Raw genomic sequence first — 72089 nt, forward strand, 5'->3', positions numbered from 1 at the left:
AGTGGGCAAGGAATTATGTATTAATCTCCTCATCAATGTGATCGCCTTTGGAGGAAATTTTAGTTTCCACATTTTTTGAAAGTAAGTATCCACCAATTTAGGGTACCTCATGTTGTGAATGACATTGTATGCCGAATTAACTATATACATCCCTAAACTCACTACAGGCCAAGATCAGGTATCTTTGATCTAATTTTGCAAGTTAGCTCGAGCTAGTAATAGTTGAAAAATAGCCCATTGTTCATTTTCTCTGTCAAACAGTTTCTCCTCCATTGAAAACACCACCTCCACTCTTGTCCCTCCCATGTTCCCATATCTGCCACCTTATTTTGTTTTTGGTTTGAGTTAACAAATATACATGAGAATGATTCTAGTAAACTTTGATCACCTAGCCACTTGTCTTTCCAAAATCGTATTTCTTTTCCATCCCCAAGTTTCCATCTCATTGTTGAATCAAACCACTTCAGCTCGTCCTTTCCCCCATAACTTTTCTTTATATCTCTCCACCACTCTAAGCAGTGCCTAAGCTGTGAGTTATGTTGTTCATCTAATAAGCTTGCATACCCACCATATTTAGATCGCAAAACTTGACTCCATAGACTGTCACTTTGGTGGAAAAAATTTCATCTCCACTTTGCAAGCATTGAGATGTTGAAGCTATCTAGATCTTTTATTCATAGTCTGCCCATGTTCTTTAGCTTTGTTACTTTTTCCCATTTCGCCCAACAAATCTTTTTCTCATTATCATTCATACCCCATAGGAATTTTATTTGGATACTAACAATTTCCTTTAGAACTATTTTAGGTAACCTGAAAAAAAAAAGAGGAAATATAGAGGTATAACTAATAGAACCGAGTTTATTAGACTGATTCTCCCTACTAGAGAGATTGTCTTATGTTTCCATCCTGCCAACTTGTTCCTGATTTTATCTATTACTGGTTTCCATGTTTCTCTCCTCCTTTCCACAACCCTAATAGGTATGCCCAAGTAAATAAATAGAACTGTCATAATTTTATAGTTTAGTAAGTCTGCAAATTTTTCTACTGTGTTCCTATCCAATTCTATTGCACCAAAATAACTTTTGTGAAAATTTACAGCCTAGAGACAAGTTCTAAGCATCTCGTAACACATTTTATTGTGACCATATTATCTATAAAGGGTTCTCCCAGAAAAAATGTATCATCAACATATTGAAAGAGGTTGATTGGGATGTTTCTTTCCCTAACAGAATAGCCATTGAATTTTCCATTTAGACTTACACTTCTCATGAGACTCGAGAGACTTTCTGCCACAATAGTGAATAGGAAAGGAGCAAGTGGGTCTCCTTGCGTCAAACCTCTATGAACATGGAACTCACTTCTTGGGCTACCATTAACCAAGACCGAAACAGAACTAGTATGTAGGAATTCTTTTATCCATAGTATCCATTTGTGAAAGAACCCCAACCTCTTCATCATGTATGCCAAGAACTCCTAGTTTACTGAGTCATAAGCCTCTTCAAAATTAGCTTTGAATATAAGGCAAGGTTTTCCTTTCCTTTTTACCTTGTCAATTATCTCATTAACAAACCAGGGCGTTGTGGAGTAGATTCTTGTTACTATGACTGATTAATCACCTTTGCCAGAACGAGCTTAAGTCTTTTTGCAAGGATTTTAGCCAAAATCTTGTACATACACCCTATAAGAGAGATAGGTCTAAATTCTCTTAAGTCTTAAGGGTCCAACTTTTTCGGGATAAGAGCAATAGAGGATGGGTTCGACCCTCCAGGCAATCTACCAAATTGATGAAACTCATTTACAAACCTAACAATATCTACCTTCATAATTCCCCAAAATTTGTTGATGAATTTGAAATTAAAACCATCCGGGCCTAGGCTCTTAGAACTCCCGCATTCCCCGATTGCTTCCTTTATCTCGATCTCTACAAATAGTTTTGTTAGAGCCAAATTGTCTACATCTGACACTTGATTAAACAACACCCCATCCAATGTTGGTCTTTGGCATTGGGTCTCAGAAAATCTATCTTTGAAAAGTTTTAATGCTTCCTCATTCACCTGCTTCGGCTCTTCGGTCCACACTTCACCAATATTTAGCCCCCAGATTGTATTTTTCCTTTTCCTCTAGTTAATGGAGTTATGAAAGTACTTCGAGTTACAATCACCTTCCTCTAGCCACTTGACCCTAGACTTTTGGCTTAGCAACGATTCATTGTGTATTGCTAATGACCAAAACAATTCTTGAAGTTCCTTTTTATTTTTCTTCTTGTCGTCTTCCAACTCTCTGGAGTCCTAAACTTTGTCGAGCTCGTTTAAGGACCTCTAAATCTGTTGTAATTGTTTTTTAATATCACCAAATGACTCCTTATTTCATGATTTCATCTTTCCTTTTAGACCTTTTAGTTTTTCTTTCAAGACAAATGCTCCCGAACCTGTAACAATTAGTTCCCTCCATGTACTTTCAACAATTCCTCGGAAGCTCTTGTCTTCGAACCAACAGTCTAAAGTCCTAAACAGTTTTGGTCCCCAATCCAATGAAACATTTTTCATTACGATCGACCAATGATCATAAATATTTCTTGGCAAGACGTACTGTGTGCTTCCAGGCCAAATTGCTAACCAGTCACCTAAAATGAGGAATCAGTCTAAGTTACTTCTAGCCATCCCATTTGATGTATACCAAGTGAATTTTCTCTCTGCCACGGAGATGTCTTAAAGCCTTATGTCCATTATGAATTTATTGAATTTCCACATATCTGCTGCACCAAATTCACCTATTCGTGTTCCTTGTCTCTCCTCTATAGACTTGAAACTGTTAAAATCCCCCACAATACACCACATATTTGTACTACTCCCCATTATTTTTTGCCTTAGAGAATCCCAAAGATATTTTTTTTTGTGCGTTGTGACATGTGGCATAAACATTCACAATTATTACTTTGTGACTATCCTGTTCCAATATGCCTTCCATTCCCAAGTACCCATTGTCCAAAAAGAATGTTTAGCACACTGAAACAATCCTTGTTCCATAAGCACAATAGCCCACCTGTAGAGTTGATTGCTAGTAGTACTACTGATTCAACATGTTGATCGCCCCACAAAGTATAACATAGAGAATTAGTAATTGCGAACAACTTAGTTTCCTGTAAGCATAATATCTTAATATTCTCCTTGCAAACCAAATTTTTGATAAATGTCCATTTTGTATTCCCTCCTAGACCTCTTAGGTTATGGGACATAATCATCATTTAGCACCCTTTGATTGACCCCTTCTTGCCTTCTGTTGTTGTCATTTGATTTCCTTTTGATCCCTTTCTTCCATGAGTTTTAGTTTTCCTGTGAATTCTACTTCATTCCCTACATAAGACAACCCCAAAATTTTCCCTATTTCCTATTACTTGTGTGCCTATACTACATCCCTATTTAACCAAAACATTCTATTACAGTTCATAATGCTTAACTCAGTCATAGAGTTACACAGAGAGTGAATAACTGCCCTTACCTCTTTACCTTTTTTCTTTCTGGCAATTTTGGATAGACCTGCCCTATTTGGACTTTTAATCTCTTTCCCTGCTGGTTGTATTTGTGGCGTATCATCTCCATTTGCATCCATTAAAGTTGTCTTTGTTGATTCTCCCAATCAGGGTTCTCCTTTTCGCTCTACCATTGCACCTTTGTTGCGCATTCCAATAAGTGAGGGTGTGTTCACATGTTTTATGGTACTTTCCTTTCTAGCACCTTGAGGGTTAATCTGTATCTTTTCCTGATCAACACCAGGGACTAAGGATTGGCCCACAATTGGTATATCCCTACACTACAAGAAAAATTGATATTATCTACGGAATATTATCTACGGAAATTTTTCCGTAGATAACATTTAATTATCTACGGAATATTATCTACGGAATATTTTCCGTAGATAATATTTAATTTTCTACGGAATATTATCTACAGAATTTTTTCCGTAGATAATTTCCAGTTATCTACGGAAATATCCGTAGATAAGTTATCTACGGAAATTTCCGTAGATAACTTATCTACGGATATTTCCGTTGATAACTGGAAATTATCTACGGAAAAATTCCGTAGATAATATTCCGTAGGTAAAACATTTTTTTATAAAATAATTAAAATATTTAATTTAACATCATTAAAAAAATTAATTATTATATAATTTATTTTTTTTAGTTTAATTATTTATTATAATACTTTTTATTTACTAAAAAATTATTTTTAATTAAAATATAATTTAGAATAATGAATAGCTTTAACTTTTGTGTACCATATTTAATGGAAAACATAAAGAAAAGATGAATTCAGTTTTACTTTATTAAACGTAAGAAACAAATTAAAGATTGAATTTTTTTAACAAATAAAAATTAATATAACAATTAATAATTTATATTTCTATTTATATTAATTATAAATATTTCTTATATTATATAATAATTCATATAATTTATTTAATATTTTTTAAGTTAAATTTGATTATCTTATTTTTAAAAGATTCAATAATTAATTTTCTTATGTAAATATTAAATTTATTTTGAAAATACTCAATTGAGTCTTTAATTTTTTAAAATATATTAATTTAATCAAATTTCTTTTCCTTTTAACTTCAATTATTTTTAAAGATGAATTAAATATATATATTATTATTATTCATAATATAATAATTAATTATCGAGTGGTGTGTAATACTTAATAAAAGTTACACCCGGTATTACTGTTAGTATAACCTGTTTGTCTATATATATATATAGAGACAGAGACAGAAAGACTGAGAAAATGAATGGAAGAAAAATAGTTAAACATATAGTTGTTTGATTATATGTATATAGTAATAGATAAAGGGAAATATATATACGTCATCTTATAACTAATTTTTGTCTCCAAAATAATGGATAATTATATACCCTCAATTCTTAAGAAATAAATAAATAATTTTTAGTTATTAATTTAACTTTTTATTAAAAGATTTAAAGACATGAAATGTATAATGGTATGTGATAACCTAAATAAATAAATAATTTTTAATTATTATTAACGATCAAACTGTTCAATTTAAAAATTTTAATGCATAGATCAAATTTACAAATTTGTAAAAAATTTAAAAATCATTTGATACTTCATTTCATTAATTCAAATTGACGGATAATCATAGAATCATTTTATACATTGATTAAAATTAATGAAACGAAGTATCAAATGATTTTTAAATTTTCTAACAATTTACATATTTGATCTATGCATTAAGAACTTTAAATTGAACGGTTAGATAATTGAAATTTCATAGAGAAAATGAGTTATTGAACGGAGTAAGTCTATGTAACTCTTAGAGTAAAAAGATCCATCTTCTTTAATATATATATATATATATATATATATATATATATATATAATTTGCTTTCCTTTTGTGTTTCATTTTCTGTTTATGGTTTTTTAGTTTATTAGTTGTCATGGTACATGTGTTTGTTACCTTTTTCTTTAATTTGGATTTTATACGATGTAAGTTTTAATTAGATATTCAGCGAATTATATTAATAAAGATATCAACAAATTATATTACTATTAAACATCCGATAAATAAGGATATATTTAAAGAAATAACTTATTTAAGATATTATATAATAAATTTTTATGTAATAAGATCAATGAATAATGATATGTTTTAAGAAATAATACTTGTTTAAGATCTTATATAATAAGTTTTTATATGATAAGATCTTATAATGTTATATTACTATATATTTTTGAGAAACTTGAATTGAATCTTTAATTTTTAAAAATAAGATTAATTTAATCAATGTTTACTTAATTAAAAAATAACTTATTTAACATATTTTAATAAATAAAAACTTAATTGATACCTTCTAAAATAAAAATAATGTTATTAAACGTAAGAAACAAATTAAAGATTGAATTTTTTTAACAAATAAAAACTAATATAACAATTAATAATTTATATTTCTATTTATATTAATTATAAATATTTCTTATATTATATAATAATTTATATAATTTATATAATATTTTTTAAGTTAAATTTGGTTCTCTTATTTTTAAAAGATTCAATAATTAATTTTCTTATTTAAATATTAAATTTATTTTGAAAATACTCAATTGAGTCTTTAATTTTTTAAAATATTTTAATTTAATCAAATTTCTTTTCCTTTTAACTTCAATTATTTTTAAAAAATAAGAGTAAATTTAATTTTAAAATAAATCAAATTCAATAAATTTGAATAAATAAAAACTTAATTAATACTTTTTAAAATAAAAATTATAAAATTAAAATGAGTATAGTTGCTGACCCTCTGAAACACTCTCAAATGCACTCTCGAACCCTACCTCTTGCTCACTCTAGAACGCTCTCTCTCGCACACCCTCTCAACTCAGTGAAACCTAAAACGCTCGTTTATCTTCAACAACCCTCGAAGGAAACATTGAAGTCGTATTCGACGAAGGGCAACACAGGGAAGTCATTTTAGGTGCGTATCTTCATTTTGTGTTTTGGTTGTTTTTGCCTCTCTCATCTTGTACAAATGCGTGGGTGCTAATGTTTTAGGGTGTGGAGGAACTCCCGGAGGAGGTTTTCGGAAACGCAGTCGTCCTATTGTGCGACTCTGTTGTGAAGGTATTTGTTTCATTTTAGGGTTTCCTCTGTTTCCTCTGTTTCATCATTCTGTATGAGCCTGATTTTGCAAAGTTGATATAGCCCTCTGTTTTGATTTTGCGATGCTTCATTCTGTGTCCAGTATGTCGTTTAAAGTATCTAATTTATTTATTTTATATTCTGTTTGTAGTGATTCAAAATGTCTAACAATGTGATTGTTGTATTATCCAAATAAATTGATTTTTAAATAACGTAGTTTGTGCTTGGATTTGGGTTTGCAAACTTTATTCTATATGAGCCTGATTTTGCAAAGTTGACTTTGGTTAAAGAATGGGTTTGAGTGAATGGATTTATATGTGTTTGAGTAGACACATGAAAAATTGATTTTTTTTAGAAAATATGATTGTTCTATTCCAACTTGTATATATAAATACTTTTTGATATTTGGTGTGTTAGGAATTTTAGGGCTAGCCTGCTAGGTGAATTAGGATGTGATTAAATATACTATATAGTATAGACAACAACTGGGATTTGATTATTGATGCGTGGTTGGATGAGTTTCTTGTTTTTTAAGCCTTTTGGAGATTAAATGGATGGTTATGGTTATTTAAGCCTTGGGATTTTACAAGGGATTTTTTGCAAGTTAAGGAATCAAATACCTATCTCAATCAAAAGGCTCTCAAGCTAGATGCTAATCTAAACTAAGCCTAAATCTCAATCTTGATTACCGCAATTGAATAGTCACTAGCTTATACTAATAGTCAATCTTTTTTCAGCTAACAAATTTTTTTAAAGTAAAATACTGATCTTTTATAATAATTAGCTTTCATATTTTTTCATTCTTTTGTGACAATGGAGCTTGATGCAGAGTTGAATTTATCTCACATTGGCTGTTCTAGCTGCTATTCTGGTCAAAGAGATTCCTGTGCTGGTGGAAATCAAAACAAGGAAGAGGAAAAGAAAGTCAATACGGGTTTATTGGTAGGAAGTGGGGAATATACTCTTGTTTATTCAATTCAATATTTTTTTCCATGCCAGCGAGTCAGTTCGGCTTTCCTGTGTTATTGTTTTAATTTTGTGTTTATAATTTAGTTATTGGAAACAATATGTCGGTAATAATTTAATTGCCTTTGTAGTCTATAGTGAGAACTTTGGGAATGATAGTCAACTAGTCAGAAACATTTCAAAGGAGTTTTAAAACTTAGCACCCAAACAATTAGAGTGGTGGGTATATAAAAGCATATTGAATGCTACTGATAAACAAGTGAATAGAAATCCAACTCCACTTCACTTTTAGTCTATATTTCCTCAACTTATGAATAATGCTAAATAGTACAGTACAATTATTTTGGCATTCGTATATTCCTCTTTTATGTCATCTATAACAATCAAAACTGGAATCACTTCAGTAGTTAAAATTGTAATGGTGGTAGTTAAAATGGTGCATAAAATTAATAGTTATTATAAAATAAGTTTCGAAACTGTATGTTATAAATAAACTGTAATAGATGATCGACCAAATTGGTTCTTTAATAATTGACTCCTGAAATAAATAAAATGATCAAATTATAGTAACTTGGAATTTATATAATCAAATAATGATAGCATGGGAGATTGATTTTAATATTGAATTGAGGCTGGTGTTGATCTAGATGGAAATTTAGTACTCCTATTAGCATGTAACACAGGAAGGAATCTGAAGTTAAAACTTTGTTTCTAACTTGTACAGCTGACTTTTACCTCATAACATGGGTAAATTTTACCACATGTTAAAACATTAATTGTAATTTTAGTGTTGTTTCATAATTGTAGGCAACTAGTATGTGTCATCCAAAGTTTGTTCGTTCATAATCTATTGTTCGTTCATAATCTCACTTACCATATTAATGTGTTTTCTTGGCAGCATGTTTGTGTCGACAGTGAAGAGGCTGAGGGTGTTGAAGAGATCTGATCTTCCTGCTTTTACCCGTGAGTTGGAGTATTTAACTTAATTTAGCAGAATTTATGTTTTGTTTTGGTTGTTATGAATGATTGAAGAAATGTGTTTGATTTTTGTTTTGATTTTTTTCTCTTAAAAACGCTAGGGTTAACAGTTCTTGCTTGGGGGAACTCAATTGGTGATTTAATGACAAATTTAACAATGGCTTTAAATGGTGGACAAGAGGGTGTTCAAGTAGCAATATCAGGTTGCTATGCCGGTCCTATCTTCAATACCCTCATTGGTTTAGGCTTGTCTCTTGTGACTTCTACTTGGTCAGAGTACCCTGAACCTGTTGTGATCCCTAAGGATCCTTATCTGTGGGAAACAATGGTGTTTTTGGTGGCTGGATCCTTATTATGTATAATTTTATGCAAAAATAGTCTTATTTTACACTATGACATGGAATCTAATTATGCATAATTGCTATGAGTATTTAGATTTTAAAGATGTTTGATTTCATATTGTGGTTATAAGATATTTAAAGAAACCTGATAAGTGATTTTATTAATATTTCTGACCAGGTAAAACTATTTATAAAGATTGGTGTGGAAAGGTAAACAAAATAATTCATGCAATGTTGAAATTAGTTACCTACGGAAATTTCCGTAGATAAATTACCTACGGAAATTCCGTAGATAAGTTACCTACGGAAATTTTCGTAGGTAAGTTATCTACGGAAATTCCGTAGATAAGTTACCTACGGAAACGGAAATTTCCGTAGATAACTGCATCCGTAGATATATTCCGTAGATAAACGCATCCGTAGATAAATTCTAAATTCGTAGATAAAATCCGTAGATAACGTTATCTACGGAAAAATTTCCGTAGATAATGTTATCTACGACCTTATTATCTACGGATTTTTTTCCGTAGATAATCCGTAGATAATTATCAGTTATCTACGGATTTTCATCATTATCTACGAAAAAATTCCGTAGATAATGCTGATTTTTCTTGTAGTGCTAGTCATGGCGTGGTCCATATCAAGGCACACAACAAGAGAGATTAAATGATCTTTAAAATCTGTAAGGCCCAAATGTGCACATTGGCCCAAACCCTGATGGTTAGCACAACCTAAATTGTTCAAATGAGGAGGAGGATTGGCAATTTCTTCTTTCTCGACCATTAATTCTCATTAGATTACTGGATTAAATGAGTTGTGAGTCATTTGTATAGACAAGGAGATGAGCAAAGTCCAATCTGTTAAAGTTGTTAATGGCGCTATCAATTTTACTTAATGACCCAACAATGCTCACCACCTCACCACCTTTGAGAATACCTCCTGCCCCCACATTTGAATCGGAATTCCATAGCACCTCATCCACGTTAACCTATTACCTATGACAATCTCCGAAGTCCATTTTTGAATGTAGTGCAATATTGATAATATACCATCCGCTTCTTCAATCTTTTCCTTCAATAATTCTTCATCCATTCTAGTAATAAGCACCATATCATCTCCTATATACCTTAGTTTTATCTCCTAAGATTCGTACGGTACAAATGTGATGGAACTACTTGGAGAAGATTGATGAATCTTCAAGTGCTCCATTCCAAGACCTTTAAACTCTTGAGGTTGACCATGAATTTGGATGAGGAACTCCTTTGAAGAAGCTTCAATGGAGAAGAATCACCAAGGAGGTTCGGTTACTCCATGAAAGAGTGATGAAGCTTGTTGAACAAGCTAAAAGGTTGGAAACCTTTGAGAGAAACTTAGAGAAAAAGTTTCTCCATGAAATTTAGGACTTTAAGAGGAGAGAATTTGAGTCAAATTCTGATTTCATATCTCCAAAAAGTGAAGTACAATGAGAAATTTAGAAATATATAGGGAGAGGTAGCTTGTAGAGGAAGCTAACCTTAACCATGGTTCACTAGGAACTATGGTAAGGTGTAGCTAACCATCCATGGTTTCTAAAACTTGTAGGAGAAGCTAACCTTGACCATGGTTCACTTAAGAAACATGGTAAGGTCAGCCAAACCTTCTAAGGTTTAGAAGCTTGGAAGGAAAGCTTCAAAGCTTGTAAGAGAAGCTAGAAATTTTGGCCATGTTTTCCATTCAAGGACCGAAATGCTCCATGAGGTTGAACTCCTTGAAGGTGGCAGAATCACCTTGGAGGATTCTCCAATGGTGGAGAAGCACCTAAGAGAGGTTCAGTTACCTCTTGAAGAAGTGAAGAAGCTTGAGAAACCAAGCTTCTAGGAGAAGGAACTTTGAGAGAGAACCTAGGAGGAGGTTTCTCACGAAATTGACTCTTGAAAATGAGAGAGAAATCTGATTTCTAATTCTCATAAATGTCCAAAAGTGATTACAAGAGAGGGTTTTACAAATATATAGGGGAGGTAGCTTCTAGGAGAAGCTAACCTTAACCATGGTTCACTAGGAACCATGGTAAGGTGTAGCTAACCATCCATGGTTTCTAAAACTTGTAGGAGAAGCTATCCTTGACCATGGTTCACTTAAGAACCATGGTAAGGTTAGCCTAACTTACAATGGTTTAGAAACTTGGAAGAGAAGCTTCAAAAACTAGAAGGAAAACTAGTAATTTTCGGCCATGAACAAGAGAGAATGCTAGGCGGCCTTGGCTCCAAATTGCTCCAAGATTTATTTCAAAAAAATTTGATTTGGTTTAGTTAGGTTCATCATATGATGATGAGACCTAGCTAAATCAAATCTATGAAAAATTAGGAGCAAAATGAGTCCAATATGCAAAATTTTGCCTAGGCCCAGTTCTAGCCCAATTACTAGTCACACCCTCAAGTATTGCTAAATGTCACCCCCTTTTCTCTACTCAAAAATACAAAATGAATGTATCAACTAGGGAGGTTAAATGGAGTTAAACTCTCCAAGTAGCCTACCTTAAAATCAGTATACAAACACTAGAAAAAGCAAGTAAAGTGCCTCACAAATACAAAGGCAAAAATAACCTATACAAAAGAGCTACTATATGTACAAACATAAGAAAAAGGTCTTTAAGATCATCCCATTCCTCTTGGTTCTTTTAGTATATCACCTCTTGGATTCCTTGGCCTTAGCCATAGTCTATCAAAATGCCTCTTGAATCTTATCAAACATTGTTGGGTTATTTAGTCTTCTTACCCAACTTGTTTGCATCCATTGTATATATATTGTCTTATTTCACCTGTAAGTCTAGTCCATTCCACTAATCTTCATTTTCTTTTGAGTTACCACCACTCTTTTTTCTCCACGTCCAGCTCTTGCCCCCACGTTGTGTTAGAGCTTTAGCATAAGTCTTTTTTTGGAGTCCATTTTGTGGCTTGGCATGTATTGCTCTTTGTTGTTCAAACTTGCAGTGCATTCCCGCTTCCCTTTTCTGCTTTTCTTCCACTTTCCTCCTTCCTCGTTGGTACTTTGGAATGTTGACATGAATTTTCGTGTCACCTATTCTTATCTTATCTAGCTGGTATTCGAGTTTGTTCACATCCCAAATGTCCGTGAACCTCACAAATCCATACCTTTTCTTGTAATTTGTTATGTCATATTTTACAAATTGTCTTGGTTAGCTGTCATGACTTGGTGCCTTATTCCTATTGGCTCCAAGGATCATGGAATCTTTTTTTTTTTTTTCTGCTGTCTTATTGTGCTCTTGTCTTGCTGTCCTATTGTCCTTTTTTTTTCATTTTGGTTAGGATATTTTGGCTGAATTGAAAGGGATCGATCCTTATCTTTTGAGTCCCTCCTTGTATATATACCTATGATTATTCAATGAGAAAGTCAAGACAGATTATTAAACCAATCCTAAAATGGTATCAGAGCTCTAGTCCCCAATCACAATATTGATTTTATTTCCTCTTCACTCTTTCTTATTATTCTCTTCATGGCGGACCAGAGTATGATTACAAACTCTGACATCTCTAATCCTTATTACCTTCATCCAAATGAGAACCCATCATTGGTATTGGTGTTTCCTCCATTAGACGTAAAACTATCATTCATGGGCTAGAGCCATGAAATTAGCCCTTTATCAAAGAACAAGTTCAAGTTTATGGATGAAAGCTTGAAGCCACCTACCATTCTTGACCCTCTCTATGGAGCATGGGAGAGATGCAACACCATGGATTTAGGATGGCTGCATCACTCTATGACAGAAGCCATTCTGCACTCTATTTTATGGATAGACCAAGCTTCTGCAGTTTGGAAGGATTTACAGGAAAGATTTTCTCAAGGAGATTTGTTACGAGTCTCTGATCTACAGGAGGATTTTTACAAACTTCACCAAGGTGACCTCACGGTAACAGATTACTTTACCAAGCTTAAATCTTTATGGGATGAGTTAGAAAACTTTAGGCCTCTTCCAAGATGCACATGTGTTATTTCTTGTAGTTGTGGAGCAGTAGATCAAATTAAAAAATATAGAGGTGAGGATTATGTCATTTGTTTCCTTAAAGGTCTGAATGAGAAGTACTCACATGTTAAATCTCATATTTTGATGCTTGACCCTTTACCACCTTTAACAAAAGTGTTTTCATTAGTTGTTCAACAAGAACGATAGATGAACATAGAAATTGTTGCTGATTTTGTTTCAAAGTTGGCTCTAAATGTTGCTGCCAATCAAGTTCAAAACTTGGTAGAGGAAGAGGAACCTTCTCCAACAGAGGGAGAGGCAGAAGCACCATTAGTATAAGTAGGGGTAAACAAGCTTCAAAATTTTGCACCTGCTGTGGAAAGACTAATCATACAGTTGAGGAGTGTTACTTTAAAGTCAGATTTCCACCAGGGTATCGATTCAGAAACTCAAGAAACAATGATGGCAATACCAACTCAGTTGCATGTTCAATGGGATTGTCTACTCATGTTGATCACAAGAACCTAAGTGGACAATTTACTCCCGAGCAATATCAAAACATCTTGGCACTAATCCAACAGTCTAACAAGTCTTCTACTCTAAGTGTACATGCTTCAAACATGGTTCAATCCTCAACCTATACTTCTGTTCTTGAAAATCCTCATACAACACCAACAGGTAATACATTTTGTCAGTGGCTACTTGATACGGGAGCCACTGATCACATCACCTTTCATCTCCCTTTTTACAAAGAATATCACAAAATAAATCCTATCTCTATTTTGTTACCAAATGGCTATACTATTTCTGCCATGTTTGCTGGAACTATTATTATTTCACTGACCCTAATATTGTATGATGTTTTGTATGTACCATATTTTAAGGTCAATCTTATATCTGTTACAAAATTGTTACAAACCATACCTTGCAGCTTGACTTTCACTGATACAACATGTTCTATTGTCCAGAAATTTACCAAGAAGATGATTGGTTTAGCTAATTTGAAGGATGGGCTGTTTGTGATAGTACTTGCAGAAAAACACCAACCTCAAGGCGATGAATCTTCCATCAAATATTGCTGCAGTAGTTCTGATAGTACTACCAATAGTAATATCTTATGCCATTATAGACTCGGACATGTGTCCAATTTTCAGTTTAAACTTTTGACTTTGAAATTTCCTTTCATCAAGTATAGTGAAGTATCACCATGTGATATATGTCATAGTGTTAGGCAAAGGAAATTGCCTTATAAGTTAAGTGAATCACATTCCAATGAAATTTTTGATTTGTTACATGCGGATATTTGGGAACCCTATGCCATCCCTTCTTTGTATGGTCACAAGTATTTTTTAACATTAGTGGATGAATTTTCTAGACATACTTGGGTTATATTAATGAAAACTAAAAGTGAAACTAGAGAACATATTAAACGTTTCATTTCCTATGTCGAAACTCAGTTCCAAACAAAACTTAAGACTCTAAGGGGTGATAATGGAGTTGAGTTTGCTATGGATGAGTTCTTTTCAAGTAAAGGGATCCTGCATAAGACTAGTTGTGTGGAGACACCCCAAAAAAATGGGGTGGTTGAAAGGAAAAACCAACATATTCTGAATGTAGCAAGAGCCTTAAATTTTCAGGCTAACTTACCCAAAAAAATTTGGAATTTCGCTATACAGCATGTTATTCATTTGATCAATTGGTTGCCAACTCCTTTGCTTGAAAACAGAACACCATATGAGCTACTATATAGCAAACCACCTCTCTTTATGCACCTTAAAGTTTTTGGTTGTTTGGCGTATGCATCCACCTTGGAAGCACATAGGACGAAATTTAATTCAAGAGCTAGAAAATCTGTGTTTATAGGATATAAAGAAGGGATAAAGGGTTATATTCTTTATGATTTACAATCCAAAGAAGTTTTTATTTCTAGGAATGTGATCTTTTATGAGACAAATTTTCCTTTTAATGATTCCAATAATTCTATGACAGATTCTTTATCACATGGTGTGATCACTAATTCACACCTGAGTCTAGATGCCATTGATTCTGAATTTGGTAACACATCACATCAATTACCATCAACTGAACTTTCTGATGCAGAACACACTACCATAGAACCACCCAATATAGAATCGCTTCCCCATTCAGAAGCCCCTCAAACAGAACATGCCCTTGCTACTGATTTGCAGCAATATTCAGAAAATGAGTTGAGACACTCCACTAAAGTGAGACGCCAGCCAACCTATCTCAAGGACCATCCTCTCAACCTATTCTCCAATGGCTTAACCAAGGCACCTTCTGGTAAAAATTCTCAGTGCACTACTCCTCATTCCATTTCTTTAGTGATTTCTTATAATAATTGTTCGATTTCCTTTCGAAATTATTGTCTTTCAACAAGTTCTTTACATGAACCAAAAGACTATAAAGAAGCATGTACACTAGATTGTTGGAAAAATGCCATGAATGCTGAATTAAAGGCTTTGGAAGAAAATAACACTTGGACTATTGTTGATCTTTCTTTAGGAAAACATCCCATTTGCTGTAAGTGGGTCTATAAAATCAAGTTTCATGCTGATGGTAAAGTAGAGAGGTATAAGGCAAGGCTAGTGGCAAAGGGGTATACTCAATTGGAGGGAGTGGATTATTTTGAAACTTTTTCTCCTGTTGCTAAAATGACTACAGTTAGAATTGTATTGGCTCTTATAGCTATTAATGGTTGGCATTTAGAACAATTGGATGTGAACAATGCATTTCTCCATGGAGATTTGCATGAAGAGGTGTACATGGAACTTCCCCCTGGACTCACATCTTCTCACCCAAACAAGGTGTGTAAACTCAATTAATCACTATATGGGTTAAAGCAAGCTAGTCGACAATGGTATTTCAAACTATCTGAAGCCCTTTTCTCTCTTGGTTTTTCTTAGTCTACAACAGATTATTCATTGTTTGTGAAGAAAACTAATGGCTCATTCACTGCGATTTTAGTCTATGTTGATGATCTTGTGTTGACAGGAAATGATATACATGTTATTTCTTCTGTAAAACAATTTCTGGATTCACAGTTAAAAATTAAAGATTTGGGGCACTTGAGATATTTCTTAGGACTTGAGATTGGCAGAAGCAAGAAAGGCATTGTTGTGAATCAGTGAAAATATACTTTGAAATTGTTGGCAGATTATGGATTGCTTGCAGCCAGAAGCACTCCCACTCCTATAGATCCTTCAACTAAGTTGTGTGCTGCTTATGGCAAACCTTATGATGATGTTACTGGTTATAGGCGTCTCATTGGAAAATTGTTATACTTAACCACAACAAGACCTGACATAGCTTTCGTTGTGCAACAACTCTCTCAGTTCATGTCAAAACCAATGGATTCACATATGAATGTTGCTCATAAGGTCTTGAGATACTTGAAGTCTGTACCTGCAAAAGGATTGTTCTTTTCTGCTGCATCTTCACTTAGAGTATCAGCTTTTGCAGACTCTGATTGGGCATCTTGTTTTGATAGTAGGCGTTCTGTGACTAGATATTGTGTTCTTCTTGGATCATCCTTGATCTCTTGGAAGTCAAAAAAATAGTCAACTGTTTCTCGTTCTTCTTCGGAGGCAGAGTACAGGGCACTTGCAGCCCTCACTTGTGAACTCTAATGGCTTTTTTTTTTCTCTTCAAGGATCTACATGTTTTTGTTGCTACCCCTGCCTCAATTTACTGTGATAATAGATCTACGATTTACATAGCCCGGAATCCCACATTTCATGAAAGGACTAAGCACATAGAAATTGATTGCCATGTTGTGCGGGAAAAATTGCAAGCAAGATTGTTCAATCTTCTACCAATTTCTTCTTCTGCACAACTAGCTGACATGTTCACCAAAGCCTTGCATTCACATCCCTTTCATACAAACATCAACAAGTTGGGCCTGCTTGACATAATGGCTCCAACTTGAGGGGGGATCTTGTAATTTGTTATTTCATATTTTACAGATTGTCTAGGCTAGCTGTCATGACTTGGTGCCTTATTCCTATTGATTGGCTCCAAGGATCATGGAATCTTTTTTTTTTTTTGCTGTCTTATTGTGCTTTTGTCCTGCTGTCCTATTGTCCCTTTTTTTCATTTTGGTTAGGATATTTTGGCTGAATTGATAGGGATCGATCCTTATCTTTTGAGTCCCTCCTTGTATATATACCTCTGATTATTCAATGAGAAAGTCAAGACAAATTATTAAACCAATCCTAAAATCTTTGGCCCCATTTGTTTCTCTTGTTAGCAATAAATACCTCCATGACTGTGTTTTAACTTTGGAGAATCCTCCAAAAGTCAACCTCGTTATGTGTTTCTAGAAATCTAGAGAAGAAAAAGTTTGTGATTTTTTCACCTCTATTGTCTCAACCAACTTCCACTCCCTTTCCACGACTCCCCCCTCTCATTATCCTTCTAAAGAGGTGTATTGATAAATTACATTAACTAGCAATTGTGTCTTACAAAACTAAAAGGAGAACTATCTTTATCCTAATATATTTTGGATTTTTTTTATAAATATTAATTTATATATAGTTATACTTATTTGTGTGCATTTTTCTTACAAAAGAGAAGAAAGATTAAAAAAAATGTACGAAGATGAATAATATGACAAAAAGAAATAAAAGATGTACGATAAGAAGAATAACATGACGAAAAGAAGTAAAACAATAAACTATAATATATAAATAATTAGTTTACAAAAAAAGATTTTTGTAAAATTAGTTTAGATTAAAATCTGATTTGAAGTGATGTAATTTATATTTAGATGTTGTTATTCTAAAAACAGGTTAATAATAATATTCATAATTTTTTATTTAATACAAAAGTTACTTAAATAAAAATAAATTTAATTCAAAATCAATTATAAACTCGTGATTAATTTTTCAAGATGAAACTAAATACATAATTATTTACTTAAAATTAGATTAAGTGATTTTTTAACGTGGTTATGGATGATCTATCTAATGTAAATAACATACTGTCAGATTTCAAACTTGTTAATATCAACAAAATGGTAAGAAAAGAAGCTAGTAACGTGCATGTTTTCTAAGATTTTTATTTTTAGTGTACTTTTTATTAATTAAAATTTATATAAGTCCAACAAATTTGAAATTTATTAAGTAGAGAATAAGAACTACGTATATAGTGAGACTGACGACATAAACATCACTCGACAAGAACTGTTAAAAACACATATGTTCATCATTTCTCCTAATAAGAGTTTCTTTGCACAAAACATGATTTGTTTTCTCAAATTCTCGTACACATTTATCTAACTCAATCTTGGCCGGAAAGATTTAAAATATACTATTAACAAAGAAACGAAAATGATATTTATATATATGTATATTGAAATTAACCTACTCCATGTGCTAGCTTAAATACAGTGAGCTAGCATAAAAATCATCCATCTAACTATATAATTAAATTCATCTTATAAACGATGCTTGAATTTCTTCCAATGTTCTGTCCTTGGTCTCGGGAACCCAAAGTGTCGCAAATCCAACAGTGATGGCGGAAAAAATGGCGTAAATTGTGAATGTTCCTGTTGCACAACCAGACTTTACTTTTAAGTAACATGCATGCATGCAATCGAATAAACAAAGTCATGCATGCATTGCAGGCTCATAAATATGTAGAGAGAGAGAGAGAGGACCTGCACTGCTCCAATTTAAAAGCAAATTTGAAGTCATGGTAATTACTGATGCAGTGAACCAATTCAAAAAGGTAGCTGCACTTCCAGCAAGCCCTTTAATATTTGGTGGAAGTATCTGAAACCCACATGATGATTCATCAATATCAGTTCAGTCCACCCTATATTTAATGGAACACGATCCTCTACAGTTGTCAGCTAGGTGATGCAGTTACATCTAAAATTTACAAACTTGTATCTTAATTTTACTATTATTTAATTTTCTATTATAAAAATAAATTAAATATTTTGGTTGGTGAAGATTTGGACAGTTGAAATTTCTAACTTTAGAGAATCCAATTCCATATGTAATACACATGTAGAAGTTGCTTAAATACTTACCATGATTCATCAATTTCAAAAATTAAAAAATAATTTATGGAATATATCTCTAGGGAGAGGGAAAGAAGAGAGAGAGAGAGAAAACTGTAAGTATAGAAACATAAGCAAAGGTGATGCTTCAAACGTTGTCTTCCATTTTGTTATCCTTTTCCATCTTTTCATTTTTGTCATTTTAATTCTCTTGCTTGATATATGTTGTGCACCATGTACATTATATTATTAAGTTTGTACAAGTTTCGCCTTCTACCTTTCTTTGTTTTTTTTCGTATTCTCTTCCTAATTTTGATTACAAATTAAAGAACCAAATCAATAAAGATGCGTACACCGAGATTTAATGTGAATGAACCATATCACTATATCAGCTTTGATAGATGATCAATTCGAGCGGTGGTTCTAAATGGCTGCACTATTTTAACATTGGGAGTTTGCAGTTCAATGGGTAAGTGGCTATATATAGGTACTTATATATGCGGTTCCAATGGTGGTTCTATGCTTGGGTTAAAAGTCACGAGGATTTCCAATAGTGGCTATGGTCACTTGTAGTCAATCATGATTTGGCAAAGATGTGTGGCCTAAGTGATTGTGATAGGATGGAGCTTATAAGGTCCAAATGAAAAAATATTAAGCAAATTAATAGGATATTAAAATATTATATAGTACATATTTTTAATTGTTTAAATAGATGATATTTATAAGATCATTCTAACTATTTGGCTATAAATTTTTTTTAAAAAAAAATTTGGAGGCATGAATTAAAACATCTCAGTCTTTATTTATTTATTTTTTTTGTACTTCAGATTTTAATATAGAAATATAGTTATAACTTTTTAGTTTTGAATCATTGTCATTCGAGCAGTTGATTTTCAGTTATGCTTTCTAGACAGTGATAAATATCTTTATGTAATTTAAAAACTAATTAAAATTGTTGAAAAATTTTTAATTCAGGAACCTTTTCTCACTTTGTTAATTTTAGAAACCAATTTATCGGGCTTTTATAATTTTAGGATTTAGGGTTTCCAATAATAATAATAATAATAATAATAATAATAATAATAATAATGATAAATAATAATAATAATAATAAGTATCTTGTCTTTTAATTCAAACAAAAGAGCTATTAAAGGAGTTTAGCTTATTTGGTTTAATAATGTGTATAAGTTGTTGTAAATTTTTTGGTATCGAGTTTGACTCTTAGATAATAAAGAGTAAAACACCAATACCAAGAGGTTTATAACAATTCACATACATTATTTGATCAAAAGCTATTGGTTGAATGTATACTAGTTTTTTCTTTTCCTTTTAAATGTCTTTTAAGGTATATTTAGTTTAAAAAGAAATAATAAGAAAGTTTAATAAATAAAAAAAAGATAAAGAAAAAATAGAAGAAAAAAAAGATAATTGTATTTGTTTGATGAGAAGAAACTGAAATTTTTTTGATTATATAGAAAAAGAAAGAATAGGAAAATAGTATATTAAATAACATAATACTTTATATAAAAATAATAATAATAAGCGATACATAAAATAAAATATTTGTGTCTCTTACTTTTATCTATATATATATATATATATATATATATATATATATAAAGTTAACATCTGTACCTCTTTTCTTTCCAATTTGAAAAGAAAGACACTTTTAATTTTAATGTGAGGACCCAAGATCCCTCTTAAAGCTCATCAAACAATGGAAATAATGCAATATTATGAAAAGTAATTTTTTCTATCTTTCTATAGTTTTTTCTCTCCTCTCTATATACCAAACATAGAACTAATTGTTGCATAGGAATCAAAAAGTACAATTACTTTCATCATTTTATTAAAATTGTTATCAAATTTCCAATCATATTATATATTTATGCATCTTCGATTAATTCCTATTGTTATTCGTTATTTTCTTTCTATTTAATTTTATGATAAACTAGTATTTTAACCAATACAATATAAAAGACAAAAGCTTATTTTATATGATTAAAATTTATGATAAATAAATAACTTTTAATATATAAATTATATGATGGAGACAAATATTTATTTTATATAACAAATTTATAATAAATAAATATTTTTAAATATATAAATAATATTATAATTAAATTTTTAATAAATAAATATTTTTAATGTATAATTATATTTTATACAATTTATATTATAATTTAAGATTACTTTTAACTATCAATAGCCTCTTTAAAATGTTTTGTGCATCTCTCTCTCTTAATATGGTACTATAAATGATATATATTAGTATAAAAGACATGATCCAACTCCTAGAGCATACTTAAATCAATAAATAGTGTAAGAGGAAATAGGTCTTTGTGCATACCTCAGACATTATAATCCAGGGAATTGGTCCAATGCCCAGAGAAAATCCAATGACCAAAGCCTGGACATAAACACGTACTTGATCATCAAATTCACAAAGTAATGAAAATTTGAAACACCAAATTAAAGAAAGAAACCTGCCAAATCAATAACATCATACCACAAGCCCCATAACAGAGAGCATTGCCAACATTTGATGAAGGCTAGAATCATCTGATACCACTCCCTGGATGCAATAAAACAACGCCAATAAACATTATTATTAATTAACTAATTAACGTTGAATGAATAGTATTACCAACCTCCAAATAGAATGCAGTAGCTACAAGGAGGAGGCTAAGCGTCATTATAGAGGAGGATAGCTGCAAAACAATTAATGAAAATTAAACTTTACAATTTTATTGATAAAATAGGTGGTGGTGGATATATATTGATGTGCATGAGAAGCAAATTTATCTTCATATATATATATACTCACTATAAGAAGCATCCTTCTTCCACTTCTGTCAACTAACGAAGTAGCAATCCCTGTCATTGCAACCTGCATATGTAAGATTAAGAAAGATAATTAATAGTGAGAATTTATGAGTTCGAAAATTTGTTACTCACATGAAGGCAATATTTATTCTAGAGCTTATGTTGATTTTGACCTGCATAGCTCCAAGTCCAAATGTAGCACTGTCGCTGGATGAAATTCCTATACCATTACAATTCAAAACACAAATGACACAAAAAAAGAGGTTTAACTTAGATGGGTCATTTGCTCACTAATAACTAATTTACAAAGCGTGACAAAATTGAAAATTAATTAAAAGAAAAATTATCCAAATGATTAATTACCTGCACTTGAAAATATCTTACTAGAATAGAATAAAACACCATTGATGCCAGTAAGTTGCTGGAGCATAAGTAGTCCAATACCTACCTACATATATGGTGCATGCACTCTATCACTAGAAGTCACAAGGATTTAATTTTTAAAGGAAAGAAGTATTTAATCCTTTTAAACTTCACCACATTTATAAATAGACACTACAAACTTTAATTTTAACTTAATTAATTCTTAAATTTTATCTTATTAACAAATAGACATTGTGGACTTTAATTATGTTATAATTGATCTGAAACTTTTTTATTTTTGCAAATAAACACTTTGATTTCAATTTAATCTTAATTAATTCTTAGATTCTATCTCTTATCATATATTGTTTATACTCATCTCTCATATTATATTGAGATTAAACTACTAATAAAAAGAAATATCAATCATTTATTTATTTTAAATCACAATCATTTATTAATTTATTTTATATATTACTTTTGTATAATAAAATCATAAAATTGAAGTTATAAAAAATAAAGACTTTTTTTTTAATCTTTTTTCACTTTCTTATTTTTTTTCTACATTCATATTTTTATTATATTTGAAAAATAACTGAAAAAAAAAATATTAATGAATGATTGATATTTAAAATAATAATTAAACTTGAAATTGATAAAAAAAAAATTGTAAAAATGATAAATGGTAAATATCAATTAAAATGAAATTAATATTGAAGGTGTTTATTTGTAAAAGAAGCAAAGATTATGGATTAATTGGAACAAATTCAAGGTTATGATGCCTATTTATAAATAAGATAAAATTTAAAGATTAATTAGGATAAAATTAAAATTTAAGGATGCGTAAATGATTTTTCCATTTCTATAAACATGGTGACAAAGAAAGTGGAAAAATGACCATTGAAGAACACTAAAATGGAATCATTTATATACCTACCATTAAAGGAAACCAATATCTTCTCCTCTTGAGATCTCCAAACTGTATAGTATCTGTCTTGTTATTCGACACCAAAGATCCCTAACATGATAAATATATCTCATTAAAATGTTTGCTCAATGTGAAGAGCAATATTGGCTTTTGAGTAATGTGTGTGTGAGTGATAAAGTACCTGAATTTCTTGTGCTTCCATAGTAATATCAACTTTGGGTCCACGTAAAGTTTGTAAAGAAGCTTCAAACTTTTCTATCATCCCCATTTCGGCCTAGACATTGAAAAAGAAAAAAATTAAAATTCGAAGAAAAGATGTAACAAAATTAGGATATAATTTCAACTATCATCCCCTAGACATTGTGTCTCTTTTCTCGCAAAAATATGATAAATTAAATTATTAAGGTTGCACGTAAATAAGGCATATATATATATAATACATTTCGTAGGATTCATACCAACCATCTAGGAGATTCTGGAATGAAATATAGCCCGGGTATTAGTATTGAGCAGGGAATAATTCCTGCAAAAAAAAAAAAAAAAAACAGAATGCTTCATTAATTATATTAATAAATAATTCATCTTCATTTTTCATTAGCTTAAAAAGAAAGAATTGTACTTTAAGGTGTAAAATTGCATATTTAATTCAATTTCTATACAAGTGATCTACAATGTCTAGATGCATGTGCACAAACCGATCCCTATTTGATGATAAAGTAATATCTTAAGCTTGGACCTCGAAATATAGTGTTTGATTTTAATTTATGTGGAGATTCTTGCTTTTAATTTTTTAAGCTTCGTTTGCATTTGGTAGTTTCTTATGACCTAATCTCGGTATATGACAATGACTCATGGGCTCAAATAGGCCCAATATATAAAAAAGAAAATATTACAATAATTTTTGTGGGTTATGTCTTTTCAACATCTTACTTATTTCACATTTTGCTTTTAATTTTTGTGTGTGAGAAATGATACTTGTACATTAAATTGTAAAATAATTTGTACAATTAAGAGAGAAAATACGATGGGAATAAACATAAATAATATTATATTATTATATTATATGAATTAATTAGTTTATCTATACCACGTCTCTATATAAATTGTTCTAAAAATTTATTATGTAAATAGCATTACTCATTTTGCATTGGATGCATCTATATAAAGTTAAAATTTCACCTAGAACTGCTAGCACTCTCCAGTTGACAAAAAGGCCCAATAGATAAGCGAACATGATCCCAATAGTAACTGAGAGCTACAGGAAAAGAACATAAATATATATCAATAGTTAATTGAAAAGTATTTTTTTCTCCAAATATCAGTAAAATATTTTCATGTCAAATAAAAAGAATTTCAATTAATTTTATTTTATGATATCATTTTAATTTTTTAATAGAGATTATATTTTACATGTTATTTTTATTCTTGATATCAAGTTTTAAATAAAGATAAATTTTTAAAGAGTAGCTATTTTTAAATAAAATAAAATAGTGTTATGTGATATTTTTCGTTAGTGTAATTTTATTTATTTATTTTTTATATTCAAGACTAGAAGGAAAAACAAGTAATACCTGATTCACGGCTCCAAGACTACCTCTCATGGTTCGAGGTGATACCTCTGCTATATAAACAGGTACCTACACAAAAATAAATTATCAAAAGCCAATACAAATTAATTACCTGGTTGTTTCATGTGAAAGAGATAACCTGCACGAACTGTAAAACATTTTCTTTTATCATAGAAAAATATATACATTGATAAATAATTGTTTTTTACACCAACATCCGATTATAAATTGTCGAGTATAATAAATTTATTAACTTTTACAAAATTTATTCAAAAATTATATGTATATATATGTATGTATAATAATAATTTGTGATTGGTTGGTAGCATAATATAGTTTTATACTGTAATGCTGCATAGAGTGAGAAGGAGAGAAATTTATAAATAAATAAATAAAAGATAGGTGACATATGAAGTGATAAAAAAGGAATGAATATATGAATAAAAGGGGGGAAAATTATGTAAGAATTGTGAGAAAATTAAAATGGGTGTTGAAAAATCAAAATCCTAATTCTATATTTAAAATATCACTGTATATTAGGATTCATCAAGATTAAACTGAAATTAATATTTCTTTTGTTTTATTTAAATTTTACAAAAGATCTTGGAAATCCGATGAAAGTCACAAAACCCGAAGGAATATATTCATGTAATGAAACAGAAATCATGTGTAGATTTGTCACTGAAACTTATTGTTATGCAGCGTCCACGGTCCGAAGTGAAAAAAATAATGTATTTATAAATATTTATTTATGATTTAATTCTCAAACTTAAAAAGTACAAATACATAAAATAGTTAAATATATTTGTATAAAAAAAACTAAATATATGATAAATCCATATAATACTATGAATTATTGTTAGAAATTATTATAAAAAAATAGACCATAATCATAAAGAAGTTTGTGATAATTAAAGAGATAAATTCATAACTTGATTTTGAAGATTTCATTAGAAGAAAATATAGTGCATGATTTAAAAAAAATAGAAGAAAATCAAATAAATCATAGATAAAAGAAAAAGAAAAAGAAAATTAAAAACAACTATTTTTTATTATTTTATATGTTAACACTTATGAAATTTCAAAAAAAAAAAAAAAAAAAAAAAGTCAATAATATATCACACATTTTTTTACATGTAATATTCTTGATTTATTTTTCTAAAATTATTAATAGTTTATTAACTAGTGAAAAATATAATTATTAATTAACTGTTCTTATTTATTTTACTTTTTTCAATAAATTTTAATAATTTAATCATATAAATTTTATATTATATAGACTAAATAATATAATTTTTTTTAAATATTTTTCGAGAATGAAATTCTGAACAATTAGCCTAACAGCTCAATTTTTATATAAAGTAGCCAATACCTCAATTTGGAGCTTATTCCTATATTTATTAATCAAGAAATCAACAAAGAGCCATCAGAAGTCAGGATTACCACATAAGAGATTATTCCCACGCCAAAACCTTCCATCAATCTTCCCATAAACAATAGCGATGAGTCCTATAGAAAACTCGTAAACAATATAATTAATATGTCATTATTAAGTAATTAAAAAACTAGTTTGAAAGAAACATCAATATAATTAATGGAAAGAAATTACACATTTTAATACTTACTTTCGCTACAGAAATGGCTAGCCATCCAAATATATTTGGGACTGCTGCAACTATTAGTGACTGCAATACAGCATGCAAAAATAATAAATTTCAAAATTGAAATTCCAATATTTTCTTTTTGTTACCATCTTTTCCCCTAGTCTAAAGGTGCTCTCAAGTCTTAACCTTTTGGGGGAAGCTAGAATATTTCCAGCAGGGCGAGATTTAACATTCAAAGTATATTAAGAAATTCACATGCTTAAATATTTTTTTAGTACTTCAAATTTAAGATAAATTTATTTTTTGTCTCTCAAATTTAAAATTATTATTTTTAGTCCCTGTAATTTTTAAAAATCTTATTTTAGTCCCTTAGGTCACCAATAACATATTTGAAAGTGACTAATTAAAACAGTTATGCAATATCAACCAGATTAAATGTGATATTTTCACTAATAGAGACACCAATAAGTAGATTTTATGTAATAATGTTTGATAAATTTCTTAACAAAATTTGAATATAAGAACTAAAATAATATTTTTTGAAATTACAGGACTAAAAATAATAATTTAAAATTTGAGGAACCAAAAATAGATTTATCTTAAATTTGAGGGACTAAAAATATATTTAAGCCGAAATTCATATCTCTTAATAGATGTTTACCATATATGTGGATCTAAAGATGACATCTTTAATCACATGTTTAATTATGGTTATCTAATAATTATAACTTAAAAAGAGAATATATTTAATTAATATTGAACTCAAGATCACATGAGTTGGGATGAACATTCACCGCTAAATGTGGTAGATTGGGATAGATAGATGAAAGAGATATAGATGGGGAAAAAAGTAAAAGGGAGAATGTAACATATATGATTAGTGACATGATAAAAAAGGAAAAGACAAATAAAGAAAAATGAAGTAAATGTAGAGATGTTGTATCAATGAATGAGATTAGTATAAAGTATATATAAGGGAATAATAATTTTCACTTTGAAAATTAGTTATATAAATTTGAGTTATATTTAAACTCACATTTTAATATAGTAAGATAAATATAAATATATATATATATATATATATATATATATATAATAGTCTTTACCTTACAAAATACTTTTTAAAGTGAATGATTGATTATAATTTGGATTTGGATAATTCGTGCTCCAATAGCATTGATTAACTAAAGAATTAATATATAAAAAAAAATTTATTGAAAGTTATAATAAAATTATATGTGAAATTGTGTTTTATACAAATAAATATGTTGCATTTTTAATTAGTGTTTTGTTGACACTAAATGTATTAAGATCATCATTGAGTTTGTTGATTAGTTCATTAGATAAAAAAATCTCAAAATTTAAGTATCTTATCAAATTTTATATTTTATTTAATGTGAGATTTCTAACATTGTCATGCTCTTGAAAGATTGATATTTACAACAACTTTTACTCTGTGATCATTAACATGATGATAATTATTTTTTCTTTAATCACTTCCCTAATCTATTAATATTTAATTTAATGCAATCTACAAATAGCCCTTTTCATAATCCAATTTTTAACAAAATCACTAATTGTTACTATTAAACACATAAGTGATTGACATTTTATTTTATATATTTTCAAAGATGATCCGTGGTGGAGAGAAGACAAGAAAATTTTGGTGGAACAAAACAAAACGAAGTAAGTAATAATAGCATAATACCCCTTTACGTCCAAAGTATTCCGCTATTTGGCCACTGACCGTAGCTCCCACCATTGCACCAACGTTGGATAAAGATCCAAAAAGTGAAAACTGTCTCAACAACATATTCAACACATTAGTAATCAGATTCAAAAATTTCTTCAAAATTGAAGGCCCTCAATCTAATCAATATTAAATACCCTTGAAATCGAGAGATTAAGATCTCGAATCATATCAGCTTGTGTTGGAGAAGAATAGCCACACTGAATAAACAAACATAAACAAGGCAAAGCAAAACCAAGAAAACAAAAAAATCAAAATATATTCAAAGAAGGCTCAAAGGGAAAGTGTGAAATTATAGATGTATAATGTAAACACCGTGAAACCGAATTGGATAGGACCCAAAGCCACGACGAGGACGCATAGCACAACAAATAAATTGCCATTTCCAACATTGTTGGTGACGAAAGGCTTCCTAAGGTTCCTAGCATCCTCGTAGTCGTAGTCCTCCCCCAAAGGCATAGCGTTGTACTCAAATTTCTAAGGTTTCTTTAGAACACACTAACTTAATTGATTTGAAAAATTGTACGAGATTGTAAAAATTGAAGAGGAACAAGATCTAAGAAACTTATAAGTGAACCTAGGTTACATGTTATAAGGTCTTTTAGACTTGTCCACGTCATTTGGATACGAGAGAAATGTGGCGATCGACCATGTCTCACCCTGTTTAAGATGCATACCATGTATCGTTCTTATTATTATTAAATCAAGATCCTGCAATGTGGTTGGGATTATCTGAATAGGATAAAGCCATATAGAAAAGGAAATTTGACCACGATTGTCCTATTTTAAACCTTGTTATAAATGGTATACCATGGTCTTTAAAAAAGATGGTACTCCCTCAATATTTACATATAAGTAAAAATGGTTAAAATTTTTCAACTCAAATATAAACAAATTTTAATCAAGATGAACTTTATTTAATGGTTTAATCAGAAAACATTTCTATGATAATAAATAAGAACTATCTATACTAAATGTGATTAAAGATATTTTAGTAAATGTAGTTTATATTTTATATGAAATTACAAAAATTAAATATTTTTAACTACTTTCGTTATTTTGTATGAATTTTTTTTTTTTTGTTACATACAGATTTAGAAGAGCATATGATATACTTCCTCCATCCCAAATTAATTATAGTTTTATGTAACATTCCAAATTTTTAATACAATGTTTAATTATAATATTATATAATTTTAACATTCCTAATTTTATTATTATTATTTTTTTCTTAAAATAATAATCTAAATTTCTATTTTTCATATTTTAAAATAAATAGAGATTAAGTATAATATTTTTATATAATTGTAATACTTTAAAGGTTCTATTACAATATTCCGGTAAACTAAAATGAAAATATATAATATTTAATCATAAAAAAATTCTAAAAATTCTATTTATAATATTTTTCAGAGTAATATTTAATTACATTATTATTATGAAATATTTAAATTGTTAAATCTTAAATGTTTAATAATATAAAATATAAGTAATAAAATTATTTTGAATTTAAAAAAAAAAAACTACAGCAGATAAATCTGTAGTGGTACGAACCCCTATCTCTAAGAAATAATAAGATTATCTATATGTAATGACATGTTATTCAATTTTAACTAAAAGTTAGAAAAAAAAATTTAGCAATCATTACAAATTGTCTATAAATAGACATGATGGGGGAAGGCCTTCAGATAAGAAAACGTGAGAAGGAAAATTAAGAAAGAAGAAAGAGAAAGAGCAAGAGGAAGAAAAGTGGGAAAATTTCTTTTACTTGGTTTTTCTCTAAATAGTTTCACTCTTCTATTAAGGTATGGAGAATGAGACTTTTATCTTTTTTAATTTTTATATTATTTTAATTATCTATTTTAAGTCATTCTTATTTATATTTATTTGGTGAGGTGTCTCTAAGCTCATCTTACTTATTCAATATATGTTAATTTTAATTTTAATTAATTAATGAGGTGTCTATAATTAATTAATTTTGTTTAATTATTTCCTATTAATTTTAACTACCATTTATTTAGTTTAAATATATTTTTAATTTTATTATCTAGTTACTATTATTTAATTCATTATATACATATATATATACCTTTAAATAGTAGTAAGTGTAAATTTTAATTTCTTATAATAATAAATTATCAATGGACTCGAATTAATTTATAATTGAAGGCTTAACCTTGAGGATTTAAATGAGTAAATATTTAAGATGAAATATCCTTGTATTATTTGGTACTATGATTAAGTTCATTTATCCTGACTAGTCACAACAAAAATAATTCAAATCTCTCCATGGAGTAAAAATTTAAATTTTTTATTAATAATGATATGCAAATATTTATATATATATATATATATATATATATATATATTTAAAATTAATTAATTTTATTATTTCATAAATGTTCGGTCTCCTTTCTTTTGTGTTTCTTGTTTTCTTGTTCTTAATATATGTACGTATCTTTTAAAATCTTAAAGAGATGGATCTACTAGCTATATCTGAACCTTTCACTACAGTTACTTCGATTGTATTTTCTAGTATCAGTTGGATTGTTAATGCTATTGGAAATTCAGAGATGTTCCAAGGCATTGAGTTATCTTCGTTCATATTTTCACCAAATCAACAAACTCTGATATATATTGATGGTCCCATGGTGGTCACATACTACTACCCCCTACTAACCATGTCAATCCTATAGTAATCTATATATATCAACTTGGGATGTGAATGCGTTAGTATAAGTAAGAAGGAAAATTTGTATTAAAATAAGACTTTTTCCTTCATCTAGATGCCATATCAGTTATATATAGTTTTGATGTACCAAAATCACTTTTTGTGTGAATAAATTTAACTATGGTGTGGTTTCTTTACCTGGTAATGCTTCAAAATTTTAATTATAAATGATAAGAATAATAGAATTTGTACAGAAAATTTTAAATTCTATAATAGGTATATAAGTATTGCTCAATGAATAACTTGTTAACTGTATTATTTTTTTTATAAAAAAAATCATTATTTTAGAAAAGTGAATCCTATAATTAAGATAATTAATTAGGTTATTTTATGAAATAAATATTAAATAATTAGGTTGAGAATTATGAGAAAGGTGTTGCAATTAAATGGTATCAGAGTGACGTTTCAAGTATGACCTTGGGAAATGAGTTAACCATGTTTCTAATATACTAAGCTTTAACTTGTATAATTTCATATGGCAGGAAGAAGAAATACTAAGTTAACAGAGGTTGTACAAGCTATTAAGGACATGGTTGTAGTTTTGTTAAGAAACCAAAGACCTGAAGGAACTGTTGAGTCACAAGGTTTAATTGAAGTTAAGGGAAACAAACCCTCAATTTGACAAAGGTTACAATCCCGAAAAAGTTGAACTATGGATTAAGGAATTAGAAAAGATATTTCAAGCCATGAATTGTCATGATAACCAAAAGGTAAATTATGTTATGTTTATGTCAGTAGGAGAAATTGAATATTGATGGGATAGTACTAGAAGGTTATTAGAAAGAGGAGGAATAATCATTACATGGAGAGTATTTAGAACTAATTTTTTTGAAAAATATTTTTCTAATGATGTTAAAAGAGCTAAAGAAATATAATTTATGCAATTAAAATAAGACAATATGATAGTAGGAGAATATGCTTCTAAGTTTGAAGAGTTGGAAAAATACTTCGCTTTCTTTTATCACCTTGATGAAAAATGAAGTATATTAAATTTGAGGATGGACATATGCCTGAATTAAGAAAGGAAGTAGAGATATTAGAGATTTCTGATTTTCCTACACTAATTCATAAGTGTCGCTTCCTAGAAGGTTTTGAGCATAACAAGGATAATAAACCAAAATCTTTTGGCCCTCAGTTTAAAAACAAAACAAAAAAATAATGAAGGAAAGTCCTATAATCGTCTCCAATGGAAACCTCAAACTTCTCAAATTCTCTTAGGAAATTCCAACAAACCTGTAAATAATCAGATTAGGTGTCTTAAGTGTAAACAAGGACATTATGTTAAGGATTGTCATCTCAAAGGATCTGTCTATTTCAAGTGTGGGAAACCTGGTCATGTGTTAGCTGAATGTAGACAACTAAAAACACATTCCAATTCTTCTGCACCAAAGCTAAGGCCTACTACAACCGAGAGAGTTTACACTATGACTGGAACTGAAGCTACTCTAAACAATGATCTAATACATGGTACATGTTTCATTAAAGGTAAAACTTTGAATGTGTTGTATGATTCAGGCACAAGTCATTCTTTCGTCTCTAATGATTGTGTTCAACACCTTTAATTGTCAGTTTCTTCCTTAGAGACTAATCTAATTGTTTCAACTCTTACAAATAAATATGTGATTGCCAATAAAGTCTATTTAGATGGTCCTCTTTGCATTGGTGATAGAAAATTTCTTGTAAATTTGATCTGTCTACCTTTATCACAATTAGATGCGATTTTGGGTATGGACTGGTTATCTTCCAATCATGTCCTTCTCAATTATGCAAAAAAGTTTGTAATGTTTTCTAATTATAAGGACCTATCAATTTCATTATCCAATCTAATAAACAAGTTTTCATGGAGTAAAGTTCAAGGATATTTATTATTATCTTCTATGGAAGAAAAAGAGGAAGTTGTTTTGAAAAGTATAGCAATTGTTCAAAATTTTCCTGAAGTTTTTTCTAATGATATTCTTGGTTTGTCACCTGATAGAGAGATTAGTTTTTTAATTAATTTGATGCCTGGAACTGGACCAATTTCAATGGTGTCTTATAGGATGTCACCTTCTGAACTAACCGAGCTAAAGAAATAATTGAAAGAGTTGCTTGAAAAAAAATTCATACGCCCTAAAGTATCATCTTGGGAGGCTCCTATTTTGTTAGTTAAAAAGAAAGATAGAAGTTTTAGGTTGTTGTGGACTATCGTCAATTAAATAGGTTCAATATAAAAAAATAAATACCCTCTTCCTAGGATAGATGACCTGATAGATCAATTGAGAGGAGTAGTTGTATTCTTTAAGATAGATTTAAGATCAGGATATTATCAAATTAAAGTGAAAGCAAAATACATACGAAAAAATGCATTTATTTTTATAAACATTGCTTTTAGTCTTGTAAAATATTTTTATTTTGAGGAAATTTTGGTTTTGGTCTAGATAAAATATTTTTCTTTGATTTTAGTTTTATAAAATCTAAAATCATTATTTTTGATCCCTAACAATAATTTTAAGGTAGATTAATAATATTAATATTAAGCATCTATAAAAATATCTTAGAGGTATCACACGGTAATATAATATGATTGACAATTGTAACTAACACATGATATGATCACTTAATTCTTTAATAAAAAAAATAAGTAGTTAAAAATAATTACATAATAATAGGACTAAAAATAATATTTCTAAATTTTAGAGGTTAAAAACAAGAAAAAAAATTATAAAAATTAAAATTAAAACTTATCCATTTCATATGAATTAAAATTATTTTTAAGCCTTAAATAAATATTTTGTTCTTTTTCCCAAATAACATGCGAGTAAAAATAAAATCCTTTTAATTTTATGCGCGTTCAAGGTTAAGAAGTCACTCATGCATCGGGAATGAAATATATATGAAGGAAAAAACTAAAAATAGACAGGAAATAAAATTAGTATTACAAAAATTGCTAACTACGACCCCTTTCAACTATTGTGAAAATCATTTAAAAAAGCAAGATAATTTAAATAATTCAAAGACATTAATAAAATGAAAGTTGGTAATTAAATAACAATGGTCACGTTTAAAAAAAATATTTTAATTTTTAAAATTATTTTAACTGAAAATCAATAACAATAAAATAAAGGGTCATCAATCTCGAATTTAACTTTAAATTTAAAATAATTTCGAAAGGAAATTTATTAACGCGAGACCCATTATTGCATGCACATGGGTAAATACAAAATAACTAGATTTGCACCGCATCATACTCACATGACCCAACTTTGTATGCAAGTTTAGGGTATCTAAATAGCCATCTTAAAAGTTAAAAGCACAAAATGATACTCCCTTCTATCTAAATTAACAGTTTTAGTACTTGAAAATTGCCTCAAAATAATTATTAATATTCTCATTTTTTAATATTATATTTTTTTCTAATTCATTTCTTCATTAACTATTCAACACCCACTATTAAAAGTAGTGTATCTATTGAGAGGGTAAAATTATTTTAATAAAAACTAAATATATTTATTATAATTGTAAATACCTCAAAATACAATCATTATGGGACAGGTAAAATAAAAGCAAACAAAAAAAGTTGCAATTACGCAATATACTCTTGCGGTCTTGTCTTTTGTAATGCCACGTGAAATACTACAATTGAGGTTTCATTTCGAACGGTACGGAGCTATGTTGTGCTGAACTGCGATGATTTTGCCTAACTGGTCTATCATTAAGGGCATTATGATTGATTAATGAATGAAAAGGATTTCTGGCGTTGCATTCGGTTTTGCTTTTGTAAAATTTCCCTTAAAAACTAATTTTCTTATAGTAAGGTTTCAACTTTCAACAAGTTTGAATTTTATATATTAAAATTTTAGCATCAAGAGAATTTTATGCTTTTAAACAAATTTATTTAATTCCATTAAGATTAATCAAAATTTATCCAAACTGTATGAAACCTATGGATTGCACCTCCGCATTTCAACATCAATGTTCCACAATACAATAAATACCATAATAAATAGCCCAAACATAGTACTTCTGGTTGTTGTTGCAGTTATTGTTGAATACCACTACAATCACTTTATTCCTTAAATTGGCTACCCGCCCGTTGGAGAATCAGCCAAAATCAGTACAGCATCTTGAATGTGAGGCAATAATTCAAGTCATCAATGTGTAACTAACTGCTTTACTTGGTGACACCATGTTTAAACAACAGGTACCTCAACCTCAAGCAGAATATAATTCATGATAGAAATAAACTCGATTTTTTTCTGGTACACTGGAAAACAAACTCGATTAAAACAGCTACACTATGACTAGATTTTATTTTATTTTTCTCATTCCTTTGCGACAAAATATTCTTAAAAAGAATAATTATATCCGTAGTTTGTACAAAAAAAACAACACGATGCACATGCACTGATTTTTCTCCACTTCATTTGTTACAGAAAATTTGATACACGATAAAACAAAGGACTATAAAACACATGATATTGGACTCATCATTTTAGTTTAAACATGGTAGACTACCTGTGTGCTCTCCCAAAACATATCTATCGGAAGGAAAACTGAATTTCTTCCAATGTTCTTCCCTTGGTCTCAGGGACCCATAAAGATACAAAAGCAACACTAAAGGCAGCTACTACTGTGTAGATTGTAAATGTTCCTGAAGACAGACAAATCAGCATTATATTATATTGACAAGCGTATAACACAAGACAAGCATTTTACACACTCACCTCCACTGCTCCAATTCAAAAGCAAGTTGGCGGTCATCGTAACCACCCAAGAAATCAGCCAATTTCCCATTGTCGCTATACTGCCAGCAAGGCCCTTTATATTCACTGGAAGTATCTGAAAAACATTATTTAACAAGTGAGTAATTACTCATATAATGAACACAATTAACTCAAGTTCAGCAACCAGATTCAAAATCCAAAAGTGGCACGGTGCCTTTGGAACCAAAAATAAAAAATAAAAATGAGGAAACCTGTAGGCATCGTCTAACTAGTAAATGCAACAATTACAAGATACTTCTTCCTCCTTCAGATTATTTGTACTGAATACAGAAATTATTTATACCTCAGACATTATAAGCCAAGGGATGGGTCCAAGTCCTAGAGAGAATCCAATCACCATAACCTACAAAAACCGTTGATCAAACTAACAAATGCTAAAAATATACAATTACAAGTTGAAAAGAGAAGAAATTCTGACCCAGCCCATATAACATACCACAAGTCCAACAACAGAAAGTATTCCCATAATGCTGTATAGATGTGAATCCTCTGACACTACCCCCTGACATCAATCAATATAAACAAGTTAAAAGCATGGCTAATCTTCTGAAATTCAATTAAGATATTACCATTACTATTACCAACCTCCAGATAGAATGCTACTGAAACAATGAGAAGGCTAACTGTCATTATAGATGAGGATATCTGCAAAGTGACAACAGATCTCAATTTTTATTAAATTTCATATTTCATCTTTTAGTATAATAGATATTCGAAAATGGTTGTGGAGTAAAGAATTTTGCTTCATACTCACAATTAGAAGCAACCTCCGGCCACTTTTGTCCACCAACCATGTGGCAATTCCAGTTGCTATGACCTGAAAAAGGAAGCTGATTACAAGAACTGAATTCATTATCTTCATATCACATATAACATGATACGTAGTCTAGGCTTTATTGTGAAACCTGAATGGCTCCTAGTCCCACTGTAGCAACATTGCTAGATGAAATTCCTGTAAAATACAGAAGTCAAACACAGATCAGGTGCAACTCAAATCCTCGAGGTATTATAACTGTCATCCAAAATCACAAATCAGTTTCTGTTACCAGGTGCTGAAACCCAAACCAAAAAAGAAAAAATAATATATATATATATAAAGTCAGGATCCTTTAACACAAGTGTAAATTTAAACACTTACACCAAATCTTATATCTAATTTTGGAATCATGTGAAATTTTATATATATGATCTTGAATATAATATAACATAATTCTACAATTAGATCGGATAAATTTGTATTATACAAAATGTTTTTAAAGGTATAAGATTTGGTATCAACAGATTCTGACTCATTATAAATATATATATATATATATATATATATATATATATATATATATGGATGTATGAGAAGGGATTTAATTACTTCAAAAGTAAGTCTACTAAGACTTACTCTTCTCTATAATTCATGTTTTACATCAAGTTTTAATGATCTAATCATTAAATTAAAATTTCTTAATACATAAATCAAGTCTACAAAGTTTTAAAAAAATTGAAAATTATTTAATACTACGTGTAAATAATTAATTCAAATTAACGGATAATTATAAAAGCATTTTATATGTTAATTTGAATTAATGAAACAAAATATCATATAATTTTCAATTTTTTAAAATCTTTACAAACTTGATTTATGCATCAAGAATTTTTAATTCAACGGTTGGATCGTTGAAATTTGATGTGGAATATGAGTTATAGAATAGAGTAAGTCTAAGTAAACTTACTCTTAAAGTAAGTATATCTCTCCTCTCTCTCTCTCTCGGTCTCTATCTATCTATCTATATATATATATATATATATATATACACGTTATACTTCATGAACCGGAATTTTGAGCATTTAAAGGATTTAAAACTCCCTTAACCCTGCAAATTACTTAACACCAAATCACCCGCCTCTCATCTTCCCACGTCCTCCCGAATCAAAACAATAATAAAATTATCAACTATAATGAAATTTAATTTAACAGATGATATGTAGATCTAAACCTGCATTTGCAAAGATGGTAGTTGAATAGAATAAAACTCCATTGATACCAGATAATTGCTGAAAGACAAGTAATCCAATACCAACCTGCAGGAGCTCAGTTAGCAAAGAATGCTTGACCTTTTGGATAAATGACAATAAGTCCTGCTTGGTAAGAGAGGGTTTAAAAAATGAGAAGTTATACAGCATCATATTACCATTAAAGGAAACCAATATCTTTTCCTCTGGAGATCAGCAAATCGGATTGCAGCTCTTTTTCCAGTTGAAGCCACAGATCTCTAGAAAATTAAAATGGTTAGGAGTGCAGGTTTCTGAAATAGACATTCTAAAGCTATGCTCTTTAAATGCACCTCGTATGAATATGCATACTGTCACGCATTTAGGAGGGGCAAAAATTAGCCAGCCACACAACCAGGGGCGGATTAAGGGGGGCAACCAAGGGCCTTGCATCCTATAGACACTTTGGAAAAATATTTTATGACAGAAGATATTTATTATAAGTATATGATTATATTAAGAGATTGATAAAAAAATTAATACATATTTTATATTATTGATGAATTTTATTATTAAAAAATGATATTCACAAGTTAGATAAATGGCTTGATATATTTAATAATTATGATTTAATATTTATTTAACTCTATTATAAAAAAAAAAAATCTCCCTCGCCCTTCCTTTTATAGTGTTAGGGATCCATCCTTGCACACAACAATGAGCCAAAAAAAATATACCTTAATTTCATGTACTTCAACTGATATATCTGTGTCAAATCCTCGCAACACTTGCAAAGAAGTCTCAAACTCATCTGTCATCCCCATCTTGGCCTATACTTCCCCAATTTCCCCCACCAACCCAGGAAAACAAAATAAAATGAAGAGAAGCAGAAAGATAATTAGCAAGAGTATAATGTCTTACCCTCCTTTTCTTCTAGAAGGAACAACTATTTTAACCGAGATGAAATGTTCAAAAAAAAAAAATGACAGCATAATGCATAACAAACCCATACCAACCATCTGGGGGATTCTGGTATGAAAAATAATCCAGGTATTAATACTGTACAGGGCAAAATTCCTGCAGCAGAACATAAAATATTTAATATTATTTTGGTTGAAGAAACCAAGTAACAATATGCTCTACAGTCTAAACACTAATGTTTGGAAAGATCAAACCACTATTTATTATGGGTAAAGATCTCCAGAACACAAAGATCAAGTGATAGAATACACATAAAACAATACCATGTATAGAAATAGCAAAAGATATGAATTTAATGTAGTTCAACATCTCTTTCTTGCTTCCATGAAAACATCTCAACAAATATTCACTATCTCACATAAGATTACAAGTTTTCTGAACAAACTTCCCCATTAAAGTTTTTTGGACAAAGTTGAGAAAATCCTCTCATTACAAGTTTTCTAGATAAATTTGAGAAACTCTTCCCAAATAGTGTATCACTCTACAAACTTGAGTCTTTCACTCAACAGTTACAAGAAATGATAAGCACTCTCACTCACAAGAGACCCCATAACCACTCTCAGACTCATATCTCTAATACATGGATAGATACATGACCCTCTCCCTCTGCACATTAGATGTTTCTTCTCATCTCAAGAAACTTTTATTTATAATGTGGTGAATGACTTCTAAAGACTCCTTGAATAAGCCCCGATTAATTGCTTCTCACAATTCCAAAGAGTCACCTCCCTTGTAAATTATCTCACTCATACTAATAGTCACAATTTTTTCTCGTCTCAATTTATTACATCTTGAGTTCCTTCATTGGAATTAATATTTGGAAATTTGAATCGATTTTCCCAACATTGTTAAGCCTTCCGTTGCTTTTAAGAATACCATGAAGCATAGAAACTTCAAAACAGTTGTCATGTTTGTGTCATACCCATGTTGGACACGTTAGACACTTTGAATACTCCTAAGTGCATGTTATAATTTTTTTACTTTTATTTATTATAAAATATTATGCTAATAATTTTTTGATTCACAGGAATTACAATGATCCATAGGAATTATAATAAATATCACCAAAATTAGATAAATTATAACATTTTATTATGTCAGCAATAACTCGTGCTCAGTTATAAACTTGGATTCCCTCTTTTGATTTCAAATTTGTATTCTATGCTAATTTATATGTTGTATTATAGTTGTGTTGTGTTTCTTAAAACCCCTGAGTCATATTCGTGCTTTCTATCCCCAACCATATATTATTTTATAAATGTGGCTCCTCCCCTGTACACACATATTCCTTGTTTCCATTTCTGTAAAAATTTAATGAAACTAAGTTATGACAAAGGTTTTTTAAGTGTTCCATTCATCCAACCACAAAAACTGAGTCAAGTAAATAATGAGAAATTTACCTAGAATTGCAAGCACTCTCCAGTTGACAAAAAGGCCCAACAGATAAGCCAGCAAAATGCCAATAGTAACAGAGAGCTGAGCAAGGAAAATTACAAAAATAATAAATAAAAAGTTTCAAATACAACAGAAAACAAAATTAGTGAAAAGACAAAACTCGCATCAAGAAGCAACAATAAGATTTCAACCTGATTGACTGATCCAAGGCCACCTCTCAAGTTCTGAGGTGCAATCTCAGCTATATAAACAGGCACCTAAACAAAACAAGAGAACCCATCCACAGGCCACTTTCGCTCAGCATTCTTACCAATAAGCCAAACCAATAAAAAGTACAGAAAAAGGCGATCAAATTTACCACGTAAGAGATAATCCCAACGCCAAAACCTTCCAACAACCTCCCCATAAACAAAAATGAGGAGTCCTAACAAAGCAACAACACATCACTGATTTTCACATGTTAAACGAGCCAGTCTCAGTATCAAAAGCAAACCATTCATACTTACTTTGGCGAAAGAAATAGCAAGCCACCCTATAATATTGGGAATCGAAGCAATCATCAAGGACTGCAACATTCAAAAAACACGCCAAAAATCACCAATCACTTTTCACATTCATAGATCTTCCTTTAAAAGACTGACTTCAAAACCAACACCACAAATATATAAAAATAAAATAAAATCAAATACCCCTTTGCGCCCAACATATTCAGCTATCTGACCACTAGCTATAGCTCCCACCATCGCTCCCACATTCGACAAAGATCCAAACAAAGAGAACTGCAAACCAACCCAACATATTAAGTACCAATACCTTAAACCATGAAAAATCACAAAACCAAAGAATATATACACGTATATATCAAACCTCCGAAACCGAGAGCTTTAGATCACGGACAATTGCCTCTTGCGTCGGAGAAGAATACCCACACTGCGCCCAAAAAAGTTTCAAAATAATTAAAAAATAATAATAAAAAAAGCCTTTTTTCTTCATCCGACTCCTTTACCAATAATAACACACAATAACAAAATCTTATCCACAAGACTAGGTGTACTTCATGAATCACACGCCATTTGAGCTCAACTAAATCTAAATTCTCAGGATATTATCCTACTCCTTACTCCTTTTTTTTTCTTTGGTAGAAACCAAAGACATATAATCCTCCCAGAATTAGATAAGATTACTAAACAAATTTAATACTAGTGGTTAAGTTGGGAATTTATCTAACTCATTTAAACGAAAGAGAATTGTCTTCTGCAAGATAAATCCAACTATTATGATAAAATCAAGTACATGCAGAGAAAACTCCAAATCATTGATGTTGGTACATTCTATTCTCTGAAGTGCAATTCTTACCGTGAAGCCGAATTGAATTGGCCCCAAGGCGACGATGAGAACGCAGAAGAGGACCGAAACGGCGCCGTCGCGGATAACCTGAGTGGAGGATCCCATGATACTGGACTGCCGTGAACCCATCTTGTACCAACTTCCGGTGTGGAGGAAGGGCTTCTGAAGATCCCTCGCATCTCCGCTCTCTTCCCTGAAACTCATCCTCACACTTGAGAAAAAAAAAAAGTAACAAACTCTTACTGGAAGGTGTTCGTAAAAATGTCCCAAAGAGGGTTTCGATTTTTAACGTGCTGTGCTGGGCTGTGAGGAGTGTTGTCGCTTGCGGTGCGAGATTGGAAAGGTCACGTTGGTGCTTAGTTAATTTGGTCCATGAGTCAGAGAATTATGATTGATTTATGAAGGGTTTGGTCTTTTTTAAAACATGTAACGTGTGGTGCTGGGGCGGTGTGGGAGTGAGTGAGCGAATGAGTGAAGGCATGAATGAAATGACCTCACTCGCTGTCACTGTGGTTTTGGACTTTTCCTGCGAAGCCAATAATTGACGGTTCGGTTGTGTGCTGCAAATGGCAACAAACCTAAAAGCCTTCGAGTCGCGAGGGAAGTATCAACAACTCCCGTCTGGTGAAACGACATGAGTTTGGTTTAACATGACTGGCAGATGTAGAGTAAGGTGTTTTCGATTTTGCACGAGGATAATGCCCAATTTTTTGTCATATGCTGCTTTTGGTAATGCCTAATTTTAATAAACTCGTCCCATTAGGACTATACCATATTAGACACGCGCTATTGCAGCTAATTTTTTTTTTTAGCTTTTATTATTAATTATTTATTATTTATTTCATGGAAGTCTTTTTTTTTATAATCATAATATTGGTAAGAATAATTAGGAATTTCGTTGGAAACTAATAACCTTGATTGTATTAAAAATATCTCTTTCAATGTCGTTTGTTTGACACATTATTTAGACCAATTCAATAAATATCGTTTGTTTGACACATTATTTAGACCAATTCAATAAATAGTTTTTTTAATAGTAATTTGTAGTAATTTTATTTTATTTTAAGTAAATTTTTCTAAATTTGTAGTATTTATATTTAGACTTATTCCGTTCAATAACTCATGTTCTATGTCAAATTTCAACTACCCAATCTTTGAATTTAAAGTTTTTAATGCATAGACCAAGTCTACAAATTTTTTTAAAATTTAAAAATCATTTCATACTTCATTTCATTAATTCAAATTGACGAATAATCATAAAATCATTTTATACATTGATTTGAATTAAAGAAACTATCAAATGATTTTGATTTTTCTTTTAAATTTACAAATTTGATCTATGCATTAAGAACTTTAAATTCAACGGTTGGATCGTTGAAATTTGATGTAGAACATGAGTTATTGAACAGAGTAAGTCTAGGTAAACTTAGTTCTTGAGTAAACAGATTCATCCTCTCTCTCTCTCTCTCTCTCTCTATATATATATATATATATATATAATTTTATAATACTTGTTAAAGTTTTTTTTAATTCTATTTTGTATAGGATAAACTTTGATTGTTTTATTTAATTTTTCTTTTTTCACTCATTAGTTGTGTTTTTGGAATTAACCATTGATTAAATCAATCAAAGTACTTATTTAAGGTTTAATAATTCTATCGTGATTAAATTACCAAATAAAAATTAACTAAATAATTATGATAAATAATACATAAAATATTAAATAAATATAATTTTATAATTTTATAACAATAAGATAAAATATCATTTTATAGGTTCTTAACATTTAAAATATAAGTAAAAATATAAATTAAATATAACACAATATTTAAGTTATTTCTGAACACATTTTTAAATCATTGAACTAGTAAAGGAACATGCTTTTTAGGTGTGTTGCTTAATATATTGCTTTACAAATGCTTTTTTTTTTTCTTATGAAGAATAAGTTTTAACACTTAATAAGTTATAGTATAATAATTCAATCACACTCTATGATGAGCTTGAGTAGATCTAGGAGATTACATGACCCTAATATATCTCAGTGGATCTTCTCCCTAATAAAAGTGTTTGTGATAGACACCTTAGGTTGAGTGGCTCTACTTACCAATATATACTCTTAAGTTATCCTATGAGCCTTCGGCAACTTGTGTTGTCATATGACGTCACATGCATAGTGCATTATAGCATGAGACACTACAATATTATATTTATAGATATATCTCATGACTATAATTTAATATGCGATTATTTATTATTATGTTGTAATTGTCCAACCTTATTTTGCACTAGGACATGATTAACATGTATCTCACCCTTATGCTTTTTTTTTTGCTTATTTTTGGGTTGAATCTCGTTTGTAGGTGAGGATTAGCTAGAAGTTGATGTTAGTGATTGTTGAACCAAAGACAATTAAGAATGTATAGCACTCCAAATTTGATAATAACAAAGTTATGATCTTGATAGACTTATGATTTGTCTATGATTTGCCTAAGTTATTAAAGGAAACATTCATCAAAAACATAGAAGAATTGGTGATGAAAAAAATTATTAAATAACATAGCTTCTATCAAACATGTAAATTTAACAAGTGTAACACTAGTAACAAACACCTAGTAAGCATTTGTGTCCAATGTCCAAAGCATTAGACCGGTGTCTATGTCCATAAGTGCACACAAGTCCAACGCTTGTTTGAACATCTTTGCGCATTAAAACAAATCATATAATTGTTCAAAATAGTCATTGATATAAATGTATATATGCATTATTTCCTTTTAGTATATACACATAAAATGGTACAGTAAAGCAACCCCAATGCAACATCCAAGAAAAGAAAGTTAACTATAAAGGGAATGTTTTAGTCCCAATAGAAAAGCATTCAACAAAGTCAACTTTGTTTCATGCCTTATTTCAATTGAAGACTTTAATGCTTTGAAACTTGTAGTGCATGGATCAAATGACCATATTCAACATGCATTAAATACCAAGTTGGAATGGTATTGAACAAGGCTCTCACAACACAATTGATACATTCTTTAGAAGCCTATAAATACGAGAAGAGTTGAAGAGAAGAGAAAAATCGTTTAAACCGTGTGAATATAAGCTCACTCTTTGTTATGCCAAATCTCTTATCTATTTTATCTAAGTCTTGTATTGTTCGTTGATAACAATGTCAAACATTATCAAATAAAACTAGTCCCCCCTAAAATTTTTGTAATATAGCGAACCTAGATCAGAATCTAGAATCATAAACCATAGAACACAAATCTTGACTTGCAAGTTAGTTAGGAGATTTTTGACAAACACTTTATGTGCAATAAACTGAAATTTAAAATCTACAGAATCACAAATTTTAAAATCTAATTGAATAAAACATCGATTCAAGTTTTGATTATTACAGTATAAAAAATATAATCTAAATTCTAGTATTTAATATTTAATTCAAATTAAAGAATGAAGAACACAATTGTGCTCTATGAAAATCCCATGAAGACAAATTTGTTTCGTAATGTTCCAATTCGAATTGAATCCAATTTGGTGTTTTAAAATTAATTTGAATTAATTTTTTTCATCAATTAATCAAAAACGAAATCCATAATCATGATTTAATTCAAAATTAATTGAAGAAAAAAAAAGAAAAGAAAAAAGGAATTTGGATTTGAGAGGATTTTACCGCATAATCGAAAACATAAATCGATTAAGAGAACTTAGTTGTGCATCTTCATTGTTTTCCATGCACAAATATGTTCGGAGAGAAGATGAATAGTCTCGATCAAAATAGAGAAGAATTTGTGAGAAAGAAAAAAAGAGAGTTAAGAGAAAATCAAAGAAGCTTATTGAGCAAGAAATCTCAAATCTAAAAAATGAACGTAAAAGTGTCCGAGTTCAATGTAATTATACTTACATATAGACAACTAAATGGGCCTAAGTTTGACTAAACAAGGCCTGGTCCACTAATTAAGTCCTAATATATTAATTACAAGTCATTATTGTTTAAACTACAAACAATAAAATAAAACTACACTAGGTCGCAATTTTGCACTGCCTTTATGGACCTCTCCCGATCTGAATTGGTTTTGGACTTTAACAGAGAAGTTATAACACTCTCTCTAAGGTTTCCAACGGTACCAAGAATGTCTCAATCCAAGTTTGGGAGCTCTAGTTATGGGTTGCACAAGACAGAGTGTTCAAGTGGATAAAAAATATTGTGTAAAATTTACCGCTATCATAAATCTAGGTCAAAACACCAATATAAGACACATACAAATGTCAAAAAGGACAAATAAATGCATATAAAGTTTCTTCTCAAAATGCATTATCACTCGTCTAATAGACGAAAACGAAGTTAAGCTTAAGTTAGAACACCTTTGCTTTAGCAAATTACCATCTTGAGTGTACTAAACTTACATCTCTTCTTTGTAAGATTTATCTCATAACACCTTTTTTTACCTTCAAACCTTGTAAGCCTAAAGAGGCTAGTAAAGAATACTACAAACATGTAGTTTGTATTTATAAGCTAGAAGTGGTAGTGAAAGAATACTTGTAAACAACTATATGTAAAAAGTTTTCTAAGTTGATGCGGGATGAGTATGAGATAAGTATAATGTGACAACTCAAGTTCTTCCTTGGGATGTAGATTAAGCAAGATAATAAAGGCATATTCATTCATCAAATGAAGTACACAAAAAAGCTTTTTAAGTTCAAGATGGGCAATGCCAAGCCTATGAGTACTCCAATGCATCCATCATGAGTGCTAAGCATGGACAAAAAGTCAAAGAAGGTGGATCAAACCACCTATAGAGGGATGATAAGATCAGTGGATCACTCTTATACCTCACATCTCCAAACCAAACATCATGTACAATATTTGCCTATGCGCTAGATTTCAATCTGACTTAATAGAGGTACATTTAACAATAGTTAAGCATATATTCAGATATTTAAAAGGAACTACGAATCTCAGTCTTCGCTTTTAAAAAAAGTTAAAGATTATTCTTTAGTAGGTTATTATGATGTTGACTATGTTGAAAACTAGATTGAATGCAAAATCACCAATGGTGGATGCCACTTCATTGGTGGAAACTTGGTCTCTTGGATGAGCAAAAGACAAGGGTTAATAGCTTTCTCTACTTGCGAAGTAAAGTATGTCTCAACTGCCTCTTGTTGCTCCCAACTACTTTGGATAAAACACCAACATGAGGACTACATTATTTTCAAGAGAAACATTCCTATAAGATGTGATAACACTATTGTCATTAGCTTATATAAGAATCTCATCATGCTTTATAGGGTTGAGAATATTGAAATCAAACATCATTTTATAAAGGACCATGTTAAGAAAGGTGTCATAAACATGAAACTTATAAGCTTGAAGATACTAATAAAAGATACTACATACAAGTAATTTGCATCTATAAGCCAAAAGTGGTAATGAAATAATACTTGTAAAAGATTCCAATTTAGTAGAACCCTTTGAATTCTAAGGTAATTGGATGTATCTTAGGTTGAGTGAACTACTATAAAAATACCAAGATTTTTTTTCTTAGCTTTCCTATTATTTTAGACGAAAGCTTATTTATGAATTTATATTTGATTATTTATGCAAAAGCTTTAAAACTTTCTCACACACTTTCAATATCCTTTTTTGTATTTCTTCTTTAAAGATAAGACTTAGACTCTATAGACTATGGTTTAGGTACCGTTCTATATTAGGATTATGACATCGGGGTTGTTTTTCTTTTTTGGATGCTTTATGTTCTTTATGATTCAATTGTTTAGTTTCATAAACCTTTGTATGAACTTTTGGAGTATACTTTGGTTATTTGTTGTTAATTTTATTGGTTATCTCCCAATGTTTACCTTCTTTGGAATTAACTTCTTCCTCTTTGCATCTCAAAACTAAAAAAAAACATCAAAAACACCTAAAAATAAATTAACTCTACTAATTAATGAGATAAAATTAAAATACTAAATTTTGACAAAAATAGAACTCTAAAGCATAAGATACGTTAGATAATTGTTTAAATTTGATAAAAAAAATATTGATATATTTGACAATTATCAAAGGTCACTACACTTGATACAACTTAGCTTCTATGCAACAGAAAACATAAACATCATCTAACCTATGATTATCATATAAGTAGTACCTGGAGATTTATGCAATAGGTATATATATATATATAGGGTATAGAAAACATAAAAACTAGTATTGTTAATGTCAACTAAAAACACAATGCCTCTTATAGGATTATATTAATCTCTATACATATACATATATAATTGCAAATATTAGTACTAAAAACATAATTCTTAAGTGTCAGTCAAGCGTCTCTAAACAAGGTTGTATTAGAACAACTCCACAAAATTATATCTCCAACACAATCATCCAATTGTGTTTATACCACCCTAAATTTTCTAAAATTATTAAAATGATGCTTTACTTAATAAAATGGGTTTATAAAATAATCCTAAGGCTATTAAAAATAATTATGATTTCTTTTGATTAAATAACAAAGGTTTGCTAAATTATTTTGTATAATAAATATTTGATGTGTATGTTTTTATAATTGTTTTTATGCATTTTGGGGCTATCCACAATTAATTATATTTTATTTATTTAAGAAAAAAAATAATTGGTTTTAAAAGTGAAGCTTTGAAAGAGAGGGGATTAGTTTTCATGCTTTATGCTTATGTTTCTTTTTTTGAACATGAAGTTTTGCTTAGAAAAGCCATAAGCCACTGTAGATCACCTTGGAGTTGCACATTGACCTTATAGTGTTCATCGATGCTAGGGGGAATGAGTAATCTTATTCAGAGGTGTGAGTTATATTTTAGGTAGCAAGATTGAACCCAATCTTGTTTGTCTTTTGGTGCTTTGCAGGAAAAATTCAAATTTGATATGTATAATGAGAATTGGTGTTTCCTATGACTTTTATGTGCTTTGTTAATATTTATGTATACATGACACAAATTGTGCTTGAATTAAATTATTTGTGAATTTGTGAGTGTCTGTAATTCTTGTAGGAAACCCTAGATTTATAAAGTAGATTGAAAATTGATGTTAATTACATAAGTATGTGAAATTGATGTTAATTGCATAAGTATGTGAAATTAATGTTAGATTTGAGTAATTGATGGTATAATAGAGTAGTTTTAGGGTTTGATTAATTTTTTCACTGATTGGAGTAGTGGGAAGTGAAGTGTCAAACTTATGTGATTTTTCGCACTTGCTACAAGTTTTCCACAAATTGGTGTCATGTTGTTGTATCCTATGTTTTGTAGGTAAGGATGATGATGATAATGATGATGATGGTGACGAGACATAAGTCTTGTAATGTGCTACGAGTTGAGCTTTGATAGGATGTGACATGGGAAGTCAAACATTAGGATCTTTATTTCTTAAAGTTCTTTATTAATTTTACTGATCATGTAATTACATTGGAGTTGTAGTAGTTTTCTTTAACCATGGAGTTATTTTGTTAAATTTCATATTTCTTTTGTTTAAGTATTTGTTTTCAAGTCTGAACACATGTGACTTTCTCTATCCTCAAAGATGATTTGCAAACGGTTTTTTCTTTTATTTTAAAGATTCTTTAGATCAATCGAAGATTTATTATTATTTATTTATGAGTGTTGATGTATCAGATAAAAGGTGTCACAATTTTCACCCTTCTACCTAATCCTAACCTATTCCCATACCAAGTATATGACCATTACAGTCCAATACATGAAAAAACAATGGTAATCTCATGAAAAAAAAAGTCATAACATAGACATAGTACAACTTCATCAACTCAATTTACTTGAAGCAAATTAGAAACATCTCAACATATAAAAACATTCTTCACAACATGATACATTTTAACAACTTTACTGATTCATACAACATTACAACTTTAAAAAAACATGCATTTTTATGTATTCTTAACTTAGGAGATCTCATACAACTTAATGAGCAATCTAAGTGGGTTGACCCTACCAAAACACAACATTTGACCTATCTATCATCTCTAGGTAAGTATAGAACAACTTTAGGCATGGTGACTTATTTAAAAACTTATTTTGATTTCTCAAATTTTGTCACTTAAACTAGAAAGATCCAATACTATTGTCAAGAATAAAGCATCTTGAGTGTGAGTCTACCACGATATTAACATGTATTAACTAAGCCCTATATGAGATTAGTTCGTCATTTACCCTCCAAATATTTTGCATCCTTCCAACATTTAGTTAGGAATTTTGGCCTTGGACTTTGTGCTTTACTTGATGGCCACTTATGATAAGTATGAATCAACCTATCCACCATATTGTTTCAACTTTTAAAAAAAATCTAAAGGGGACAAGTTTTATAACAATTTTTCACTCAAAAGGCAACTTCTACATTGAAGGGTTTTAACATTGGGCTCATAGAGCATTATAGCTTATCTCCATACAACAAGATATTTTAATTTCTAAAAAAACTTCTCTCTTTTAATTTTTATGCAACTTTCAACTTAAAACATCTAATACATGCATATAACACAACTTAAAATTATTCAAAATAAATCTTTCAACTTAAGCAACATATATTTATCTCATTATACAACATCATACACCATCATTTTTCAACTAATCTTCTACAATATTGAGCAACATACTTTAACTTACAACATGTAATAATCAACTTAAAACACTAACATTTCATCAAGGTTCAACTCAAGGAACATATCAACAAAATAGGGGAATCATATTGTATGACACCTTCTACCTTGCATATTATAATAAGCATAAAAACTGAAAATGTATAAACAAAATTTATAATAGAGAAATTTTATTGAAATGACACAAGGTTCTCAAGAAGGTATAACATAACGAATTAGAACTAAAAGCAAGGTACCAACATAAGTGTCTAATAAAAGAATGACAATGAAAACTAACAATCGTTCTAAATATGAACAAATAACAAAACTCAAATCCTAATTATGCCTCGATGTCACATCCTATCAGAGCATGATACCACACAAGGTTTCAGTCTCGTCTCTAACATAATCAACATCTTGACCTTCACCTACAACAATAAGTACACAAAACACAACAAACAAAAGGGAAGTGAGAAACATCTCACTCTACCTCACGACACAAGACACAGTCGGGTCGTCAAACACATAATAAAAAATAACAACAACAAGAATAATAATGGCAAGATATAGCAATGGCAAGCATAACAACAATAAGGTCGCATTGCATGTTTAAACATGGAGTCATTAAATAGTTCATTACATGATTACACTTCAACACATAATGCAATGTACACAAACTTCAAGGTGCATATGCATGTGGAGGGTCAATAAAAATCACATCATGATGCATTACCCTAAGGCACACAAAAAGTAGCTTAAGAGACATGACAAGTCACACCCTCATTGAACTCAACACTAGGAAGAGATACATTAGATGTGTTGAGATAACGATGTCAAACAAGTTACACCTCATGCATACAAATGGGCAAAACTAGGGCTCCCAAACTTGATTATCCCCAAGATTATGGATTCTCAAACTTTTACACAAGGGGGACCTCTCATGGCAGTGTATTCCATATTGCACTCATAAAAAACATTTATGCATGTTACACAAGACTCATTGCAATATCATGTTATCATAATACACATTCACAACTATATATTCATTCATAATTATTATACACTCACATCAAGACTAAGTCTCAACTTAGACTTCACATTGCATGGCCCTCATAGGATTCATACACATCAATGTACCAATATCAATTAACATTATTCAATTCATCCATAGCTTGTATTTGTATCGATAACACACTTAACATGCCATATTCAATTATCAACATTAACTAATACAAAAGTTATAAATATTAATCATACACTAGTTGCAATAATTAAATAATCATGAGGTATAGAATAACACCTAGTGATAACCATATGTGCCTAACAGAATGCATCTTGAGAGCACATATTACTCTCGAGACATACTATGCCTAACGTGAACAAACTCACGTTCAACTAAATGCCATTGTTTTCAAAACTCCCTCCCCAAACAACCTTAACCAAAAGAATTTCCTTGCCTATCAACTATTTCACCCTCTTGTCTTCATTCCTCAAAGGAATAATTTCAAAGGTGAAGTTATCTTTCAATTGAATGTTGTCGAACTCAAGAACATGAGAAATATTATGTACATATTTTCTGAGTTGGAAAATATGAAAGACACTATGAAAATTTGAAAGAGATGGGGGTAAGGCTATTTGGTAAGCTACCTCACCAATCCTCTTTAGGATTTGGTAGTGACCAATAAAATGGGGAGTAAACTTGTGGGACTTTAGTGCTCTACCAACCCTAATTCAAAGGGTTACTTTAAGGAATATATGATTTCCCTCTTTAAATTCAATATCCTTCCTCCTCATATCATGGCATCTCTTTTACCTACTCTAGGGTATCCTCATCATATCCTAGATTAATCTTACTTTTTCAATAGTTTGATGAACTACCTTGGGTTCTAACATGGAACTTTCACTTGATTATGCTCAACATATAGGTTTCCTACATCTCTGACCATGGAGTGCTTCATAAAGTGTTATCCAAATACTAGAATGGTAGCTATTATTGTAGGTGAGTTCTTTCAGAGGTAGAAAACTATCCCAACTACTCCTATACTAAAGGACACACACTTTTAAAAAATCCTTTAAAGATTAGATGGTTCCCTCAATTTTGTCATTTGTTTGATGGTGATAGGTTGAACTCAGTTTAAGCTTACTCCCTAAAGCTTTGTGCAAACTCTCCCAAAATCTAGAAGTGAATCTAGGGTCTCTATCAGAAACTATACTAGATGGAACCCCATGAAAACTCACAATCTCCCCCATATACAATTCGGTCAATCTATTTTGAGGGTACCTAATGTTAATTGGAATACAATAGATAAACTTTGTCAGTCTATCCACTACTACCCAATTAGAGTCTAAGTTGTTTGAAATTTTAGGTAGGTAATTCCTTGGATGCCTTCTTTGAGTAGATGGTTTGAATGCCTTCTGTACGGCCAGCCAATGAGGTATTGCCATGTGGCAACTTATTCCACGTCATCCAAGATGTTGAAGATTTGACCAGAAATTGAATCGGATCGGGCCTTTCCCCATGATCGATAAGCCAACCCAAACTTAAGTTCCCCTCTTTTTTCCATTTCATAAAAGCATGACACCTCATCTTCTTTCCCTTCACACGTGGCTCCATCTTCTTCTCTTAAGCAAAGGTTGTCTCCTTTCTTGTGACCGTGTTTCCTTCAATCCCCTATCATGTCTCCGTTTCCATCTTCTTGCCATGCATTTTCTTCTCTTCATCAAATATTGTATCCCTTACCCTATCTTTGTTTTCATTTGAAAACCTTGCAGCTTCTTCTCTTCATGAAACTTGTCTCCATTTCTATTTGAAATCTATTTGAGGTCAGAAAAATCAAAGCTCTAAATCTCAGCTGATTTTCCAATTTTGTGTCTCGTTCTCATGGATAGGCACCCTGATTCTAAAGTGAACAATTAGTGGTAAGTTCATTCTTGTTCAATTATTTAGTCAGGTTTAATACACAACTAGGTTCCTATTTGAAGTTGTAACAACTTTGCACTTGTGCTCGGATTCTTTTTAATTCGTTGGTCATCTAGTGTTGCTTTGACAGATAACGTATGTGTTAATATTGTTTCATTTATTTGGTCAGTTGTTAGGATTCATATTGTTGTGCGATTTTGTTAGGGTTTTGTTTTTGGTAGATTTAGTAAGTATTGATAACTTATGTTGTTGTTATTCGTTGTAAAGGCATTATTATGGATTGTGGATTGAGGTGATAAAAAATAGATTGTAATTTATTTTCGCAATTTGATAGTGTTATGATTGTGGTGTTGTAATTATTGTTTTATTAATGTGGTTTGGGAATATTTGTTGTAAGCATTGTTGCTTATGATTACGATTGTCGATGTTTATATTAAGCACATATTTATAATTGTTAGAAATTACAAATGGAGAATTCTACATCTTCACATACAAGCAGGATTACGCTATCTACATTACCAAGGGAAATGTCGGTATGTTATTATGGTATTCAAAGTAAGATACTATACTCAAAAACTCATAAGAATCCAAGGAAAAAAAATTTTGGTTGTGGAAGATATAACGGGATAAATAGCCATTGTCAATTTTTTGAATGGTGCAACGAAATGGCTAAAGTGGAAGAATTAGTAGCAATAGTCTCTGGGCATATTTGTGATATATCTAAGTTGCAGGTTAAAATAGACAAGTTGAGAGACAAGTTAAATCTTACAACTAAGAAGGTAGAAGTTGTGGAAGAAATGGTGATGGATGTTTTGAAGATGGTGAAAGCAAATGAGATTCAAATGAGGAACAAATTTATTGTGGTTTGGATCATAGAGTTTGTCTTGGCTGGAATTATAATGATATGAAGAACAATTATAAAATATTGTGATTAATTTGATTTAGTATTAAATATAATGTACGTTTATGTTATTTTGAAGTTTGATTTAGTATTAAATGAAATGTACGTTTATGTTATTTTGAATCTTAAGTGTATGATAAATTAGTTTAAAAATATGCAAGAAAAAATGATGGTTTGTTGGAAGGTTATTGAAATCATATTAGAATGTGAAAAATGTAAGAGTGAAATTTAGAATATAATATAATTTGTATTATGAATATTTAATTTGTGATTGTTAGTTAGAAATTTTGTTAAAACTCAATTGAGTAATTTGAATTAATTTTATTTAGTAATTTGAATGCAAATTTTGAATTAAAGAAGCTTACGATAATACATAATTCATCTTATAAACATGAATGACTAGTTAAAACTGGTTTAAAGGAAATTAGTAACAACTTACATGGCTACAATAATACACAATTGATTTGGTAAACAAAAATGACTAGTTCAAATTGGTTTAAAAGAAATTAGTAACAAGTTACATGGTTGTAGGTTCATAAGGTTGTCCATAAGTTACACACATAAAGTCTCCAGACAAGTGCAACAAAAAAATGGTTGTATAAAAGGATAACAAAATACCAACAACGTTGTGTAGGTATTGTGCAATGATTAGAGAATAACATGAATTATACCTATGAAAATGCACCTAAGTTTTATCCTCTCTTTTTTCTCTTATCTTTGTAAAATCATTTGTACTTGGATGTTGGTATAGAAATTTGAATGTGTTTGTTGTTTCAAAATTGAGGATTATGCATTTTTATTTGATTCAATTTAAACAATGATCACATTTATTATCAACGAACTGAAATACAGCTAAATAATTGACTTTTAGGATGACCTTAATACATAATTATTTAACATAAATTACCAATAAATTGAATGTTTTTTTATACAATATGTGATTTTTATACCTAATTCAATTCGATGACTTGTTAATTTACTTATTTAGTATCATAATTATATTTGCATAATTATATTTATTAATTTATTAAAAAAATTAATAAATAAAATTTTAACATTTTGATTTGACATAATTTATTCCCATAATAAAATTTATTATTATCATCATAATACATAAACTAAAATAATATACCAATTAAAGGAGTTTAAATATAAACATGTACAATAAATTTTCTTATGAAAAAACTACAGCAGATTACTATTAATTTTCTCCTAATAACGTGCCATAAATCATACTTTCAACTGCATTACTTTAAATTTATTATTATCATCATAATATATTTATTCAAAAATTAAACCAATTAAAAGAGATTAAATTGGAATAATATATCAATTAAAATACATTAAATGTAAACATCTACAATAAGTTTCCTTATAAAAATAACACTACCAAAAATTGTTAATTTTTATTGTAATAACGTGACATATATATTAAATAATAAATTATTTTACATTTAATCAAATTAACGTTTATTTTTATTAAAATAAACAACATACATAAAATTATAAATTTATTATTGATGAAATAATGTATGTCTATGTTTTAATAATAAACTCATCGATTAAATATTAGTCATAGTAATATACTAACGCTTATTATATTAATTTGAAAATTATTACACAATTTATATTTATCAAAATTGTGTATAAATTCAAACGAATTATTTAATAATTTAAATATATCTATACTTATTATAAAGGAAATATATTTTGGTAAGAACTCTTTTGATCTACAGTTTTTAACGGATCATTCTACCCATTAAATATAAACAAAAAAAAAACATAGAATTACATTCTTTTACATTTAATTATTTGCATAGTAAAATAAATTATATTTACATCCATAGTTAATTATGTATGTTGATCGATAAAAAAATAATACATAATAATTACTCCCACTATTAAATATTTTCATACATTTGGAGAAATATTTATATTAATATTTAATTTAAAATACTTTTATTTATTTACTATTTTTAATTGTTAATTAGTGATATATGTAAACAAAATTAAAAATATCACTTAACATATGTAAAACATAAAAATTTTAAAATAGTTATAAGAAGATAATGATTATTTAATAACTTCATGATATTTTTAATCACACGCATATAATTATATATAATATATTTCTTTATTTTTAATCACTTATACATATGTTAACCAAGTGTGTTAAATGTACTGTTCATATGCAATAACCGATGTTTATTTCAGGAAATCTGGTTCACAAGAATTACAACCAAGAATCATAATAGTGTAAACGTCAAATTGGGAAAAGGAGTATCAGAAGGCATGACTACAATGACATGTGCACAGATGATATGATGACTCATAATGGCGCATAAGCATGAGGAATTCATCCCACTTTGTGTTTCCCATGTGCAATAATATAACGTTTCAACTCAACTATCTTTTTGTATGACCGTGTATAGATGTCATTTAAATGCCTCACTTATTTTAATTTTTCATTTCCTAATTTAGATAATTGTTCCTACATTTTGAAAATCCTAATACTGACTACAAGTACTCATACTAACTATATGTCCAACACTCAAACCCTAACCCTATGTCTTCTCTTTTGCTATATGCCCAACATTGAAATCCTAATCCCGATGTCTTCTATTCTGCTGTGTCGCCACCCGCCGAAACGGACCTTGGCATTCGCGACGATGGTCGGACTCTTTTTAAAGGTTTGAAAAGTGATGGATTGCTAGAACGACTTATTCTCAAACTGAGACCTTGTCGAGCTAACAATTTTATTAAATGATTCACCAATCCATGTTAATCTCAAGCGAGACCCTCCATGGATTAGTGGTTTTCGCAAAAGGTAGGGTTCTTGGAGTCGCCACCAATGTTTTACTCAAAACATTGGAAAAATATTTAAGGCAATTGATTTTATAAATCAACCTTGGCCATTACAACCAGAGTTGGGTAAGGGAGTCGGTTACGTGCGGGGAAGGTGTTAGCACCCCACAACGCCCCATTAGGGTTCCCTATGACGGATTATTTTATAAATAACAGTGTAAAATTACTAAATTACCCCTACTTATTAGAAACGATTACAAATTAAATATCTACATGATGACAATTTAAAATATGCAACAATCAGAAAGCAGTAAAAGAAGGGATTTTAGAAAAGAAACCTTTGAAGCGTGCTTTTATATATTTCAATGAAGTCTAGGAGGCTTTTTGGCGCTCCTTCCCACTACACGCTCGCTCGCTCCTTCCCTAAAAATTAATCTTTACTATGGAAATGAAAAAGATTTCCCTTCGACTAGTTCGAATTCTCAAGCTAAATGCTTAGAACTCAAGAACTTCGTCGGATCGGCTCTCGGAGAGAATTCTAGGGCAGAACACTGCTCAAAAACCCCAGAATACTCAAGAAGAGAGTCCAAGAAGTGTGTAAAAGTGTCAAATGACGTCCAAATGACGTCTTATTTATAGGGGTGAGGCGCAGTACGGCCCCTGGTGTCAATACGGCCCTTATTGAAGTTTTGAACTTCAATACGGCCGTATTGAATTCAATACGGCCGTATTGAGGTTCAAAAACATCAATACGGCCGTATTGGTTTCAGTACGGCCGTATTGCAGTTCAAAAATGCAATACGGGCCGTACTGAGCTCCAAAGAGGCCGTATTGAGCTCCATTCCTCTCACTTTCTTATTTTTAGCTACTCTAAGACCTCTAAACCTACAGATAGTCATCCTATGGTCTTCTGGGAGTCCTTCTGGCTGACTTTCCATTGATCTTTGAGAGTCTTCGAGTCTTATTTCCGACCCGGACAATTTTAGGGGTCTACAGCTGCCCCCCCTTTACTTAGTCAAGCGGCTTTTTAGTGTACCGGTTGACAAGTAAAGGAGTTGACCCAATTGTCCGGGGAAAAGGCCATCCTTCCGACTTGTAGTGTCTTCTGGTGGAAAATTGCTGAGTAGCCTCTCCAGGTTGAGTACCGCCTCTCCAGGCTTTGCTTCGCTCATCGCCCGAGCCGGAAGCTGCATACCTCCGTGCTTTTGGTCACTTCGGTAGCGTGAGTACCGCCTCTCCAGGCTCAACTTCACTCGACGCCCGAGCTGGAAGTTGTATACCTCCGTGTTTTCGAACACTTTGGCAATGTGAGTACCGCCTCTCCAGGCTTTGCTTCGCTCGCCGCCCGAGCCAGAAGCTGCATACCTTCGTGTTCTTGACAACCTCGGGGTAGCTGAGTACCGCCTCTCCAGGCTATACCAGCGTGTTCTTGACGACACTGGCAGTTGCATACCTCCGTGTTCTTGACAACCTCGGGGTAGCTGAGTACCGCCTCTCCAGGCTATACCAGCGTGTTCTTGACGACACTGGCAGTTGCATACCTCCGTGTTCTTGACAACCTCGGGGTAGCTGAGTACCCGCCTCTCCAGGCTATACCAGCGTGTTCTTGACGACACTGGCAGTTGCATACCTCCGTGTTCTTGACAACCTCGGGGTAGCTGAGTACCGCCTCTCCAGGCTATACCAGCGTGTTCTTGACGACACTGGCAGTTGCATACCTCCGTGTTCTTGACAACCTCGGGGTAGCTGAGTACCGCCTCTCCAGGCTATACCAGCGTGTTCTTGACGACACTGGCAGTTGCATACCTCCGTGTTCTTGACAACCTCGGGGTAGCTGAGTACCCGCCTCTCCAGGCTCTGCTTTGGTGTTTCTGACAACCTAGGCAGTTGAGTTTGCCCTCTCCAGGGTCTGCGGTTTGCCCTCCCCAGGGTCTGCCTCCGTGTTCTTGACGACGTTGGCAATGTGAGTTTGCCCTCTCCAGGGATCTGTGATGGTTTTGTCTCCACAGTCCACGATGCTGCTTCGATGATTTGTTTTTGATTTTGGTGCTGCTGAGGGCTGGATAACGCAGGGATCCGTCTAGGGGATGTGCAGTTACTCATAGGTTCTTGTGTCCCAATTTTGCATTGCGTAATTGGTGCCCATTGAGGAATTTCTGTTTCCTTGGGGTGTAGACACGAAGATGCTCTTTCTGAGATGAGCGGTGCCTTATGATTGGCTGACGTCTTTTCGACGTTGGTGGAGTATCCCGATTATCCTTATTCAGGTGACTCTTTTTGTTTTTCTGGTTTTGTTGCCTCTGTGTAGGCTATTATCCGCTGGGGGATTTTGTCATTCATTGTGATTAGCCTCTTCTGTTAGGCGGATCATCTTGACGCTTGATGTTTGGCTGAAAGCCGATTTCCACTTGGGGAATGGTTTATTGATTTTCGCTTTTTGTAGGGATGCCTCTTAGTAGGCGACTGGGGATTTGAAGTTCTTATGTATCCCAGAGTATTATTTAGAAAGCCTCTTCAGGCTTAGCTTCACTCATTGCTTGAGTTGGAAAGCTATTCTCCACTGAGGAAGTATGAGTCCTTTCGACTTGGATATTCTGTTTGGATGATCAAGCCTTCCTTGGGGAATCTTGCTGATCTTGGTTTGATAGCTCTCACTGGGGATTTGATCCACGAGAGTGAGCTGAGAAGTCTCTGGGGAGTATTATTTCGGCAAGCCTCTCCAGGCTCAATTATTCTATGTGATGAGGGAGTATTATTTCGGCAAGCCTCTCCAGGCTCAGTTATTCTGTACGAGTATTATTTCGGCAAGCCTCTCCAGGCTCAGTTATTCTGTACGAGTATTATTTCGGCAAGCCTCTCCAGGCTCAGTTATTCTGTACGAGTATTATTTCGGCAAGCCTCTCCAGGCTCAGTTATTCTGTACGAGTATTATTTCGGCAAGCCTCTCCAGGCTCAGTTATTCTGTACGAGTATTATTTCGGCAAGCCTCTCCAGGCTCAGTTATTCTGTACGATGCAGTTGATTTTCTAAATCTTTTGCCTTTTTTCGTTGATTTCGGCTTTTCTGTATTTTTGCCTTTTTTTGTTGATTTTTGGCTTTTTCTGTACGGAAGGATCTCAAACGCACTCACAGATGAAGTATGCAGAGGAATGAAGATGTTGTGATGAATGAGAATGGGCCAATACGGGCCGTATTGAATTCAATACGCCCGTATTGGTGTGGACGTTATGGCCAATGCTGCCGTATTCATTTCGGTACGCCCGTATTGAGTTGGAAACTTGTTCATAACCCTGATTTTAGTACGGGTGTACTGAACATGGTACGGGCGCATTGTTTTTTCTGGAGTTTATATTTTTTGTTTTTTTTTTGTTTTTTTGTTTTTTTGTTTTTTTGTTTTTTGTTTGTTTTTTCAATAAACAGAGAATAAGTGATCTTCCAGTACACCTATCATCTGTATGCATGTATGCGGTATGATGCACCTAATTCTATTTGATTCATTTTTCAAAAGAATTAACCGATGCGTTTCTCTGTTTGAATTTTACCATTCCTCCAGACTGGCTGTGCGATGCCGATTTCTGTAACCGAGGAATGATGCGTGTTATATTGAGATGGGCGTCATCAACCCAGTGATCCTCCCCTTCCTTTAGAAGACGTGTCAACCCTCTTATTGACCACTATATCTCCATGTTTCCACTAGATTATTCTAAAATCGTTTGGGACAAGAGAGAAAAGAAAGGAAAGATATTTTTGTTCTGAAGTTTGTGTTTTAGAGGGGATTTATTTTTTCAAAAATGGTTTTTGTAAGAATGGTTGGCCAAGGTAGGCTTATGTGTTTAGGCTTGTTTGATTAAACACTTATGAAGTTAAGAAAATCTTGTTATTGACGTTGTGATTTTGACAACTTAGATAGCTTCCCTTGAACCTTTCTTTTTGAATTCGGTTCATGGTACCATCATGGATTTCTTTTCGCTTTTTGATTGTCCTTATTTTTGCCTAAAACACCCTTTTGTGGCGTTTTAGCGGACTTTTGTTTTTGCTCATTTTTGCAACCCTAACTTTTGCCTAGGTCACCCTTTCGTGGGATTCCTAGCGGGTCTTTTGCTCTTATTTTTGCGCAGCCCCCTTTTTGGGTTTCCTACCGAGCTTCTTTTATTTTAAAGGATTTCTTTTTATCCATGATGGCACTTGTCGAGGCCAAGGGAAGGTGCTCCAAGTTGTCACACACACTTCCACATAAAAATGATGCGGGTTTATTGTTAAGATGATTTTAACCTCATTCATGTTTATTCAAACAGGGTTAAAAATAATGTGGTTTAGAATTTTATTATAAGCAAGAAAAGAAGCAATGAGAAAGAATAAAGAATGATTTTATTATAATCATAATGGAAACATGTGCCCTATCGAGGCTCGGGGGTCGGGCTGTCCCCGAGGAGTAATCTCTAATAGTCATCAGGTCTATACATCCCTATCGGAAGGAGAAGAGCACTTGATGACGACGACCGGCCTTAACGCTTGTGAACCGGCCTTCCTAAAGATCTGGCTTAAAGAACGTCGAGAAGGATCTTGGTTCCTCTTCGTCTTTTGATCTTTATTAGGGTTGTATCCTAACCCTTGTTTCCCCGGATTATCCTTGATAATGGGTAGCTCGGGAATTCCTTGGGAATCCTTGCCAAGTCCTTGTCCTGGCAAGTATCCGTTCTTGGTGAGCATGGACTACCTTCTTCATTTCTCGGGGAAACGTTTCAACATTGGCAATTTCCAATGCTTGGAAGGCGGTTTCTAGAGCTTCCTCCGCTGCATCCACGTAAGGTATGGTGGATGGCTTGCTGATGAGTATATCGTCTTTAGCTTGTACAGTCACCAGCTTGTCACCCACAATGAATTTGACTTTCTGGTGGAGCGTAAAAGGAACAGCTTTCGCATCGTGAATCCAAGGTCGGCCGAGGAGACAGCTGTATGCGGGAGTAATGTCCATCACTTGAAATTCGACGTTGAAGATGGTGGGTCCAATTTGGATTGGAAGAGTGATTTCTCCCACCACTTCTCTTTTAGAACCGTCGAAAGCTCGGACGATCATGTTGCTCGGGCGCATTTGGACTCCCTTGATTGCCATTTGATCGAATGTTCTTTTTGGCATTACGTTCAAGGAAGACCCATTATCTACCAAGACTTTAGCGATGTGATACTCCTTGCACTTTACAGAGATGTGCAAGGGCTTGTTATGATTTGGTCTCCCAGCGGGGATTTCTTCATCGATGAAAGTGAGGTGATCATTAGCCGTGATGTGACTAACAATCCCCTCAAATTTGTCTTGGGAGATAGTGTGCGACACATATGCCTCGTTCAAGACTTTCAACAGAGCTTGCCGATGCGGTTCGGAGCATAAGATCAACGACAACAGAGTAATCTTTGCTGGCGTCTTATGAAGTTGATCCATGATGGAGTACTCGCTCTGTCGGATATACTTTAACAGCTCGTCTGTCTCCTCCTCGGATTCTTTATTTTCCTCAGTTTTCTCCTTTTCTTTTCCTTTATTCTTGGGAGCTTTATCATGAAGATCTTCGGGAGTGTAGATCCTGCCACTCCTAGTCATGCCCCCAAGTCCAGCGATGTTGGAGATATCGCTGTCGGCAGAAGAATGGATGTCGTATATCCATGGCACAACCTTATTTGATTCGTAGGGAAAAGGCCTTGGAGTAGTGATCCTTAATGGTGTTGGACCTTCCCCCTTGTTTGTCTTGATTACCAACAACGGAGTTGACGTGTGTTCGCTTGGCGCGGTTGTTGGCTTACACTTGATAACGAACGGCGTGCGATCCATTCTTTGAACATACGCATCGATTAATTCTTTCTTTTTATTAATGTTTATTAATGAATTACTAGGAGGGATGTATGAAATGCAAACCTAGATCCCTCCATGATCTTTGATAAGAATGCATGATATGAGATGATGACGTTGAATATGCATGCATTGTGTTTATTCAACTAAGCATTATCATGTTTTCGGGATGCTCCTAAGATGATGCATGATATTGCTTGGTTTGGATAAATAACCCTTTTTCTTTTTTGGGTATTTTTTATTATTATTTTTTTTTGTATTTTTGGGTGAAAAGGGAAACTACCTATATGAATGTGATGAAGGTAGATGTTAACACCATGTAATGGAAGATTCTTATTCCTATTTATTTTTATTTTAAAAGGGAATGTTGTATGTTAAAGAATGCAATGTATGCTCAAACAATGTCACATAAACGATGCACAAACAATTCACTCATCCACGAACAGTCACGAGCGAATCACGAGGTAGGGGTATCCTGCAGAAAAGTGCATATTCAAGGAGGTTCTAACTGTTCTCACCGGTCTGAGGCCCGCAAGGTGCCCCCATTATAAGGACCCAATCCCTCTCGTCGTAAGTCGATGGAAAGTTCCAACGCACTGTCGGACTCGAGTTCATGGTTATCACCTTGAGTGATGTTTTCCGACAACGGTCTACGGGCACCTATAGACCCATTCGACAACCGGCCGTACTAACATCCACTCCCTATGGCTTTCCACTCATGCCCCCGGGTATAGAGGGAACTGTTGTATGCAAAGGTTTGTGTGCAGTTTATATTTCAAACAATTGCGAAAATTTAAACATACAACAGTTATTAAAAGCCATATAGATAAAGCATATTATCATACAAGTGAGGGGTAATAAAGTAATTTTAAACTATTATTTTGAAAAGAATCCATCACTAAATGGGACTGACTCTCGAGGCTTCCCCAGTGGAGTCGCCATCTGTCGCCACCCGCCGAAACGGACCTTGGCATTCGCGACGATGGTCGGACTCTTTTTAAAGGTTTGAAAAGTGATGGATTGCTAGAACGACTTATTCTCAAACTGAGACCTTGTTGAGCTAACAATTTTATTAAATGATTCACCAATCCATGTTAATCTCAAGCGAGACCCTCCATGGATTAGTGGTTTTCGCAAAAGGTAGGGTTCTTGGAGTCGCCACCAATGTTTTACTCAAAACATTGGAAAAAGATTTAAGGCAATTGATTTTATAAATCAACCTTGGCCATTACAACCAGAGTTGGGTAAGGGAGTCGGTTACGTGCGGGGAAGGTGTTAGCACCCCACAACGCCCCATTAGGGTTCCCTATGACAGATTATTTTATAAATAACAGTGTAAAATTACTAAATTACCCCTATTTATTAGAAACGATTACAAATTAAATATCTACATGATGACAATTTAAAATATGCAACAATCAAAAAGCAGTAAAAGAAGAGATTTTAGAAAAGAAACCTTTGAAGCGTGCTTTTATATATTTCAATGAAGTCTAGGAGGCTTTTTGGCGCTCCCTCCCACTACACGCTCGCTCGCTCCTTCCCTAAAAATTAATCTTTACTATGGAAATGAAAAAGATTTCCCTTCGACTAGTTCGAATTCTCAAGCTAAATGCTTAGAACTCAAGAACTTCGTCGGATCGGCTCTCGGAGAGAATTCTAGGGCAGAACACTGCTCAAAAACCCCAGAATACTCAAGAAGAGAGTCCAAGAAGTGTGTAAAAGTGTCAAATGACGTCCAAATGACGTCTTATTTATAGGGGTGAGGCGCAGTACGGCCCCTGGTGTCAATACGGCCCGTATTGAAGTTTTGAACTTCAATACGGCCGTATTGAATTCAATACGGCCGTATTGAGGTTCAAAAACATCAATACGGCCGTATTGGTTTCAGTACGGCCGTATTGCAGTTCAAAAATGCAATACGGGCCGTACTGAGCTCCAAAGAGGCCGTATTGAGCTCCATTCCTCTCACTTTCTTATTTTTAGCTACTCTAAGACCTCTAAACCTACAGATAGTCATCCTATGGTCTTCTGGGAGTCCTTCTGGCTGACTTTCCATTGATCTTTGAGAGTCTTCGAGTCTTATTTCCGACCCGGACAATTTTAGGGGTCTACATGCTGCAACCATGGTGCTATACCATGTTCGAAAATGTACAACCAACGTTTGTAGGTATTATCATTCTATGAGTTCCTTTTTTATTTCACATAACTAGTAAACCATTTACTTACACTATTTCCATATTCTAATTCCAAAGTCCCACTAAACCAAGCCTATGAGGAGGCTAACTTCCAAGTTGCACTTCATAGTGAATCGGTAAAAATTGTTACATCCTTTACTTATGTTATTCATAACTACATAAGTAATCTTTAGGGGTATATGTAAACAAAAATAAAAATATTACTTAACATATGGAAAAAATAAAAAATTTCAAAATAGTTGTAGGAAGTTAACAATTACTAAATAACTTCATGATTTTTTTAATCACACGCATATACTTATATATAACATTTTTCTTTATTTTTAATCACTTATACATATATTAACCAAGTGTGTTAAATGTACTGTTCATATGCAATAACTAGTTTATTTTATGAAATCCGGTTCACAAGAATCACAACCAAGAATCATAATGGTGTAAACATCAAATTGGGAAGAGGAGTATTAGAAGGCATGACTGCAATGACATGTACACAAATGATATGATGACTCATAATGGCGCACACGCATGGGGAATTCGTCCCACTTTATTTTCTCATGTGCAATAATGTAACGTTTCAACTCAACTATCTATTTGCATGACCATGTACAGATGTAATTCAAATGCCTCATTTATTTTAATTTTTGATTTCCTAATTTAGATAATTGTTCCTACATTTTGAAAACCTTAATACTGACTACGAGTACTCATACTAACTATATGTCCAACACTCAAACCCTAACCCTATTTCTACTCTTTTGCTATATGCCCAACACTGAAATCCTAATAACAATGTCTTCTCTTCTGCTGGAATCATGGTGTTATACCATGTTTGAACATGCCCAACCAACATTTGTAGGTATTATCATTTTGTGAGTTCCTTTTTTATTTCAAAAACCTTTTACTTACACTATTTCCATATTCTAATTCTAGAGTCCCGCTAAACCACGCCTCTGAGGAGGCTAACTTCCAGGTTGCACTTCGTAGTGAATTGGTAAAAAAATTGCTACATCCTTTACTTATGTTATTCATAACTACATAAGTAATCTTCAGGGATATTTGTAAACAAAATTAAAAATATTACTTAACATATCTAAAACATAAAAAATTTTAAAATAGTTGTAAGAAGTTAACAATTACTTAATATCTTCATGATATTTTTTATCGCACGCATAGAATTATATATAATATATTTCTTCATTTTTAATCACCTATACATATGTTAACCAAGTGTGTTAAATGTAATGTTCATATGCAATAACTGGTGTTTATTTCAGGAAATCTGCTTCACAAGAATCACAACCAAGAATCATAATGGTGTAGATATCAAATTCGAAAGAGGAGTATCAGAAGGCATGACTACAATGACATGTCCACAGATGATATGATGACTCATAATGCCGCATACACATGGGAAATTCGTCCTAATTTGTTTTCCAATGCGCAATAATATAACGTTTCATCTCAACTATCTTGCTTCATGACCGTGTATAGATGTCATTCAAATGTCTCATTTAGTTTAATTTTTCAATTCCTAATTTAGATAATTGTTCCTAAATTTTGAAAACCCTAATACGACTACGAGTACTCAAATTAACTATATGCCCAACACTAAAACCCTAATCATATGTCTTCTTTTTTGCTATATGCCCAACACTGAAACCCTAATCCCGATGTCTTCTCTTCAGCTACAACCATGGTGTTATACCTTGTTCGAACATGCCCAACCATCGTTTGTAGGTATTATCATTCTATGAGTTCCTTTTTTATTTCACATAACTCGTAAACCATTTACTTACACTATTTTCATATTCTAATTCTAGAGTCTCGCTAAACCAAGCCTATGAAGAGGCTAACTTCTAGGTTATAACTTCGTAGTGAATTGGTAAAAATTGATACATCTTTTACTTATGTTATTCATAACTACATAAGTAATCTTTAGGGATATATGTAAACAAATTTAAAAATATTACTTAACATATGTAAAACATAAAAAATTTCAAAATAGTTGTAAGAAGTTAACAGTTACTTAATAACTTCATGATATTTTTAATCGCGCGCATACAATTATATATAATATATTTCTTTATTTTTAATCACTTATACATATGTTAACCAAGTGTGTTAAATGTACTGTTCATATGCAATAACTAGTGTTTATTTCAGGAAATCCAATTCATAAGAATCACAACCAACAATCATAATGGTGTAGATGTCAAATTGGGAATAGGAGTATCAGAAGGCATGACTACAATGACATGTGCACATATGATATAATGACTTATAATAGCGCACACGCATGGGGAATTCGTCCCACTTTGTTTTCCCATGTGCAATAATGTAACGTTTCAACTCAACTATCTATTTGCATGACCGTGTACAGATGTCATTCAAATGCCTCATTTATTTTAATTTTCATTTCCTAATTTAGATAATTGTTCCTACATTTTAAAAATACTAATACTGACTACGAGTACTCATACTAGATATATGCCCAACACTCAAACTGTATCCCTATGTCTTCTGTTTTGTTATATGCCCAACACTGAAATCATAATCCTTGTGTCTTCTCTTCTGCTGCAACCATAGTGCTATACCATGTTCGAACATGCCCAACCAACGTTTGTAGTTATTATCATTCTGTGAGTTCCTTTTTTATTTTACATAACTCGTAAACCATTTACTAACACTATTTTCATATTCTAATTCTAGAGTCATGCTAAACCAAGCCTATAAGGAGACTAACCTCCAGGTTCACTTCGTAGTGAATTGATAAAAATTGTTGCACCCTTTACTTATGTTATTCATAACGACATAAGTAATCTTTAGCAATATATGTAAATAAATTTAAAAATATTACTTAACATATGTAAAACATAAAAAAATTCAAAATAGTTGTAAAAAGTTAACAATTACTCAATTACTTCATGATATTTTTAATCACATGCATATAATTATATATAATATATTTCTTTATTTTTAAACACTTATACAAATGTTAACCAAGTGTGTTAAATGTACTGTTCATATGCAACAACTGATGTTTATTTCAGGAAATCGAGTTCACAAGAATCACAACCATGAATCATAATAGTGTAGACGTCAAATTGGAAAGAGGAGTATTAGAAGACATGACTACAATGACATGTGCACAGATGATATGATGCCTCATAATGGTGCATACGCATGGGAATTCGTCCCACTTTGTTTTCTCATGTAGAATAATGTAACGTTTCAACTCAACTATCTTTTCGGATGACCGTGTACAGATGTCACTCAAATGTCTCATTTATTTTAATTTTTCATTTCCTATTTTAGATAATTTTTACTACATTTTGAAAATCGTAATATTGACTACGAGTAGTCGTATTAACTATATGCGTAACACTCAAACCCAAATCCTATGTCTTCTTTTTTGTTATATACCCAACACTGAAACCTTAATCACAATAACTTCTCTTTTGCTGCAACCATGGTGCTATACCATGTTCAAACATGCCCCACCAACGTTTGTAGGCATTATCATTTTATCTGTTCTTTTTTATTTCACATAACTCGTAAACCATATACTTACACTTTTCCCATATTCTAATTTTAGACTCCCGCTAAACCAAGCCTGTGAGGATGCTAACTTCTAGGTTACACTTCGTAGTGAATTGATAAAAATTGCAACATCTTTTACTTATGTTATTCATAACTACATAAGTATTCTTTAGGGATATATGTAATCAAATTTAAAAATATTACTTAACATATATAAAACATAAAAAATTTCAAAATAGTTATAAAAAGTTAACAATTACTCAATAACTTCATGATATTTTTAATTGCACGCATATAATGATATGTAATACATTTCTTTATTTTTCATCACTTATACATATGTTAACAAAGTGTGTTAAATGTATTATTCATACGCAATAACTTGTGTTTATTTCAAGATATCCAGTTCACAAGAATCATAACCAACAATCATAATAGTGTAGACATCAACCATGGGGAATTCGTCCCACTTTCTTTTCTCATGCAGAATAATGTAATGCTTCAACTCAACTATCTTTTTGGATGACCGTGTACAGATGTCATTCAAATGACTCATTTATTTTAATTTTTCATTTCCTAAATCAGATAATTGTTCCTCTATTTTGAAAATCATAATATTGACTACGACTACTCATACACACTATATGCCAACACTCAAACCCTAATCCTATGTCTTCTCTTTTGCTATATGCCCAACACTAAAACCCTAATCCTGATGTCTTCTTTTCTACTACAACCATGGTACTATACCATATTCGAATATGCCCAACCAACATTTGTAGGTATTATCATTCTATGAGTTCCTTTTTTATTTCACATGACTCATAAACCATTTACTTACAATATTTCCATATTCTAATTCTAGAGTCCCGCTAAACCAAGCTTATGAGGAGGCTAACTACTAAGTTGTACTTCGTAGTGAATTGGTAAAAATTGCTAGATCCTTTACTTTTGTTAGTCATAACTACATAAGTAATCTTTAGGGATATATGTAAACAAATTTAAAAATATTACTTAACATATGTAAAACATAAAAAAGTTCAAAATAGTTGTAGGAAGTTAACAGTTACTTAATATTTTCTTGATATTTTTAATCGCGCCCATATAATTATATATAATATATTTCTTTATTTTTAATCACTTATACATATGTTAACCAAGTGTGTTAAATGTACTATTCATATGCAATAACTGGTGTTTATTCCAGGAAATCCAGTTCACAAGAATCACAACCAACAATCATAATGGTGTAGACGTCAATTTGGGAAGAGGAGTATCAGAAGGCATGACTACAATGACATGTGCACAGATGATATGATGACTCATAATGGCACACACGCATGGGGAAATCATCCCACTTTGTTTTCCCATGTGCAATAATGTAACGTTCCAACTCAACTATATATTTGCATGACCGTGTACAGATGTAATTCAAATGCCTCATTTATATTATATTTTTCATTTCCTAATTTAGATAATTGTTCCTACATTTTGAAAACCCTAATACTGACTACGAGTACTCATACTAACTATATGCCCAACACTCAAACCGTAACCCTATGTCTTCTATTTTGCTATATGCCCAACACTAAAATCGTAACCCTATGTCTTCTGTTTTTCTATATGCCCAACACTGAAATCATAATCTCGATGTCTTCTCTTCTGCTGCAACCCTGGTGTTATACCATGTTCGAAAATGTCCAACCAACGTTTGTAGGTAGTATCATTCTGTGAGTTCCTTTTTTGCTTTACATAACTTGTAAACCATTTACTAGCACTATTTTCATATTCTAATTTCAGAGTCACACTAAACCAAGCCTCTAAGGAGGTTAACCTCCAGGTTGCACTTCGTAGTGAATTGGTAAAAATTTCTACATCCTTTACTTATTTTATTTGTAAAGGCATAAGTAATGTTTAGCGATATATGTACACAAATTTAAAAATATTACTTAACATATGTAAAACATAAAAAATTTGAGAATAATTGTAAAAATTTAACAATTACTCAATAACTTCATGATATTTTTAATCCCATGCATATAATCATATATAATATATTTCTTTATTTTTAATCACTTATACATATGTTAACCAAGTGTGTTAAATGTACTGTTCATATGCAATAATTGGTGTTTATTTCAGGAAATCCGGTTCATAAGAATCACAACCAAGAATCATAATGGTGTAGACGTCAAATTGGGAAGAAGAGTATTAGAAGGCATGACTACAATGACATGTGCACAGATGATATGATGACTCATAATGGTGCATACGCATGGGAAATTGTCTCACTTTGTTTTCCCATGCAGAATAATGTAACGTTTCAACTCAACTATCTTTTCGGATGACCATGTACAGATGTCATTCAAATGCCTCATGTATTTTAATTTTTCATTTCCTATTTTAGATAATTGTTACTACATTTTGAAAACCATAATATTGACTACGAGTAGTCGTATTAACTATATGCGTAACACTCAAACCCAAATCCTATGTCTTCCTTTTTGTTATATACCCAACACTGAAACCTTAATCACAATATCTTCTCTTTTGCTGCAACCATGGTTCTATATTATGTTCAAACATGCCCAACCAACGTTTGTAGGCATTATCATTCTATCTGTTCTTTTTTTATTTCACATAACTCGTAAACCATTTACTTACACTTTTTCCATATTCTAATTCCAGACTCCGGCTAAACCAAGCCTATGAGGATGCTAACTTTCAAGTTCCACTTCGTAGTGAATTGGTAAATATTGTTACATCCTTTACTTATGTTATTCATAACTACATAAGTAATCTTTAGCAATATATGTAATCAAATTTAAAAATATTACTTAACATATATAAAACAAAAAATTTTAAAATAGTTATAAAAAGTTAACAATTACTCAATAACTTCATGATATTTTTAATCGCACGCATATAATTATATATAATATATTTCTTTATTTTTAATCACTTATACATATGTTAACCAAGTGTGTTAAATGTATTGTTCATATGCAATAACTTGTGTTTAATTCAGGATATCCAGTTCACAAGAATCACAGCCAACAATCATAATGGTGTAGACGTCAAATAGGTAAGAGGAGTCTCAGAAGGCATGACTACAATGACATGTGCAGAGATGATATGATGACTCATAATGACCCATATGCATGGGGAATTCGCCCCACTTTGTTTTCCCATGCGAAATAATATAACGCTTCAACTCATCTATCTTTTTGGATGACCGTGTACAGATGTCATTCAAATGCCTCGTTTATTTTAATTTTTCATTTCCTAATTCAGATAACTGTTCCTCTATTTTGAAAACCATAATATTGACACTGAAACTCTAATTCTAATGTCTTCTTTTCTACTGCAACCATGGTGCTATACCATATTCGAACATGACCAACCAACGTTTGTAGGTATTATCATTCTATGAGTTTATTTTTTATTTCACATAACTCGTAAACCATTTACTTACACTTTTTTAATATTCTAATTCCAGACTCCTGTTAAACCAAGCCTATGAGGATGCTAACTTCTAGGTTGCACTTCGTAGTGAATTGGTAAAAATTGTTACATCCTTTACTTATGTTATTCATAACTACATAAGTAATATTTAGGGATATATGTAAACAAATTTAAATATATTACTTAACATATGTAAAACATAAAAAATTTCAAAATAAATCTAAGAAGTTAATGATTACTCAATAACTTCATGATATTATTAATCGCACGCATATAATTATATATAATATATTTCTTTATTTTTAATCACTTACACATATGTAACCAAGTTTGTTAAATGTATTGTTCATATGCAATAACTGGCATGTATTTAAGGAAATCCGGTTCACATGAATCACAACCAAGAATCATAATGGTGTAGACGTCAAATTGGGAAGAGCAGTATCAAAAGGCATGATTACAATGACATAGGCAAAAATGATATGATGACTCATATTGGCGCACACGCAAGGGAAATTTGTCCCACTTTGTTTTCCCATCCGCAATAATGTAATGTTTCAACTCGACTATCTTTTTGCATGACGATGTACAATTGTCATTCAAATACCTCGTTTATTTTATTTTTTCAATTCTTAATTT

At 31.5% G+C, this 72089-nt stretch overlaps 3 protein-coding genes across 3 annotated transcripts; 1 reads left to right on the plus strand and 2 right to left on the minus strand.

Moving 5' to 3' along the window:
- The first annotated feature begins 12597 nt into the window (after positions 1-12597).
- Positions 12598-13104, plus strand: LOC145957917 (uncharacterized). The gene has a single exon (XM_083074345.1). The coding sequence runs from the start codon at positions 12598-12600 to the stop codon at positions 13102-13104; it is 507 nt and encodes a 168-aa protein (XP_082930471.1).
- A 4995-nt stretch (positions 13105-18099) lies between these two features.
- LOC109810505 (sugar transporter ERD6-like 6) lies at positions 18100-28619 on the minus strand. The gene is made up of 18 exons (XM_083075108.1): positions 28280-28619; positions 28102-28164; positions 27923-28012; positions 26236-26295; positions 26054-26119; positions 24614-24679; positions 24222-24297; positions 23501-23565; positions 23224-23316; positions 23048-23132; positions 22115-22195; positions 21925-21971; positions 21753-21815; positions 21577-21636; positions 21435-21500; positions 21276-21335; positions 18575-18689; positions 18100-18463 (listed from the first exon to the last, which is right to left on the minus strand). The coding sequence occupies exons 1-18, from the start codon at positions 28421-28423 to the stop codon at positions 18348-18350; spliced, it is 1416 nt and encodes a 471-aa protein (XP_082931234.1). The 5' UTR covers positions 28424-28619; the 3' UTR covers positions 18100-18347.
- A 6336-nt stretch (positions 28620-34955) lies between these two features.
- On the minus strand, positions 34956-41833 carry LOC109810495 (sugar transporter ERD6-like 6). The gene is made up of 18 exons (XM_029273801.2): positions 41174-41833; positions 40685-40747; positions 40507-40596; positions 40324-40383; positions 40176-40241; positions 40009-40074; positions 39823-39898; positions 38454-38518; positions 38179-38271; positions 37642-37722; positions 37447-37531; positions 36364-36410; positions 36213-36275; positions 36044-36103; positions 35895-35960; positions 35742-35801; positions 35399-35513; positions 34956-35325 (listed from the first exon to the last, which is right to left on the minus strand). Exons 1-18 carry the CDS (start codon positions 41366-41368, stop codon positions 35213-35215), a joined length of 1464 nt encoding a protein of 487 aa, XP_029129634.1. The 5' UTR covers positions 41369-41833; the 3' UTR covers positions 34956-35212.
- Between the last annotated feature and the right edge of the window lie 30256 nt (positions 41834-72089).

Source organism: Cajanus cajan, chromosome 5 (assembly GCF_000230855.2).
Source record: "Cajanus cajan strain Asha chromosome 5, NIPB_CcT2T_4, whole genome shotgun sequence".
NCBI classification, from domain to species: domain Eukaryota; kingdom Viridiplantae; phylum Streptophyta; class Magnoliopsida; order Fabales; family Fabaceae; genus Cajanus; species Cajanus cajan.

Bases quoted from the DNA above. Each gene is read 5' to 3' on its own strand.
- LOC145957917 (XM_083074345.1), top strand. From the start codon at position 12,598: ATGGATGAAAGCTTGAAGCCACCTACCATTCTTGACCCTCTCTATGGA.
- LOC109810505 (XM_083075108.1), bottom strand. From the start codon at position 28,423: ATGCCTTTGGGGGAGGACTACGACTACGAGGATGCTAGGAACCTTAGG. The intron at 28,013-28,101 runs GTATTTAATATT...TTGTTGAGACAG, and splicing joins TTAATCTCTCGATTTCAAGG to TTTTCACTTTTTGGATCTTT. The intron at 21,816-21,924 runs GTCAAAATCAAC...TTACATATGCAG, and splicing joins TTGGACTTGGAGCTATGCAG to GTTGCAATGACAGGGATTGC.
- LOC109810495 (XM_029273801.2), bottom strand. From the start codon at position 41,368: ATGAGTTTCAGGGAAGAGAGCGGAGATGCGAGGGATCTTCAGAAGCCC. The intron at 39,899-40,008 runs GTTGAAATCTTA...TTCCTTGCTCAG, and splicing joins GCCTTGGATCAGTCAATCAG to CTCTCTGTTACTATTGGCAT. The intron at 36,276-36,363 runs GTTTCACAATAA...TTCCTTTTTCAG, and splicing joins TGGGACTAGGAGCCATTCAG to GTCATAGCAACTGGAATTGC.